The sequence below is a fragment of the Cupressus sempervirens genome, chromosome 4, assembly GCF_028749045.1.
Source record: "Cupressus sempervirens isolate cs-2001-9-10 chromosome 4, ASM2874904v1, whole genome shotgun sequence".
NCBI lineage: Eukaryota > Viridiplantae > Streptophyta > Pinopsida > Cupressales > Cupressaceae > Cupressus > Cupressus sempervirens.
In genome coordinates this window covers 417,986,314-418,058,402 of record NC_143121.1, presented here as the reverse complement: position 1 = coordinate 418,058,402, position 72,089 = coordinate 417,986,314, and the positions used below count along the sequence as shown (strand labels likewise).

The following is a 72,089-nucleotide window of genomic DNA, read 5'->3' as shown; positions in this document are numbered from 1 at the left end:
TTTTAGAATTGCATTGGTTTTGTATATGAAAACTTGCTCATTTAATTCTTCAGCCTACTTCTCTAAGTTGTATATGCAAGTTTTCAATTACTTGCATATGTAGTTAGGGCAAAATCTCATTCTAAGGAAAAGGCAAGCTCTCCATTTCCCCTCATGCTAATTTAAGTATGAACTCACTATCATGCACTTCATGAACCTCAATGTAGCTGCCCTATAGTTGAAAATACTTTCCACGTGTTTTTCATGAAAAAAAAAAGCCTCATTTCCATGTTCGCATGTGCTTCTTTCATATATTGCATATTGTTGTCATATTTTTCAAAAATCCATAATAGTTAATCATCTCATGCACATACACATTTTTTTTGTAACAAAAATACAAAGTCTCATCATAAAAAAAAAATATTTCCATTCATTTTCCATCCATTTCCCACACATAAAGCTTGTTGTTTGCACATGCTTTTGACCACTAAAAACCCAGCTTTGGGTTTTTCCACCATGTAAGCACATATTTTGAGTTTAAAATCATATATCCATTCATTGTTCCAAAATTTTCCAGGCATACTCAATAATGTCAAAATCCCCAAATCCATACTTGTACATAAAAAGCAAGCAATGGACCCATCTATGCTTGAAAAAACATACTATAACTTTTTCTGAAAATTCAAAAGCAACAATATGCATAACCCCAAACATGCAAAGAAGAAGGGAAGAGATGAAACAACCATGATCATATGATGGAGCCTACAAGGAGGTGAAAGAATGATTACAAACGTAGAGTACTTTCAATCTAAAAAAGGTCAATGAACACTCAATAGAACAATCGAGGATGCATATTCATATTCCACTATGAGATGCTTCCACCAAAACTGAGCAAAATAATTGTAAAACATTGGGTGTCTTGTAGCTGAATGAAGTGCAATGAAGCTTAGAATTTGTGTCTTACATAATGCGCATAGAATATTTTCATCGTCTACTTGTAATTTTTAATTGACATATTCCATGTGATGGAAAAACAAGAAGTAATTGCATGTGATAGTATCGCGTGTGATTTAGGGAGATGGAAAGCTTAAGTAGAGTTAGCTCAACTTAAGCCTACAAACATCCCTTGCTTGGAGTTACACACAGAAGCAACATACAAACCAATGTACATAAGACAATATTTTAGGATTCTACTCAAGTGTAATTAATAAGCAACACATTGAACATAAGGCTCGACAATTGGCCGCCACATTGTTGTAATTATTAAAAGAAATCAAACAACGTACCCAATTGTGAGGCCTTCTGAATTACGACCATATACAATGAAATTATGGAATAAGAATCCAAACTCGCATTCCTATCTTCTTCTTCAATATCCTTCTATTTCTTTTCTTACTACTGATGATGAACTACCTCCAACCAAGCTTCTTATATAGCTAGCTAAGCCACAAGTCAGCTAGTCAAGCATTTAATTATATTATATGTCCAACCTTGGAAGACTAAACCTTGAACAAAAGAAAATATAAACATTAAGTGACAAGCACTCGAAGGCGGTTCTACATGTATCCAAGGAGTCAGCTCCTAACTTTGCAACACACCAACATGAGTTAGAAAATCACATCAAAAGAAACAACATGCCTCGTAGAAAGATAAACACAGGAAACAAAGACCACAAAGAATGGAACTCAACTTGAGACATACAAACGATCAGGACTTGCACACTTAGGATGAAGATCCTAGATAGGTACTCAACAACATGTTAACTTCACAAAGAAGAAAATTGCAAGCAACAACGACTACTTTGCAAATAGAAGACTGGTACAGAAAAGAAGAAATTGTATTGGTTGATTCAAGATTGCTCCAAGACCCAAGATGCTTTTGCATCAACATGCAAAGGTGTAACATGTAATCAAGTTGCAATTGCATTAGGCATACAATTTTGAATATGTCAAACTAGTTAGTTAGAAGTTTGTTAGATAATAAGTCAAGGTGGTTGAAGATTTTCTCTTTACCCTCCACCTTTCTCTCTCTCCTATTATCCTAAATAAAGAAGAGAGCTCATTTTAAATGGTCATCTTTTTTTTATACAAGAAGGCTGGAGTAGTACTAGGATTGGTGACCTCCCGGGAAGTCCCAATGCTTCACCTCTATGAGCATCACCTAGATCCAATGAGTGATAAGTGTTCCATTTATTCTCATGAGAGATGGATTCATGTTGAATCACTACTCATGAATTATGGGTCAATGAGTTTGACTCAAAAACTACATAATTAAATCCTAATAGCAATATCACAATTCTAGTTAGGTTTCTATTGTAGGCACATACAGTAAGAAGGGAACCTCCCCTATTGCTGAGAGGGGAGATTTATCTTAATACACAACTACCTAAAGTTTCCATTTTGTAAGTTGAAGTTCTAGTGACTTAGAAAAAATTATCCAACATTTTTTGGCAACTTTACTAAGGACACGACGCACATTCAAAAGATTCATGCTTTTTTTTGGAGCACATCCATGTCCTTTTTCATTGAAACATTTATTATAATTTTATTTCTTATAGTTGTTTCAATCTTTTACAAAGGAGACGTAAATGGCTCAAGGTCCTTGAGGAAATGCTTTTGATCCATTAAATGTAGCTCTATGTCTACATGCTCTTCTTGATGGATCACGGAAGAGTTTTCCAAAGTTCTTCGATGATAGACAACAACATATTAACAAACATATTTATACTTTTTACATGTTATGTGGGGTTCATGATGTTGGATATGAGGATGTTTCTGAAAGGTATTTCATGGAATCTCTCCAAGGTGTGGTTGCTGATTGGTTTTACCATTTATTACCACGTGCGATCATAAGTTAGGCTACTCTCATAGCCAAGTTTGAAGAAAGATTAAAGCCTCTTGAAGATATGCATGCACTGTAGGCTCAACTCACTCAGCTAAAGAAAGAATCTCACATGCCTATGCATAAAGTTTTTGTTTATTTCAACAAATTAACATGAATAATTCTAGTTTTTGTTTAACGTACAGCTACAAATTTGAAGTGTTTCTTTGTCAATGCTCAAATTCCTGAAGTCAAATTTTTATCAAGAAGAGAATCCTCAGCTACTCTTGCATTTGCACAAACATTGGTGATTGAAATTGAAGATGATCTTATTCTTGTCGGAAAGATAAGCATTGAAGCAAGTGGATTTGAGGAAAGCTATCTTCATTCTAATTCATTTTATTACATCGCAAGGATAGATCATGCAGTGCAGAGGTTAGAAAATGAGTTATTTTCCCTCAAAAAGAAAATAGCTCAAGGCATGTTCTTTGTTCCTCACAAAGATGTAACAAGGACACCTCTTCCTAATGTTGTTCATAATATTGCTAGTGGGCATCAACAAAAGTTAGTTTCATCACTGAAAAAGCTTGCAATTGAGGCACCATTAATAAAGATAGCAACACAGCATCATGTATATGAAGCTAGTGATCTTGATATTCTCTTCCAAGAAAAGGAGCAAGATATATTTGGCAACTCTCATATCTAGTTCACACAGTCTCAAAAAGGTAGTGATAAAAAGATGAGGAAGGGCAAAAAATTCTTCCAATGTTCAAGATAATCATATTATAAAAGTGGACATGCAAGCAAGTATTTATCAAGCTGAAAATCATGTATTTGTGTCTCAAATTCATGAACTTGCATGTACTTTGCATGAATGATCTACCCTGCATCTTGTAAAGGAATTTCTCATACACAATAAAGACTTAATTCGCATGTCATAAATTTGTGAGAAACATGTCGAGATGTGCAGTGTAGTCAAGTCATTACCAGAAACACATGAGCATGGATTTCCTAATTAGCTTGAGGAACAAGTTATTGGTGAACCAGTCAAGCAAAATATAGTTGGCAAGAGGAGTCCAAAATTTGTTCAATCAAGGGGATGTTCAATCTGCAATCTAGCTTGGTTGGAAGCCAATGGAAAGTCGGACTTTCTACATGTACCTAGACATGAAGATACAATTGAAGAAGAAGTCAAAGAAGCATGTTTAGTTCAGCAATAGAACTTTGAATTCATAGGCCTATCTTGGAGCAGCATTACATATGATTATCTCAAAAAGGTGAATTTTTTCATCATCGAAAAGGTGAACTTTTGCATTAGTCATTTCATCATTTTCAAGTCTTTATTTTTAGCCACCTAACTCTATAGCCCAATGGAGTAGATGAAGGCACTTAGAGGTTTGGTTTATTTATTCTTCATTGTTTCTAAGAACAAACAATGTACATTCCCTAGTTAGAGCCAATTGTTGTCCTCAATTTTGGCTTCACAAAATGTGGGCACCCTATGTAATTTTCTCATGGAATCATAAGCACATCCTCTCCTTTTTAACGCATCAATAAGGTGTTATGAAGACAATTTTTTATCCCTAAATTGTACTTTGTGTAGCTCTATTTATGAATTCTTTTGAAGGTTTTCGTCAAGTTAAATCCCAAATTGTTTGCTAGTAAGAGTTTTTCTTCTCTGACTGCAAATGCTCGATTTTTGGAAAACTTTTGTATCTTTTCTTTATTTTGTGTGTGTTGTAAATAGGTTTTAGTCTTTTTTTTACCTTAGGTTAAAAGCCCTTGGATTTCCATTTGTTTCAAGCTAACTTGCATCTAAATTAGAGTTATCTAGCTCAAGTTATAAAGGAAAATGTGGGGTTTTTTAGGACAACTGCATATATTTATTTTAAAAAATCATAAAAGTGGACTTTTTATTAGCAATTGCATGATATAAAATTATAATTAATATTTAAAGTGAATTTTTACATCCATTTTTAAGTTTCAACTTATTCTGAGTTGATTAACATAATTTTATATTTTATAAAAAATTAGACTATTTCAAGTGTATTTTCATGTTACTTTACTGAAAAATATAGTTAAATGTTAAACTTAATTACATCAAGCACTTTAAATGCATTTAAGTGGGGTCTTTATTGTTCATTGCATATATCAACATGCAAATCACTATATGAAAACTCACTTCCAATTGTTAGAATCTGATAAGATTAATAACCCAGAAAACTAGTGCAAAGAGTAAATATCTAAACTATGAATGCAAATGATACAAAATCGAAATAGCATCATAGAGTTAGTCTCCAAGAGAGTAATGCAAATGCTGGAAGAAAAATAGCATTAAGAGGATGCAAAAAAAAGAGATCCAAATACAAGCCAGGTAGCATGCTTATATAGGCTAGGAAGAGGGAGGAGGTGGCAACACCAACCAATGAGGAGCAACCATCTATTGGACTAAAGATAGCAAAGTATCTTCTCAAGATAGCTAATGGATGCTCACATGTAGGAAGGTGACACCTCACAACCATTCACCTAATAAGACATGCTTTATTAACCTAAGCGAGATTATTAAAAGTGTAGGAAAAACTTAGCAAAATAGGAAAAATTAAAAACTACACTAACACCCCCCCATAAGCGAAGCTTAGGTGGATGTAGAAATGGGTCCCGGCAAGTCAAGCCTGATGAGGTACCCATGTACATAAAATTCCCCCAAAAGAGAGAGAAAAGAGACTCCCCAAAGAAAATTAGGACTCCAAGTGAGAGGAAGCAGCCCCCCCAAAAGATGAAGCATCCCATACCCCTAGCAAAGCTTGCAAATTTTGTCCGGTAGATCCACTTACATCGAACAATTTTTCTTCCCTTAGAAAAAGGGACAAGATCCCAAGTGTGGTTCCTCATCAAGGAACTATACTCTTCCTGCATAGTTGTATCCCACTCAGAAATGCCAGAAGCCTCATGAAAGGACTGTGGATTTGAGGCAGTAGCAATGAAGATATGTAGAGCATCTTGGAATTGTGAACGAGTCTGCTTGGTGTCTGATGGATCCCCAACCCAATCACCTGCAAATTGCAAGGTCTGTCTAGCCCAAAGTGGACTAGAAGATGGAGAATCTAGAGGAGAATCATCAACTTGTGAATGATGACTAGGAGAGGAAGGAGGTGAGTCCTCTGAATCACTCTCTGCATCAGAAGTGGAGGTAGAAAACTGCTCAAGTGAATCTGACCCATTAGAAGATCTATCATGTATTCCAAGTGACTCCAATGTCAAAGTAGAAGGCAACCCTGTGACCATGCTCTGCGTGTTAAGCTGATGCAAGTAGTGGAAGTTAAGATGGCCAAACCGCTCATGCCATAATCTGCTCACATCATTAGAGTGAGTGAGTGAAACAGTCAAAGGAGGATCAAGAACAAAGTGACAAAACATATAGAGTCATGAATGATGGTCTGCTCTCCCAACTGCAACTGTAGAATCATTGTGCAACTCACGTATCTCCAATGAATCAGGAGTGAACTCAACCCGCTTGCCTAAACCTGTGTGAGTGATCTGGTGTACCGATAGGAGATTAGTTGACAATGAGGGTACATAAGGAACATCATGGAATGTGCCATCCCCCACATCAACAGACTCTCTCCCACTCACCTCAACAAGAGTGTTATCACCCATCAAAATAGAAGGCATAGTACACGGCTCCAAGGATGCAAGTTCTTCCTTAGATGAAGCCATGTGGTGTGAAGCACCCAAATCAAGAAACCTCGTGGATGGTGAGGAAGCAACTGCAAAAAGGGCCTTGCCCTTTCCTTTCCCCTTGTTGTTTTCTTTTTCCTTGTTAGACCCTTCATTAGAACTTCGTTTGATAGACTCAGGAACACTGATATTATTCTTCTCAAGAATGTATGTCAAGTGATCAAGTTGTTTCTACAAACATTTATGTTCATCATGACCAGGTCTTTCACAATAGGCACATTTGACCTTTTCTTTCTTGGGCTTATCGCCCTTGGAAGATGGTGTATCAATAGTTGCTTTTGAAGAAATTGATATCTGATCCTTCTTCTCCTCGCTATTCTTTTGTTTCTTGTCCTTACTATTGTTGTTACTACTTTGTCCTTGTTGTTCTTTTGTGTCTTGGTTGGCAGCCAAGGCATGTGACTTAGAGGACTTAAGAGTGCCCATCTGGATTAGCTTGTCCTGTTCTTGAGTGAGATTGACAGCAAAATCATCTAAAGATGGCATGGTGAATTGAGTACCAAGTGCACCCTTAGTAGCATAGAAGGTAGAGACAAACACAGAATACTCTAAACTTAGCTTAGATAGAATACTAAGAATCAGTTGTTCATCTTTCTTTTCAATTCCACATTGTTTTAACTGCAGCCTTAGTGATTTCAATTTGGTGAAGAAATCTTGGATTGTGTTGAAATTGCCTGGACTCAAACTAATTAATTCATTTTCCAACATATGACCCCTCATTGAATCTTGTGTGCCAAATAGCGTTTCTAGCTTTGTCCATACTTCATTTGGTGTATCCAAAAACTCAATGTGAAATAGCAAGTCAATTGAAACAGACAAACACAATGTTCCATATGCCTCATCACATTTGTTAAACCACTTAGGCTTATCTTCATCTTTAGCAGGTTCAGTTTCAAGTCCCATAGTTATCCTATTTAATCCAACTTTCTTTAAGTGAATTGTCATGTGTGATTTCCACTTAAAGTAATTGTATGGAGTTAGGATGGGCATATTTGTTTGATCCATCATGAAGAAATGTAGAGAAGAAATGCTAAAAAGAAGAGAACCTAGCCACGACAATGCCTCCCCCCCTTTTTACTCAATCAAAGAACCCTCCCTCAAAGAAATATGATTTGGCACTTTATTTTAGTGTGTTTACAACTAGCACTAGAAATAAATACTTAGTGGTCTTGATTTCAATGCATTACAAACCCTCATGAAGAGCATATGCTAGAAGTGAAACTTGGGCACAATAATCAAGGAAACAAATAGCACCAATGCGATCTACTCAAAAAATATGCACTTTCAAAAAAAGAATCACCTCGATACGAGGTCGTATGAAAAAGTTATGATCCTCTGAAGTTTGCAAAACGAGAACTGTGCACAGTCACGGCTGAGAATCTGCAATTTTTGAAGAATTCATGCATTAAAATCAAAAAATAACTCCACTAGTGGATAGAGCACAAAAAAATAGCCAAATTCATAATAAGAATCATCAAAATCGGAGTTCGTATGAGCAAGAACGAGACATTTGAAAACTGCGTTCAAATCTGCGACTGCGAATGGAGAGGGGTATGGTTGTAGCTTTGCATGGTCAATTCTGCAAAATATACAAATTGCATGCAAAAACTAAAAGATACCCAGATGGTTTTTTGGGGCTGCGAACAAAATCTAGAAAACGTTTTTCTTGTTGATGTACAAAACATGCTACTGTAGTGTAAATTAAATGCCTTTAACAATTAAAAAACAGCTCCAAAAATTAAAAAATGACCCCAACAACCAAAATATGACATGCAAATGTTGGATCAGCTTCCTAAGTCCATTAATGGCATGCTGGAACCTACAATACTGATTGAAAACTCCAAATATGCAAGTTGGTTGTCAAATTTGAGATTGAAACTCCAGAGAAAAATCATTTTTGTCAAAACTTTTCTGATTCTCAGGATCATCCAAAGATGCAAGAGAAGAGCATACTTCATTTTTCAAAAAACTACAATAAAGTTTATTAGCCCCCCCCCGAATCTCTCAAATAAGGAAACTAAAATCTACTCTTGCACATAGAAAAGATCTGATACCATGTTAGAATCTGATAAGATTAATAACCTAGAAAACTAGTGCAAAGAGTAAATATCTAAACTATGAATGCAAATGATACAAAATCAAAATAGCATCATAGAGTTAGTCTCCAAGAGAGTAATGCAAATGCTAGAAGCAAAATAGCATTAAGAGGATGCAAAAACAAGAGATCCAAATACAAGTCAGGTAGCATGTTTATATAGGCTAGGAAGAGGGAGGAGGTGGCAACACCAACCAATGAGGAACAACCATCTATTGGACTAAAGATAGTAAAGTATCTTCTCAAGATAGCTAATGGATGCTCACATGTAGGAATGTGACACCTCACAACCATTCACCTAATAAGACATGCTTTATTAACCTAAGCGAGATTATTAAAAGTGTAGGAAAAACCTAGCAAAATAGGAAAAATAAAAAACTACACTAACACCAATAAAATATAAGTCCCAACATCATAAAAGTGGACTTTTTAAAAGCAATAACACACTTTCATGTGTATAGTGGGTTTTTAATATGCTTTTTCATATTTAAATCTTATTAAATTTGCTTAAGTGGAGCTTTTAAATCTATTTACACATGTTGTTGCACATATAAGTTTATTTTTATTGTTTAATGCATTTAAATGGAGTTTTTCAAATCTATTACATATGCATTTTTAAAATTTTCACTTCAGTGGACTTTTGAGATCAATTTACATTTTATTATAACATGTAAATACATGTTTTAAGTGAGTTTTCATTTAAGTAAACCAAAAATGATTTTTTTTTACCCTATTGCATATGTTTTTTATAAGTAAAAAACCATTTTTATAAGTCATAACTAGAAGTGGCAATTTTTATTTTTTAGGTAATGGGTTGAAGTCTAGATTATTTATTATTTATTATTTTAATTTTATTATTATTACTATAGAGATTAATTATTATTATGTGTAAGCTCGAGTAGACTTGAACCCAAGACCTCCCACATAAGAGGCTCACAATATACCGTTGTGTTGTAGGCTCTTGCCTTAGAAGTGGTGAATTTTGACCCCATTACATGTGCTTTTTAAAAAGCCAAATAGAACGTGTATATGCATGAGAAACCCCATTTTTCACTAAAAGGTCAATAGTGGCAATTTTTCATGGAATAATATTATGTGGTTCTAAAACATGTTTTTCACTTCTAAAAGTGAGTTTAAACAAAGTGGCAAATTTAGACCAATTTGCATATCATTTAAACATGCAAATGGCTTCTAAAAACATGTTCTATGACTTGCACTGCATTACAACTCAAAGTGACAATTTTTCCAACCATTGCATATGTTTTAAACATATAAATGCAACCAAAAAGTGTGTTTGTACTTCATAATATGAGGTTTTTTTTATCAAACACCTCAAAGTGGCAATTTTGATCCAAAAATTCATGTGTTTGGCTCTCAAAACTTCACTTTCTTGGGCATTTTTCATCAAAATTGGATTTTGCATCCTTCAAATGCTCATATCTTGAGCATTACTTGGTCAGTTTTATGATCTATAGGTTGTTTTTTCCTACAATCACCCAAAGAACACATTGGGCTACTCAAAAAGGGAGTTTGTTGAGTGGTTTCTCAATCCATCTATGGTTCATTTTTTTCTCAAAAATGCCCTAGTTTTGAGCAATTTGTACCATTAAAATAGTACATGTTTAGATCAAGGTAATGTTGAAAGCATTTCCTATCCTTCCTAGTTTGCATTCAAGTCTTTTAAATCACTTGATATGTTGTGGACACCATTTTCCAATTTTTTCGCATATGGCATTGATTTGGTCAAAGTTGTTGCATTTTTTGTGTATTTTATCTCTCTAACTATCTACACTTGTCCAAATTCAAACCTTGACCATTCGTGAGGATTGAATTTTGCAATCTATATAATTCTTGTTGTCTTTATCAAATTCTAAATCTAAAATCTCTTGGATTTGTTTTTCAGTTATTTCAAAGAGACTTATTCTATTGTTCTTGGTGAAGAGAGATAAGTTTTCCTTGGTTTTTTCTTACGGAAAAGTTGTATAGTTTTGATCTTGCTAAGTGTTTGTTGCAAATCTTTTCATTTCTATTTTTAGATTTGCATTAGTTTTTAGATGACAAGCTACTCCTTCTATTCTTCTATCTACTTCTCTAAGTTTCATATGCAAGATTTCATTTACTTGCATATACAGTCAAGGTAAAATCTCATTCTAAGGAGAAGGCAAGCACTTCATTTCCCCTCATGCTAATGCAAGTATAAATCTCACTAGCATGCACTTCATGAACCTCAATATGGTTGCCCTATGGTTGAAAATACTTCCCACATGCTTTGCTTGCAAAAAAAGTATCATTTCCATGCTCGCATATGCTTCATTCATATCTTGCATAACATTGTCATTTTCTTCAAAAACCCATAATGGTGAATCATTCCATGTGCATACACGTTTGTTTATGACAAAAATACAGCCTTATCATAAACAAACATATTTCCATGCATTTTCGACACATAAAGCTTGTTGTCTGCACATGCTTTTGACCACCAAAAACCTTTTTTGGTGTTTTTCCACCATATAAGCACATATTTTGAGTTTAAACACATGTATCCATTTGTTCCAAAATTTTCAAGCCATACTCCATATATCGAATTCCCCAAATCCATACTTGTACATCACAAGCAAGAAATAGAACCATCTATGCTTGAAAGGACATACTATGACTTTTTCTAGAATCTCAATAATGACGACATGCATATCTCCAGACATACAAAGAAGAAAGGACACAAACAACCATGATCACATGATGGAGCCTACAAGGAGGTGAAAGAATGGCTACAAGAATAGAGTGCTTTTAAGCTTTAAAAAGGTCAATGAACACTCTACAGAACAATTAAGGATGCATATTCATATTCCAGTTCAAGATACTTCCATCAAACCTGAGCACAATAATCATAAAACATCGAGCGTCTTGAAGCAGTATGAAGACCAATAAAGCTTGATGTATAGAATTTGTGTCTTGCATAATTCACTTAGAATATTTTCATCTTGTATTTTTAATTTGTAATTGACATATTACATGTGATGGAAAAACAAGATGTAATTGCATGTGATAGTATCACGTGCAAATTTGTAACATGTAATCAAGTTGCAATCGCAATAAGCATAATACTTTGAATAATCAAATTGGTTAGTTGGAATTTTTCTAGAGAATAAGTCAATCTGGTTGAAGATTTCCTATTTTCCTATATAAAAGAGAGAGCTTGTTGTGAATAATTATCTTTTTCTCTATACAAGAAGGTTAGGCTTGTAACTTGAAAACTTTGTGTTTCTTGATACAAATTTATGAATTGAACAAAGAATCAAGTTTTCCTAGACTTTGTGTTGTAAGGATTGGAATTGATCATTGTTTTCTTATGTTGCATTGATCAATTTATCTTTGTTATATTTTATAATCATTTTTGTGATGCATTTGAGCATTTGGTTTTGTTCTTGAAGACTTTGAGCTTTCGGAAACAATATTGCTACAATTTAGTAGTGGTTGCAACTACTAAGAGTTAAAGACTTTGTGTTTTAATTCATAGTATATCATTTCACATTGGATAGTTGATAAGAGACTTTGTGCCTTGTTAGCTATTCGCCTTTATTCAAAAAAGATTGATCATAAGAGATTGTGAGTTCTTATTATCAATCACAAAGTAAAGTTGTTCTTATGTCAACTTCTAACCCATCAATATTATAGTAGCAGTAGATGCATTTTTTTCATTTACAAATAGTAGTTGTTAGCACAAAATCATTCCTGAAAAAAAGAGGAATTGATTTAAATAACCGTTCATTTGTCAATTCCAATTAGGTTTCTGTTGTTGCCACCTACGATGAGAAGGGAACCTCCCCTATTGTTGAGAGGAGAGGTTTATCTCATTACATGGTTTCCTTAAGTTTCCATTTTGTAAGTTGTAGTTCTAGTGACTTTAAAAAAATTAGCCAAAAAATTGATATGTGAAACATGGGTAGGACATGAAAATTTTGAAGTTTGCACTTACAATGGTTGTACAATTTAATTGATGTAACATGGGAGTTCAAAGCAGTAGGTCACCCAATCTTACTAGTGTATGCTTAAGTTTATCTTGAGGAATATGGGATTTAGGAGGGATATTGACATCTTGAGGGTGAGTTATGTAACCAAGGCCGTGATAGTTAGGATTTGGTTTTATATAAAAGGATTCTAATATACCTTGTCCATTAAGGCCTAGCCTGTTTACTTCATAATACATGGTTTAACAAATATTTTTATCAATGGGATATTGACAAGATGTGAGTTCATTTTAACATGGATGGCTTTGAAAGTACTTATAATCTCATCAAGTTCACTGGATTGCATGAAAGTGGGTGATCCAATTTGATAAATAACATGTTCATGAATAAATTGAATAAGGTTTATGGGATGTTGAGATGGACATGGAGTACTGTGAAATAGAGATCTAGGGATGATGGGCTCTTGTGGTGGATATGGAGAACTATTACATGAGGATAAAGGGATACTTTGATATGATATGGGAGAGGATCATTGGATGGAACAAAAGGGTGAAATACTTTTGATTTTGAATGAGATCATTGGATGGGATGGAAGGGATATCAGGTTCTTACTTAAGAGGTGGATTATGAATAAAAGTTGGAAGGATGCTTTGTTCTTGAGAAGGAAGGGGATCATCATGGATAGAATGCAACAGGATGAGGGAATCATAATAAGATTCCAAGGAGATGGAATTTTGGTCAAAGATTGGATGGTATTAAAGGCTCTTGGAATCTTTATCATAATTTATTTTAGGACATGTTTCTTCATACTTTGGATTTTCCTCTTGGAAAGTATCCAATTCTAATGATAGAGAATGGGATTAGATATGTATGGAGGACTCATGCAAGGAATCAAAACTTTGGCATGATAGGAATGGACTTTGAATTGGACTTGGTAAACTAGGTTTGATTGGAATGGAGCATATAACAACAATGGATATAGGATTTTCAAATTTTATAAGGGATTTGATTGGCTTGAATTTGTGTTATGGCTAGCCCATGGGAGTACATGTGAAAGGTATCATCATTGGATGCATTGATTGATTGAGATCATGTGGATTTTTGTTGTAAAGCTTTAGGAGATAAATGAATGGTGGGAGATATGGAGGTTACTTGTGGACCATTGCTAGACATAAGTAGATGATTTTGATCATGTTTGGGAATAGTGTCTTCACATAATCCTAACTCCTATTTATGTGAACTAGTGGGATGTTTTTCAATAGTAATGTTGAAATTGTGTTGATTGGTGTTCTTCAATCTTATGCAGTTCAATGTTTTACTTTAGTTAATCCTATGGTAATCATAGGGGTCATTCCACCATGGTGGTTTGAAAGGTCCTAGTTCACAATGCATTACTCACGGAAGTGTGATAGCATTTGATTGCACAGTTTCTTTTAAAGTTGTTGCAATTGGTTCCCCTAAGGGGTTGTCTTGGCATTTTGGTGTCTAGACATTGTTTGGAAGAATGTAGGAGTCCATTTGTTTTCCACTTTATGATCGTGTAAATGTTATCTAAGGTTTCTAGCGATACGCTAATGGATGGAAACATGATATCTTTGCTATTTTGGGGGGATTTTTTATTTTTTGATGATAATGATCATGCGGCTAGGAAATGGTAATAAATCTTATGTTATTAAAAAAATTGACTTCTAACAATAATGATGAGACAACTAGGAAATGATTGTGGATCCTATAAAAAAAAAAATTGTGGGGGGTGGGGGGGGGGAATTGATAATAATGGTGATGCAATCAAGGAAATGTCCTATGTTCAGGGATTTTTTTTATGCTAATGATGATGAATCTCAAAAATAACAATGGATCCTATGTTTTTAGAAATTTATAATTTTTGGGAATGAGAATGACAATGTTGACAATGCAACTAAGGAAATGGCAATGAATGTTATGTTTTTGGGAAAAATAAAAAATAAAAATCAAGAATCAGAATTATGACAATGAATTGGAACTAGGAAATGACGATGAAACCTATGTATTTGGAGATTTTTTATTTTCAAGAATGGGAATGACAATAGTGACAACACAACTAGGAAATGGCAATGAGTCCTATGTTTTTGAGTGTTTTATAATTTTTGAAAAGATTGGAATGCAAAACTATGAGTGCTAGTCCAAGTGATTGAAAAGGGGGACCTTGATCTCAAAAATAAATGATAGTGGTGGAGATTGATAAAAGTCTTACCTTTCACTTGATCTACAACTTTGACTTCTTGGTGGAATTGATGGCAACGATGTTGATGAGGTCAATATAGCCTACCAATGACCAATGAAAGAGCCAATATTTGATTAACAAGTTTTTGTCTTAGAACTTATGTGCAAAAGTAATGGGTAGAAGATGCATACTAAAGATTGGAATGCAATGCTTGTGATGAAAGGACTAGGATGATGACTAAAATGCAAGTATTGATATTGAAAAGGAGAATATTATGACCTATGATATGGTTTAAGCTATGCAAGGTGAGTGAAACCTTGAATTATGGTTTGGGATAAAAAAGACAACCTAAATTGGAACCAATGAAAGAGCAAATATTTGATTGACAAGTTTTTGTCTTAGAACTTATGTGCAAAAGTAATGGGTACAAGATGCATACTAAAGATTGGAATGCAATGCTTGTGATGAAAGGACTAGGATGATGACTAAAATGCAAATATTGACATTGAAAAGGAGAATAGTATGACCTGTGTTATGGTTTAAGCTATGCAAGGTGAGTGAAACCTTGAATTTTGTTTGGGATAAATAAGACAACCTGAATTGGAACCTAATGAGCAATGTGGATTGAGAATAAAAATGGTGAATGCAATATAATCTAGATGCAATTTAGGAGGAATATCTTTATACTATGTTTAACCTAGAATACAAACCTAGATTTTGAATGCAAAGCTAAATATAAATGACAATTATTCTTAATCTTAAAATTTTGAACTTTGGCCTTGGTTAGTAATTTGTTTTCAATTTCAAAAACCCTATTTTTTCCAAGTGCGTGCATGATGAATTTGATAAATGCAATATAGATTTTGGCATTTGTGGTACCATGTCTAATAGATGTGACATTGATTTTGACAAATGCAATGTAGAATTCAGCAATTGTAGTAAATATTTAGTGCATATAGTGTTATGTTTAGTGATTGCAGATTTCTAAATTATCTTGGGCTTGTATCATTTTTTATCAAATTTTATTACCAAACACTCTAAAAATTGTGATACTATCAAAAACACTCTAAAAATTTTATTACCAAACACTAAAAATTGTCAAATGGTATGGTTGTGTTAACTCTACACAAATAAGGGTATGACATAGGCTCATCAAATCCCAAATTCCCATTGGGCTAGCTCAATTGAAGACACCTCAAGAACCCTTTACAACCTAAGGTTGTATCTTAAGTACAACAAAATTAGGCCCACACTTGCTATTTTTTTATTTAAATGTGTAGAACTCTAATGAGTTTTAAATTCTTCTATTTGCGAGAAAATGATGAGTAGGAGGCCCGGATAGAAGGCATAATCCAATCACCCTCTTTCTAAAAGCCAATATTGGCTTATAAAGCCCATAAATTTCTCTCTCAAATCAAAGAAATATAGGTGGTATTGTCATGGTGTAATGTGGCTCCCTTTCACTGAAATCAACACAACACTCAATCAAAAGTGTGGCCTACTAAAACAAGTTGTCTAGTTGCAATTGACACCTACATACACACATTCAAGAGTGACACACTTAAGCCTCTCGTAAACCACCTTGTGACCCATGTGTCCCATATTAATTGACACTCTTGGCACTTGTAACAAGTTAGAGCTTTGGTTTTCACTTTTTCTCTTTTTATATAGCAATCCAAAGGAGGTACTGCTTTAGGTTGTTCCCTTTAGAGTGATCACTTCTCCAAAGGTGTATTTAAAAAATGTGTATTTCTCTAACATCCAAGGTCGATGAAAGAAAGGGAACAAGATACTTTCACGACACGTTGGATTCGTACCATCGAGCACACAAGCTTAGAAATTATCATTTAGGTACTTCAAATTCCTTGTCATAACGTTGCAAGCAATAATTAGGGACATGAAATCCCTGTGCTAGGTATTAGGAAAGAAAAGAACAAAGTTGCAGAATGTTCAAATTTTGCTGTTCATTTTGTATCAAAAGAATGTGGTCCTTGATCTATATATGTGGTGAATATTAAACAAACACAACGAATAATTCATATAGGCTACAAACTTTGTAAACCTCAAGAAACTTGTCAAAGCATGTTTATGTTGGATTTGCCTAAGTGTATGAGGTTGGAAATGGAAAATAAAACATAGAATGTAAGAGTAACCACAATACACGAATTCCAAGCCTAACCTACTCAACCACTAGAGAAAGATAATGAGATCAATGCAAATCAATAAATCAAATGCAAAGCAAAGAAATTGAATTCATTCTATATGTGACATCCATTGTTCTCTTCTTTGTGATATAATATTATCTTTGAAAGTTGTAGCACTAATTCACTAAGAGATTCAAAAACTTGGCTTTCAAGATTCCAATCGTTGATTTAGATTAAGAGGTGGAGATAGAAGGTCAAATCTTGATATTTAATAAGGTGGCCTGATTTAGATAACTACAATGTGGAAGTTAGATTGATTAAAGAGATACCTGATTTGGTGAGAAGTGGAACTGAAAGTGTGTAGCAAATAGAAAAGTGGAACAAATGGCTCAATTAGCATAAAATTTTGTAATTGTGCACATGAGATTATTAAGTTGAACTTTTTTTAGAAAAATTGAAGAGGTTTTTTTAAGAAAATAATTAAATAAATTAAAGAATTTATTTAATTGTAAAAGACTTGGTTAAATAATTAAAATAAATAATTAACTATAAGAGACTCCAAGAATAGATTTAATCAAATCAGTAAAATTGCTTACTTGACGAGAAAAGAGAAAAAGGGCATAAACAACTGCAATTTGATATAATGATTGTAATGTATAATATGAAATAGCAGTTTGGATCGTTTGATGCAATAATATATTCACAAGAGAGGAATAACCCTCGCAGTTATTAGTCTGGGCAATACAAACAAAAGACAAAAGGGAAGAGTTAAGAGGAAAATGGCATAAACAACTGCAATTTGATATAATGATTGTAATTTATAATATGGAATAGCAATTTGGATCGTTTGATGCAATAATATATTCACATGAGAGAGGAATAACCCTCACAGTTATGTCTGGGCAATACAAACAAACGACAAAAGGGAAGAGGTGAAGAGAAAAGGAAGAAATGATGACATGGATGGCATGAGATTGATACATAAGTTAGATGCTTTCCCAATGCAGAAGCAAAACATTGCAAAGAGGCAAAACCACAAAACATATAGGCAAAATAATCTAGAAGAGATAATAGGTTTCATCCCATAGTGTGTTGGTTAAGTGGTGATGGTGATATTGTGACCACCAAGATTCAAATCCATGTTGAACCTTACATCTCAATTTATTTCTGCCTTTCTCCTCATGGACTGGTTATTATATCCTCTCCTATTTGTTCTAACACTATCATATTCATCGATTATAATCAAAATTGATTTCTAGTGTTATCAAGAAAATCTTAGTGCTTAATAGAGCTGATTTTCACTGTCTCAGGGTTAGAGGGTAAAGTTTGATTAAAAATTAACTGGCATGCTTTGCCACTAATCTGATTCTGTAATAGGCTCATTACTCATGTCTTGCAAGTTTAGTTTCTGCGTGCTTGAAAATCATGTCATCTCAACTGTCATGAGTGCAAAAAGAAAAAAAAATTGGATTGCATTTCACAAAAAAATATTATTATAGAAACAATGTTTCCAATTTTCTCAATGGATTATTCGTTCACTTGAAATGGAAATATGTTGGTAACGAAAGCATAATATACAAAAGACAAAATCTTCTCTCTTCGAAAGAGACTGCTCCGATAATATTTAGGACTTGCCTCAATGTGCATATTTTGGTTGATAAGCTCCCTTCTCTACTTCCTCCTCTCCTGCACCTGCCATTGGGCTCTGCAGCATCACCATTATCACCAATCTGCCTGTTTTGTGATAATTAAATAGAGTTTCTTGAAGCATCAGGAGCATCTGGAAGGCTTCCTTCCTTGGAGTCTAAGGGAGCAGGAGTTAAACCCTCCCTAAGTCTCTTTACTTCTGCTTGAAGATCTTCTACCAGCATTTCCGTGGTCCTTGCAGTGATACCTCTAACATACCATGAAATGGGAGGTGGGGGAAGTAGAGCAGGCTGAACCAGCTGCTCCAATTTGATCAAAGATGCTACTCTGCCTTTTCCATGTGAGCATGACTCATACTCTTCTAATGTACTTGGTTTGGAAGTGGTACAGATATCTTCATCCACATATACAGGTTCTAATGTCCATCTGCCTTCAAATTTCTTCATGAAACCTTCCTTTGCCAGGCGAAATCTTACCTGCAGAAAAGAAAAGTTACAATGTAAACAAATGTACTGAAGAAGTAAATCAGGACAAACTTATGGAAAATCTTTTCTTATACAAGTCCTACTCAACATCACCGATGGCCTGAAATCAGTCAAATATTTTTATGTTATATAAATAATAGATGTTCGCCAACATCACTACTGACAATAAGCCAATCGCTTTAGTAAATGTACATTATACATGTAGCTGTGTGAATGTACCTATTTACAAACCTAGAAAACAATTTTTTGGCTAAAAGATCCACAGATGCATGTAAAAGTAAAAATAACAGACTTTGATAAGTATTTCAGAAAAAGAAGAAAATATGCTTTGTAAAATTGGTTAATCAGTAGGTAATGCATTCAATTTCAGGCAACATAATTTTAAATTTCTAATAAATACTTAGAACGCATGAAAATATTTGAGCAATCAAGTTTATTGTTTGTTTTGTAATTTGACGGCCATGACAAAACACCAAGTTATTTCAGTTTTCAGTGACTCCCAAATGATGCTATAGCAAACACCAATAACCATTTATAAAAAAGAACAAGGGTGACAGTCTGTATGTCTGCTATTTAGGAAAATTCCATTTGAACAAAAAAAGGTAAAACAAAGAAATCAACAATAAAGAACCAAAAACAAATCTGACATCAGATTTATTTTCGAGTCACTCTCAAATTTTGGCAACATTAAAATTAGTCTTCAAGCTTCTACAATCCAATTTTATTTATTTACCAAGCTTGGGAAAGAAATTGCCAAAAAAAAATTATCATTAGTTCACACAAATCTTTAAGGCCTGTCATCAATACAGCTGATTAAGATTACTGGTGGGATAACTCCATTTACAAAAGGGGATAGGGATTCTTTATAAATTTATGTTTGAAAAAATTATATGCAACAGGATTGTCCGTAAAGGATTTTATTTTATACATTTTTCTCCCAGAGCTTGTTTTATAGACATTAGAATTCTGATAGATAACTTAGGCCTTCCGTACACCTCCACAAGTAATTGATGTTAATGTTTGTGGCCTTTACGGAAAAGATCAACAATAAATAATTAAATATGCAAATGTAAGCCAAGAGTGGCTATATATTTAATGGCAATATAATAATAATAATATGAAATATATTATTTTATTATATGATAATTCAATTAAGTGGGAAAGCTTAATTGGCCCCATTTGAAGTGTCATGTCTTTTGGAAGATACACCTCTTCATCTCATATATATATTATATGTGTTGGGTGGTGAATAATGAACACATCAAAACATAATGTGCAAGTAATTATTCACCATTCTCTGCCCTAAAATCTGAAAACTTAACATAGTATCAAAGACTAGTTCCTTTGTGGGAAGCTTAACCGCTTGAAGGTAGATCCATTCAGATTCATGGGCAGAAAGGAACAGCTTCCAATATTGCATTGACGTAATATTTCAAGCGAGTCCAGATCAATACCTTGGCGTATTTCTCTATAATTTGGCAATTTATTCAGAATGTATTGAAGGGGCTGATCCAGTCCACGGGCAGGATAAGTTATCCATTCCAGGCTATATATTTGGGGCATGAAAAGACGGAGAGAGATTTCAATCAAATAATTTTGAGTTAACTATATCGGTACTTTAATCAAATTATTTCATTGGCCTATGAGTTGAAATTATAATTCCACGGGTGTCGAGTTCATAGTTGGGATCCCAGATACAATGACTATTCTACAGAGCGCCCAATTGGCCTGAGAATATCGATTTCCTGTATAGTGGTATCACTCTGAAAGCAGACTTTGTTTATAGTGACATCTGATTGAGACAGGAGTTACATTTGTTGCTGGAGATTATGAAGCTGGGCAGAGTTTACTAGCTTACTGTGGAAATCTTGAAGTAAGGAGTCCCAGTGTGCCTATAACTGCTCGTAACTCTCATATCTCTTGGTAGTAATTTTTGGGTACCAAAAGTGAATTGTGTGACTTGGGACAGGTAGAATGACAACTGGCCAGAGCAGTTTAAATTATAGTCTGTACCGTATGAGACAACTCAGAGTTAGTAGCTTTTGAGGAGGTTCTATCAATGCTTGTCGCATGATTGGGAATATCGCGCTTGTCGGTGGGTTGTCTTCTATAAATAGCAAGGTCTTATAAACCCAGAAGCAGTTCAAACAACCACAGTAAGAAGATAAGAGAAAAGCATTCACATCAAGTGTCTGGCAAATTTGAGGGCCTGCGAAGTCTGACTATGGATGTCGTAGTAAATGAATGAGCTACCAAGGTGCTATGTGGGTTGTAGAGAATGAACTTGTTGCCTATATGAGATCGTGGGTTTGGGATGAAGGCGCCCAACTTTCAATTTCTCAGACTTAGAACTAAGGTTGAGGGGGTGTCGATTTGTCCAAACCCGAGGATGTCTTTATCACATGAGATTAGACTACATGATTTCTAGCAAAGGTGGGGGCTCTATGATTGCTTGTAGTCTTCCACCGTGAATGTAGCAGACCGAATGAGGCTGTGAAATCTGCTTTAAATTTTGTTAAATGGTAATGGTTGTGGAAATTTGATTTAGACTGCGTAAACAAGAAGATTGAAATATTTCTTGAGTTGTATTGGTTTCCTCTCGTTCGAGAAGGGGGCATGCTAATTGCTACATCGAAGCAAAGAAAATAGCTAGTTTTTGGGGAATGACTGCATTCTGGTTCATTGTTTTGTAAAAGTTGTAATGACAGGGTGAAAGGAAGTGTGATGTGGAACAGAGAATGCGGGGCACATCCATTGCAGATTCAACAATTATATAAATATTAACGAGCTTTGATTGGCTCTTTAGCTCTGCCCAAAATCTGAACAAAGTACGAATTACAGAACAAGGTATGAGATCCACAGAAAGACTTTTGCATAATTCTTTAACCTTGAGAGAAAATATTTGTGACCCCAAGGCAATTCACTGTATCAGAATTTTCAAACACAAATTTAATAGACAAATCAAAGAAGAAAGCTAGCATTGCACTGAACTGAGATATGAATCTGGACAATAATGCAATAAAGAAAGCTCATGATAGAATATGATCTTTCATTCATCTTTCTCAGCTTTGGATTATTGAGCTGTACCCCGTGCACATGTTTTGCAAACAGTTCCTATAGAAATTAACATGATATGTTGCAGTCATGATTGCAGAAATACTACAAAGATTAACATGATATGTTGCAGAGTCATGATTGCAGAAATAAGATTTAGAAGAAAACCTTGGACCCTCAAACCGAGTCCAGGTGCAAACTGGATCCAGGCTCACACGGGGATCCAGGCTGGATACGTGTAGGGTCTGTGCCCAGACCTGTGGGTCCACCCAGGTCCGCACACCCATGAGCCCTTTGGAACCTGCAGGTCCGAGCACACAAGACCTGTGGGTCCACCTGGGTCCGCACACCCATGAGCCGTTTGGAACCTACAGGTCCAAGCACATATCTTGTGCAGATCCAACCCAGACCCAGGAGGACCCCGCACAGATCTGCAGCAACCAAAAGCCTAGTGGGCCCAAAAAAAGAAAGGTTAAAAGAACACATTTTTTTCTTTGTAACCCTATAACGGGACAATATGAAGCCTCCAAACACATTTCATTTCACATTTTCTCTCTTCTCTCTCCATCTTGCCAGTTTGAACTGAGGTGATTCTAGTCAAAGGAGATCGACTCTGGAGTGCCAAATACCATCCACAAAGCAGATCAATTACTTTCTCCCAGTTAGGCCTCTTTTTTCTTCGATGATGAAGTTGGAAAGAAAGTAGTTAACGATCTCCCATCCTTAGTTCTAGCTATTGATGTAATATGTAGCTGGAGCAAACTGATTTCTACCACTCAGGCTGGCAGAATCAAGGCTCTGATACCACTGTAAGATCCCTTCTAAGTTCTGTCCTGATTTTTCAATTTTAGTGTATAGTACTATAGACATTTTGTCAAACACTCGACATGCTAGATCACTTTATACTAATCTCTGAGATAAATGTTTTGTTTTGATACTTCATTGGAGTGTTTTTTCACACATGCCAGCAGCTTTGCATCAAACTAGATTAACAACTACTCATTAATGTTGTCAAATAATTATAAAGTTCTGAAATGTTCACTCATCCTGCAATGGAAATATGGAAAACATTTTGCATACAATAACAGTCAATAATATTCAGAGATACCACATAGACATAATGTCAAACTATTGGTGCAAGGTCTGGTCTGAACTTTCTGAGTCCCTATTTTCTGATTGTAACTATGATTTGATACCTAACTCCATAGTAGTCTCACAACTTCTCAATGCACAAGTTAGCAAACACTTGTGTGAAATGAATATACAGTTATTGTCATTAGAAGTCATTATATTCTGAAGAAACACCCATACAGCAGTGGCATTTAATCAAACATATTACATTAAATCATAATAGCCAGCAATAGCTATTAGATCTTTACAAACATTACAGCAAATGAATGTCTTGCTTCCTCTAAACAGAAAAGTCCTCTCACTATTTATCTGAGATTTTATTTGAGAAATTTTGGTCATACAACAGGGACAATTTGCTAAGAAAATAAAGAAATGTATCACTGAATCATGCTTAGCACAGGAGTGAGAAAAAACAGAGATATGTAGGATGAATGCTTGCACCTGGAACTTATCTTCCTACACCAAACCATACAGCAGAATATTAGTCTCTTAAGCAGATGTGTTTCCAAATTTGTACAGCATTATACAACGAACTTTCAGATTGCCAAATCACTCTCAGAACTTACTTCAAACAGCTATATTGACAAACGGCTGTATTGAATAGATGAAGGCGTGGATGTTCCGGAAGCAAGCATATTAATGAAAAGCCAACCAAAGTTCCAATTTCTGCCCAGTAAATCACTTTACCAAATGCATACAGCTGTTTATTACCACTAAAGCAGCACTGTTCATGTTACCATTCAGACCATTCACATTACTGTTCAGGCATTATTCACGACACCTTCAATCTGCATCATAGCTTTTTATCTGAACCAAAACTTTCACCTTTAAGTCCAAATGTGAACCTTGTAGGAATCCACCAATCTTTGAAGGAGTGGGTTTTCGTCCAAAACCTTCTTGGTTCCAAGGGTTTCCGTCCTTAGAACAATCCAGTCGCTGTATCTCAGCAACAAGAGGAATAGCTTCCATGAAATAACCTCATAACATGCTCCAAAAATGAGAGTACACTCTGTTTATTAAGCCTTTATAGGCGGTCGAAACACATCCAAAAGCAATGTGGGATAAAATTTACTTTTATTTTATTTTCTCCCCCAAAGCAACTTTATATTATAATTAAGGTTTGACATTATGCTAAAGTTACTTTATTAATTTAAACTCCCTCGTTGCTCCAACAATGAGCGTTTCATTTAAATAATAATAATTTGACAATATAATACGCTCATGATTTAAAACTTCTAACCCAGTTCCAACAAACCATAACACTAAGGGTCTCATTGTATTTTATTTTCCCCCCAAAAGCAACTTTATGTTATAATATAAAATTGATATTATAATAAAGTTAATTAATTAAACTCCCCATTGCTCCAAAAATGATCTTTTCATTAAAAGAATGATAATTTGACACACAAGGTCCCTATATTTTATGTGCCTAAAATTTAAAACTTCTAACCCAATTCCAACAAGTTATAATACTACCCAACTTGTGAAAAGGACCAAGAAGCATCAGAATCGAAATCTGACCCCAAGTCCCCATGCAGCTGCTTAACTCTATTTTGTGCTTAAAAATAAGCATGAAAGTGTCCCCATGCACATTGTTAATTAGCAGAAAAGGATAATTTGGAATCTTCTCCTGTTTTCACAGAGCAACAGCTGCTTAACAATTACAAATTAAGCAGGAAAAATAAGCAGATTTAAAAACTCCATGGAGCCACCTGCTCATAAAAGGTTCCTTAAAATGTAGAGCAGCGACTGCTAGCCAAATTAAGCTTAGCAGCCGCATGGGGACCTCCTTTGATAGGACAAGAGTGATCCCAATGATGAAAGATGATAAACGAGATTGACTGAGTGACTTTGCAAAAATAGACACTCCCTCCAAGAATCATGGAGCCCAAATCAGAATCCAAAATTAACTTCTGAAAGCTTCATTTAACTGCTCTAAACAAATCAAGCTCATTGAAAAATACAAAACACCCCTAGAATCATGCTAACACAAACTTAGAAATGCCAACAACAATTGCACTGCTACAGAACTTTTGGCCTGCAATTCATGGGTTTTTTTTGTTTGCTTGCACAATTTTGAATACGAGTTTTTTTCCTATAGCCTGAATGAAGTCTGTTGCTTGTGTGAAATGTTTTTTGACCCAACGACTTGGTTTCTCTCTGGCTTGCGTCTCAATAGCTTTTTTGGCATTTTTTATTCTGCAAATCGTTGCATGTAGGATTCTGTCGCTCACAACAGGATTTCTCCTAATCTTTGGCTCTCACACAACCAGCTTTCCAGTCATTTTTCTTTTTGACAGCCGTTGGGATTCTTCTAGCTCAGATTTGAAGAATTTTGGGTTGTTTGTTTCCTTCTGTCTGCATAGCAAAGCATGAAATCTTGGATTTTAATTGGAGGCGCAAATCTGGGCTTTTGCAGATGTGTTATGGACACAATTTCACTCGGTATTTTTATCTGTTTTTTTTAAGTTTAGTGGTGCAGGAGCACCCACATTAAGTATTTAAGTCAAGTTTTATGCACGAGCCGACTCGAGAAATTTATTCCGATTTTGTCATTAGGATCTGGAATTTGTTCAGACCCTTGTGGGGTCATTCTTGACTATTCTATATTAATCTAGAATTTTCTATATTGTAATAATCTAGAATGTTCCATAGACTATCGTAGAAAGTATAAATAGAGTTTTTAGGTTTAGGTTTAGGTCAAGTTTTTGGAGAACAAAGGTTTTGGATACGAAGTTACAGGGAGAAGAAATCTGTAGGAGAGCAAATGTATTTACTATTCATTTGAAGAATTAATTAAGAAGAAATTTTAATATATATTTCTTGCTGGTGCTGGTTCCTTTTTGATATTGCTTCCGTCGAATTTATCTTTGCATCATTTTTGGTATCAGAGCTTGGGGAAAGCTCCTGAGGCAATTAGATTTTATGTCTGGATCAGAGTCAGAAGCTGAAACATCAAACATGGTCACCAATGCTGAACTAGCAAAGAAGATGCAAGAATAGGAGACAATCAATAAGTGGTTATTAGATGAATTTGAGAAGATGAAGGGCTGGATGGAAAAGAAAGCAAAGGTTTCCTCAGAGCAAGAGGAAGAAGGGGAAGAAGAGGATACCCCTGAGCAGGAGGTGGTTAACTTACTTACAGACCAAAGATACTTTATAGAAGCCCTTGAAAGAGTTGGTAAGAAGGATGCCAAAGGTGACCTACCCATCTTCTCAGGAAAGATGGATGTTGATGTTGTTGTGGATTGGATAGAAGCCTTGAACAACCATTTTGAATGTAAAAATATAGCAGATAAGGATAAGGTAAAAATTGCCAAGTCAAAGTTGAAGGGACCAGCCCTCACTTGGTGGAATTCCATTCAAGGAGAAAGGGTCAAAGAAGGTAAGAAAATGATAACTTCATGAGAAAGGATGTGTGCCAAGGTGAGAGAAACATACTTACTTGAGGATTATGAAATCCAAATTCATCGAAGGAGACAAAGTTTAAGACAAAAGGAGCTAGATGTCACTGCCTATACTGAAGAATTCCAAAAACTAAGCCTGACGGCAAAGCAGAGTGAATGTGAAAGTGTAAAAGTTGCTAGATATCTCAATGGATTGAGGTTGAACATTCAAGAAGAACTTAATTTATTATGTCCGGATACAGTACAAAAATGTTATCAACTAGCATTGAAGGTGGAAGCCAAATTGAAAAGAAGGCAAGAACAAAATAGCAGAGGAAGAGGAAGAAATCAAAGGGGAAGAGGAAATTTCCAAGGAAGACGACAAAACCAAGAAGATCATAAGGAGATAAAGCAAGAAACCAGTCAAAGCGAAGGAAATTTCAGAGGTAACTTCAGAGGTAGAAGAGGCAATTCAAGAGGTGGATTTGGTGGCAGAAGGGCGAGTCCAATTGTTTGTTTCAATTGCAATAAAGAGGGAAATTATGCATCTAGTTGTCCAAATAGAGCTAGTTCAAGTTCACAAGGTGAAAGAAGAACACATTTGGTACAAAATGATGAACACCAAGAGAAGGAGATGGCTGACTCAGACAGTGTACCTGAAAGAGGAGAAAGTTTAATGATGAGAAGAACACTTTTGAAAGTGCCTTCTACCATGGAACCACCACAAAGGAAAACTATCTTTAGGACTGCTTGCAAATCTGGAGGTAAGGTAATGTAAAGTCATTATTGATTCAGGATTTACTGAGAATTTAGTTTCTCTTGAGATGGTTGAGAAGTTAAAACTTAGGAGAATACCTCATCCTTTTCCTTATAAGGTTTCATGGCTAACAAAGGGTCAACAAACTCTCATAAATGAGCAAGCATGGGTTGATTTTCATATTGGAAAGTATAAGGACAGAATTTTGTGTGATATAGTTGACATGGATGCATGCCACCTATTATTTGGTAAGCCTTGGCAGTATGATTTTCAGGCACAACATGATGGAAAACTCAATATATACACCATCAAGAAGGATGGAAAGGTGATTAGATTGATTCCATTTGCTGATCATGAGAAAGTGGAAGAAAATAAAGAGAGGGAAGCCAAAATTATGATGGTTGATAAAAAGGAATTCTTACGGGACATGAAGGAGGAACCCAAGCCTTGTTTTCTTTTGACGCCTAACCCACAACTACAAGAACCTATTGGAAATGACAGAAAGGAGGCTGAAACAAAGAAGGCAATTCTTAATGAAGTGAAAGAACTTTTGGATAAATATGAAGGTTTGATTTTGGAAGGTATGCCAAAGTCTTTACCACCTATACGAGACATTAGTCATTGTATTGATTTCATTCCTGGAGCTACTTTACCCAATAAGGCTGCATACAAGATGACACCACAACAAAATGAAGAGATTGCTAGACAAGTAAAGGAGTTACTCGATTCTGGCTTGATTACGAAAAGCTTAAGCCCATGTGCTGTACCTGTTATTTTGGCACCCAAGAAGGAAGGAACCTGGAGGTTGTGCATTGATTCTAGAACCATTAATAAGATTACAATCAGTTATAGGTTTCCAATGCGAAGAATTGAAGATTTGTTTGATTGTTTGGGAGGTGCAAAGTGTTTCTCCAAGATTGACTTAAAAAGTGGGTACCATCAAACAAGGATAAAAGCTAGAGATGAGTGGAAGACAGCATTCAAAACCAATGATGGATTATATGAATGGAAGGTAATGCCATTTGGACTCTCTAATGCTCCTAGTACCTTCATGAGACTTATGAATGAAATACTCAAAGACTTCAATGGCAAGTTCGTCATAGTATATTTAGATGACATATTAATTTTTAGCAAGACAAAGGAAGAACACCTAGAGCACATTGACATGGTTTTGAGAAGACTTCATGAGGAGAAATTAGTAATAAATTTGGAAAAGTGTTTGTTTATGCAAGAGGAGCTGACATATCTAGGTTTTGTGATCTCCCAAGGTAGCTTGAAGATGGATAAAGAAAAGGTAAGTGCTATACTATCCTGGCCACCTCCAAGAACAGTTGGAGATATTAGACGCTTTCATGGTCTTGCTACATTTTATAGGAAATTCATAAGAAATTTCAGTCATATATGTGCTCCTATGTAAGAAACTATTAAAGGACAAAGGAAGTGTAAGTTTGCATGGAGTCAATCAGCAAATGAAGCTTTTGAATTGCTTAAGAAAAAGGTTATTGAGCAGCCAATTCTTTCTTTACCTGATTTTAACAAAGTTTTCCAAGTAGAATGTGATGCTAGCAAGGTTGCTATAGGAGCAGTTCTTAGTCAAGAAGGAAAACCAGTGGCTTTCTCAAGTGAAAAACTCCATGAAGCCAAGCAAAAATACTCTTCATATGACCTAGAAATGTATGCATTGGTTCAAGCTCTCAAAAGGTAGAGACACTACTTGTTGCCAAAGGAGTTTGTTGTGTATACTGATAACCAAGCACTTAGTTTTCTGAATAGCCAAGACAAATTAAGTCATAGGCACATGAAATGGATGGAGTATTTACAAGCATATACCTTCACCATCAAGCATAAGAAGGGCATATCAAACAAGGTTGTTGATGCTCTTAGTAGACGGAATCTAACTGTCTCCTAGATATAGCTAGAAAGTGTGGGAATTGAAGCACTCAAGGACATGTATATAGCAGATCCAGATTTTGGAGACATCTACAAGGTATGTATGGAGTTTGGTGAAAAATACCATGCCGATTTTCCTGATTTTTTGATACAAGAGAGGCTTCTTTTCAAAGGAGGACAACCATGTGTACCCAAGTGCTCTATGAGAACAAACATTATCAAAGAAAAGCATAGTGGAACAATGGGTGGACATTTTGGTTAGGATAAAACCTTAGAATTGGTTAGAAGGTACTACTATTGGCCTAAACTTCAGACTGATGTTAGAGACTTTGTGGAAACATGTATGATTTGTCAAAGGGCCAAAGGAAGGACTACAAATGCAAGGCTTTATCAACCTTTGCCAATACCATCTAGACCCTGGGAAAACATAACGATGGATTTTGTAATGGGGCTGCCACAAACACAAAAGGGGCATGATAGTGTATTTGTTGTAGTAGATAGGTTCAGCAAAATGGCTCACTTCTTACCATGTAAGTCGACCAATGATGCTTCTCATATAGCAGATCTCTTTTTCAAGGAAGTCATAAGGATTCACAAGCTACCTCTCAACATAGTTTCAAACAGGGATGTGAAGTTTTTAGGACACTTTTGGAGAACTTTATGGAGAAAACTTCGAACCAATTTATCATTCTCATCAGCCTACCACCCTCAAATTGATGGCCAAATGGAGGTAGTTAATAGAACATTGGGCAATTTGTTAAGAGCACTCACAAGACAACATGCAACAAAATGGGATGTAATCCTACCCCAAGTTGAATTTGCATATAATGACTCCATCAATAGAAGTACAGGAAAGTCACCATTTCAAGTGGTATATGGAATTCATCCTAGAGGGATTTTTGAGTTAAGAGATATGAGTTCACAGCAACAAGTTAGTGCCCAAGGAGAAGAATTTGCTACTGCCATAAAAGAAATCCATGATGAAGTCAAAGCACAACTCCAACAAACCTCTGACAAGTATAAGAAGCATGCAGATCAAAAACGGAGACACTTAGAATTTGAAGTGGGAGATTTAGTATGGGCAAATCTCAAGAAGGAGAGGCTACCAAAAGGTAAATCTACCAAACTTATGTTGAGAAAACTAGGTCCTTGTCAAATATTAAAGAAGTTTGGACCAAATGCTTATGAGATTCAACTGCCACCTAAGATTGGCATTTCTCCCATCTTCAACATAACAGACCTCGCACCATTCAAAGCACCCACTGAAGAAATTGATACAGGATAGATTGCTGATTCAAAAGACATTCAACGTCTACCATTTAAGCAGACACCACAACTAGAAAGGATACTTGACACCAAAGTCATAAAACAGAGAAGAGGAAAGGAGTCCAAGCAGTATTTGGTAAAACTCAAAGGTTATTCGGATGTAGATGTTGTGTGGATGACCGAACAAGATATCAAAAAGCAGGGTACCACTCTACAAGAGCTCATCTCAAGTGGGCTTGAGATAAAATTTCCTAGGGAGTATGGTGCAGGAGCACCCACATAAAGTATTTAGGTCAAATTTTATGCACGAGCCGACTCGAGAAATTTATTCCGATTTTGTCATTAGGATAAGATCTTTTCTTGGAATTTGTTCAAACCCTTGTGGGGTCATTCTTGCCTATTCTATATTAATCTAGAATTTTCTGTATTGTAATAATCTAGAATGTTCCATAGACTATCGTAGAAAGTATAAATAGAGTTTTTAGGTTTAGGTTTAGGTCAAGTTTTTGGAGAACAAAGTTTTTGTATACGAAGTTACAAGGAGAAGAAATCTGTAGGAGAGCAAATGTATTTACTGTTCATTTGAAAAATTAATTAAGAAGAAATTTTAATATATATTTCTTGTTGGTGCTGGTTCCTTTTTGATATTGCTTCCGTTGAATTTATCTCTGCATCATTTAGCGTGGCCCAGTCTTCCACAAAGGGTTTTTCTTGATACTTGTGACTGGTGATAGAGTTTTTTCTGTCTCCAGATCATGCATGCTGTACACAGTTGTGGCTATGATTTCTTCTATACCTGTCTCAGCCTGAGCTTTTATAAATTGCTTCTGCACAAAAGCGGGAAGGATCTCTCCAGCACATAAATTGTCGGAAATTCACATTGACAGCCGATGGGATTCTTTTAGCTCAGATTTGAAGATTTTTGGGTTGTTTGTTTCCTTCTGTCTGCGCAGCAAAGCACGAAATCTCGGATTTTGATTGGAGCCGCAAATCTAGGCTTTTGCAGATGTGTTTTGGACACAATTTCACTCGGTATTTTTACCTTCTTTTTAAGTTTAGAGTCGGCCCACTCTTCCATGAAAAGGGTTTTCCTTGATACTTGTGACTGGTGATAGAGTTTTTTCTGTCTACAGATCATGCACACTGGACACAGTTGTGGCTACAATTTCTTATATACCTGTCTCAGCCTGATCTTTTATAAATTGCTTCTGCACAAAAGCGGGAAGGATCTCTCCAGCACATAAATGGTTGGACAGTTGGCTACAGGGACCTACCCAATAAAACTTAGGAAAAAATATAACAGATCCATTCAAACACATATCACTTGATTATCTTTAACTATAACCACAAGTATTATCCATAGCTTTAAAGTTCGAAGTATCAAACCACAAGCGTAAAGCAGTATAAAAGTTTATACAGAAGTTTGTTTTAAAAAAAAGTCTTTAGGGAGTGGCAACAGAAATTTTTAAACTAACATAAAACCAAGGAACATATGAGCCATCAATTGGACTCATCAATTCGTACTAGTTTCATCTCTCAGTCTAAGTATGCTAGAAGTTTTCTTGACAAGTTAAGGATGCAGGACCACAAACTTACCTCCAAACCTATGAAGAAGGGGTTAAAATTGTCAGCCAAATCTGACTTAACTGCAATGAATGAAAAAAAAAATTCAAGCAACTAGTGAGCAGCCTCATTTATCTCACTGCACTAGACTTGAACTCAGTTTTGTCATGGGCTATATTTCTCTTATGACAACCCCAAAGCTGATCATTGGGTTGCAACAAAGCAAGTTTTGGGGACAAGAGAGCTAAGACTAACTTGGTTATGATCAAAATATTAAATCATCCTAGAATTTCTTCAATCACAAGCTCGGGTATTCTGAAAACTGTTGCCAGACTTTCAGTCCCCCCTCCCTTTTTTTAAAGCCTCTAGCTTGGAGTTAAGTCAAGTGCAATGGTATCTAAGTGTCCGAATCTAGGTTGATATAGGTGGCTTTTCTTCTCATCATTTGTCCTTAACCTTGCCTAGGCGGGATTTCAGGATGTCCCTGCTTCGCATTCTCCCCCAAGCTTTATTTATGGGAATCATGCAAAATCAGTTGATACTGGTCTTAGGTGACTAGAACGGATGGGATTGTTGTTGAGCGTTATCCCTTGATGAGAAGAAGGCCAGGAAGTTGTTGGATCAGCACAAGATTGCCCAAGTATGCCACCTTTGTGATTTCACCTATTTGCCTACTCCACTAAAAAAGAAGCTCACTCAATGAGTTTCCAACATGCAAAGGTAGGCAGCTTCCAAATGCATAGTATTGAAGGAATACAATATGAAGATGCTCAGAGCAATGTACATAAGCTAATGAGCCCCTAAATTGCCACAGAAAAGATGAAATCTCTCAATTTTATATGGCGCCGGAGTTCCACTACTTCAGCTAATCCTTCGGAAGTGCACTCCGAAAAGCATTTTCCCGAATGTGCAAGATAGCTCATTCCTAGAACCCTGTGTATAGAGCTATATATTCTAAGGATATTTGGAGGTATTCTAAATGAGGAAGAGCAATTCTTGCAGTGCCTTGATGACAGGAAGAGTCAAAATGGAGAATGACCATTTGCAGTGCATCGAGGTAGCTACTATTCCAATTTTCCGAGGAAATTGACTGGAGCATGAACATTAGGGATGAACACCAAGAATGCATTCTCAGGAGATAATTAGATGATTGTAAAGTCAAATATGCATTCAGATCAATGGGTTTCAAGTAATCTCTTGATGTGTCAGAGTTCCACTAGTTCAATTGCTCCTCCACTAGGGGAGCACTTCAAAAGGCACTTCTCCAAAATAGTAAAGTTGAAATTTAAAAACGACTTGTTCAATGGAATTTTCGTCTGGAGATTCTTAGGAGATACTATTCCAAAGTGAAACAAGTTCAAGTATAAAGGAGTTACGGGAAATTGAGGAATCTACTTCTCCACTTGGGGAAAAGCACCCCGAAGGTCACTTCTTCAAAGGGGCATTTTAAAAGATACTTCTAAGAAATCCCTAGGTATAAAGTAGAATATTTGGGTGGAGGTGCTCTTGACATACTTCCTAAAGGTGCTAAAGGTAAAGTAGAGGCCTGAATATTAGGGTTGCGGAAAAGTGAAGTATTAGCTTCTCCACTTGCGGAAGCGCACTCAAACAAGTGCAATCCCAACAAAGAGCAAATAAACTAATTTTATGCTTTTTGGAAAAGCAATGAAAGGCCTACTCTTCTGAAAGAACTAAAAGAGAGCTTTGCGAAAAGAAGAGGGAAAGGCTTCCCCCCCCCCCTCCCCCGATTCAGTTAAGTAAAGGGCATTTCTCTTCAAGGCGATTCTCACCTCCTCAACCACTTCTCCAAAGCCATTGCAAAGGGAGAATCGGAAAATCCAATTTCCATTATGCGAAAGCTTAAAGATTAAAACCTACTATACAACTTCCTGTTAATCATGGGTTTGATATGAAATGGAGCCATTAAACAATGGAATTAAATGCAAATTTGATTGTTGCACCATTAAAGGAGAAATCTGAGTTAAGGAGTATTTATTCACTCGTGTGATGCGAGAAATTCAATGCCCAACGTTCAAATTTGAATTCAATAAGATCGAATTGTTAGTTCACTTTTGTATATTGTAACAAACAAATTTCATGATTAGCGCAAGTTTTCTTGCTCTGTGTGATGATATATAGCGAATGGCCAGAAGGATTGGTGGAACTGATCACTTGCCTGGATTAGTGAGTGAGCTTAAGAACTTCAGAGACACATCTTTCAAATTTTACTTGTATAGAAGACTCAACAATCAGCCCATTCATCCTATCACTCTAAAGCTCAAAGAGAGTGGGCTAGTAGAGGCTGTTGGTTTTCCAATGGCCGTCCAAGCACCTTAGCTCGTCAAAGAATGCATAGCTTGATACGATGCGAGCAGTAAGCAACTCAAGATGTCAGACGACTCTATTCTTCTTACATTTAACAAAGGCCTTATGTATAGTACTTTTGGGATTCCAAAAAGAGCTGAATACTGTGACATTGACTTTGGCTCGTCAGCATCGATGTTTAACGAGAAAAAGACTTTGAGGTGAGGAGACGTCTTGACGACTTGGTTCCAACCACCAAAGAGTAAAAAGAGTAAACTCCCAAAGAAATAATTCAGAATCAATCTAAAGCAGGAAATTGTGGATATCCTGGCTCTAATTCTGAGGTTAAAAGGATATGAAGAGGTCCTAAATTTCATAGAACACCACTTCTTTCTGGTGCAGGTCGTGTACGGTGATGGACATCATATTGATTGGGCCCAAATTATGTGTGACGAGCTTACAAGTTGGATGAACCAAGCCAAGGCATTCAAGCAATTTTATATGTCTTCTTACCTTATATATGTGTTGGCAACACATCATCTATGGCCCGGCTTGCCATGTACCGAAGATTTTGATGAAACTACAAAGGTGTGTGACTTCTACCCCTATTTACAGTTAGAGAAGAGTTATGAGGAATATTCAAAGGTGAATGATGCCTTCACTATGAGGCTATGTAGAGAGCTACAAGGGTGACCTGAAAGAAGGTTTTCACCAGAGGCAATTTTAGTTGTAAGCCAATTTGGATGTTGCCTTGAATTGGTGCATTTGATGGTTTTCCAAAGAGGTTGCCCAAGTATCCTGAGGACAAGGTGGTACTAATTGAATTGTGTAGGCAAGTTTTAGAAGTGAATACCTTGTGCTCTATGGTCAGATGCAAAGAACTTAATCAAGGCCTTGAAGGCAAGATCAAATTGTTAGACTACGAAGTCATCAGGCCATAGTATGATCCAATGGATTATGTAAAGAATCATCTACAACTCGGCTCCAACTACAAGCACGTGGAGGACTACTGGGCTGATTGCTATACTGAAATTCAGACCAAGGAGAAATTTTGGTCTAGGCTCACTGTAAGAGAAGTTAAATTACATAAAGTGAATGTCAATGTAGATGATATAGAGGACGATGGTTCACATTTGCTGTCCTCTAATTGTGAAAGGAAGATCGAGGACAAACCTTATCTTGTGGATGGAATCATAAAGAGAACAAATAACTGGGTAGAGTGGACAAGAGCCAGAAGGAAGAGGATGAGTGGTACATGCTCATCTGTAGGCGTGTTCGATGGAGCTCAAACAACATCAACAGCCACTTCTACTGCAGCAGCCACTACTTCAACTTCTATGGGTCCATCACAATCTGTTGGTGGACGAGGAGATGAGCCTCCAAAAAAGAACGTTCAAGTCCCTCCTACTTGTGCAGAAGGTTATGTGCCTAATACTAGCAAAGTTGGAGATACAGAGGCTGAGAAAGATAAGGAAAAGGTTTAGGAGAAAGATCAATCAGTTGGAAAAGACTCCTCGACCATCCCGATAATCAATCTAGATGAAGATAAAAATCAACTAGGTGGCAGAGATGGTGGAGATGGACAAGGGTAGGAGACTCCTCAACAACAACAACAACAGGAAGGAGCTACTGACCAAGGTAATCCACCCACATTTTCTGTAACTAAAACTGTAACTTTTCCTTTCTCTAGCAGGAAAAAGGAAACACCATTGGTTGCAAGGAAGTTGTTTGATCCTTCAGCACTCCAGTCCACATTAAATGTCCTCACAACAAAGTCATGGTTGGAGGAAACTATCAATTGAAAGAAGAGGAGGATAGAAGATAGTGCTCCACCAAAGGACCTAATTGCACAAGCCATGCAACAGCCTACTCCATGACCTAAATTGAAGAAGCAAAAGACACTTGCGGCCTTAGGTACTGATGCAAATTCCAGACATATGGTTGTGGAGATTTTTGAGCCATAGGAGGGAAAGGTTCAAGAATTAACTCCAGGTGATTTCCAGATGAAGACAATTGACATAGGGCAACCTATGCATGATTCTATGGTTAATTTATGGAAATCAACAAACGAGAAAATTGAAGACAAATTAGAAGAATTGAAGTTAGCAAAAGCAACATTGAAGGCTGCCAACAAGGAATTAATTGGGTATATCAGAACAGCACTTGGGCCACTTTCAGTTGTGCTGGGGGATAGTGCTACTATGAGTACCTTTGATCCCGAAGCAGAGGAGAATAAGAATTTGCTAGTGAAGCTATAGTCAGAGAAGCACTTTGGACAGATTGGTTGTGCCTGGATTGAAGATTTGAAGACCTGACGTCCTCCCCTAATTGAGAACCTTGGAAATTTGGTACTAGGTGCAGATAAGTTGAGAAGCTGAGAATTTAACACAGGAGTTGTCCCTATTACAAGAGGTGCTCGATATGAAAACTGATGTTACCATCAATCTTCGCATCCTAAGGTCAGGAAAAGAGCCATTGCACCACTGGAAACAATCAGTGGAATTCAAGAAAGAAAGCTTAGAAAAATCAGAGCATGAACTAAACACTGTACACAGATCAGTGACAAGGGTGATTGAAAAAGTATACATGTACCTGAAAGATTTACACATTGAATCCCAGGTGGCTCCAAATAAGCAGCTTGTGGATATTGGGCGGATGACGTCAAAATTCCTTGAATTTGTTGAGGAAACCATTAGTCCTGCCAGCTTCCAAGATTTGAAGATTCAAGAGCTCACCGTAATTGACAGTACTCTGAGAACAGCATCAGATAAGCTCCAATCTAAGATCACCATGGTGGAGGAATTGACAGGTGATCATGACTATTGGGTGGTCAAAACTGATAACATCTTCATTCTAGGTGCCAAGGAGCTAAAGACACTTGTTGATGCCATGAAAGCACATAAGGCCAAGTTCATAACACCCGAGAAGAAGAACTGACATGAACATAAGTTTTACATTCTTCTAATGATTCTTCTTCAATATGAATTTTGACATCTCTCTCTCTCTCTCTCTCTCTCTCTCTCTCTCTCTGTTTATTGTAGCCATGCATGGCAATTCTTCTCTAATGTATAAGTGTTGGTAACGGATGGCTATCTGTCAATCCTATTTTGGGCTATCCCATTCGAACTAGATCTGAATTGTAATGATGAAATATAACTGGCCCGATCTCTACGAGGGGCCTATAAATGTAACCTTTAAAGATGAATACAAGATTGGCAAACTTTTGGTGTGAATTGGCTTAGTAGCTTTGTCTACCTAATTTACTGTGAATGTTTGTCATTCATTTCATGTTAAATTAGTTTTCCTTCAAATCGAAAGACAATTGTATGTGATGTTTTTAATTTCTTGCTGATCTGAGTGTTAGTATAGTATTAACAATATTAGCAGACTTGGTATTGCTCTTCATGTGCAATTATGTTTCTTTCCTTGGGCTGCATTGCATTGCATAGTAGTTGCATATTTGTTCCAGTGGCTGGGATTGGGTTTATTTAATGAGGATCTCTCCAAGTTGGGGCAAACTTTAAGTTGTTGTAACTTGATAGGGTGGGCTTTGTATCACTGCCTTGTTGAGTCTCTCTCCTCCTTGTTGCTGTTGCATTTTGATAGTGTGGTCATGCATGGTGTATCGTAAGACTAGAGTTGAAGTGAGCTGGGAAATTGTTGTTGGGCAACTTTGTCTGATCAGAGCGCCACTACGGGCTACAAATGCTCTATTTTCGTTGTGCAGTCCTTGCATCTAGTAGCAGTAGGAGTAGAGGTAGAGTAGAAGTTAGAAGTAGTATAGACAACCTGAAAGATAGCTCATATCAACCACATCTGTGGGTGTTGTAGGCTGTCCAAATCTTGCTATTCACCTAGGTTGCTTGTGTCTACAAGCAATATGGTTATTGCCTCTAATGCTCTCTGGTTAAGAGCATACCCCCAAACCCCTTGATCTACTAAAGACAGAACCTATTACAAATCTTTGCACTCAAGGGAGCTGTACCTTTCAATTCAAAAAGCAGTGATATAACATATACATTGACTCAATCTGTTGATTTCAGCTTGTTCTTCCCCACATTGGGCACATAAAAGACTCAAGGTATAAACCAAACCTAGGAAGACAAACTGTTAACCAACACTGGAAACCAGGCTTTGTGAGCAAACAACCTAATCAACAACACTGCCCCATCATAGGTTTAGCATATGAAATTCCCAAAGCTCTTCCAATTGCTCACAACATCACAAATAACTAGACAAAAAATGCCACGAGAAGCAACTCCTCGCAAAAATGGTCGATATTCCCTCTATCCCTCAAACGTCTTGGCCACCACTAATTTTCCTCTTCTGTGAGCCAAAGGGGATTGATATCCTCCTTGTTGCACAAACTACTACCCTCGCATTTGAAGCTTGGCCACTGCTGATTTTCCTCTTCTGTGAGCCAAGGGGAATTGATATCCTCCTTGTTCCACAAACTACTGCCCTCGCATTTGAGGTCACCCACTAGAAGAACTTCATCCTACTGTGAGAAAGATGAAATATCTTTTCTTAGAGCTGCATAGATGTCCTTACTATCTAGACCATGTTTTGTGGATTTTTGGCCCTTGTGGGGGAAAAATCATGCTACAATTATAATTAGCTAATTATTCTCAGAGATTTTAAATCGCAAGTATTGCCTATGTAGGTTTTATTACAATAATAGATAAGACGTCTATTATTAGTTAATGGTTATCTTGTAAATATCTTTAGCTTTAGTTTGCTTTCGTTTTTTGCTTTCTCTGGAATAGAATGTTTCTATTCTTTACGATCGTTTCCTAAGGAAACATCGTCTCATTCTTTTGTATAAATTGACCTTTCGGTCTCTGTTATTAACAAGCAAGTATTTACCAATTACCTCGTAATATGGTATCAGAGCATCTTTCTTAATTTTTTCGGAAATTATAATTTCTTTTCTGAAATTATTAGAGCCAATTTTCGAAATTATTATGTGAACCTTGCTTCCTAATCTAAAAACCCTGAGATTTTCATAATAGTTTTTTGTCTGAGATTTTTGAAACTCGCAGATTTTTTTTGGCAGACCTGCGGATATTTTTCTGGGCGTTTTTTTTGAAATCGCGGATTTCTTTTCCTGGTGTTTTTTTTTGAGATTTGCAGCCTGTAAGCATCCTTCCTCCATTGGCGACCTTGTCTCCTCATGCAATCGCGTCACATGGTAGTGCAAATCTGAACAAATGTATGCAGAAAACGACGCGATTTTTTGGACCCACAAAACGTCTGCAGAAAACGACTATTTCGAACGCCGAAGATCACCGCTGAAGCATTCACGAACCTCTTTGCCAACATATCTTCCTTTTTCGGGTGTTCATTTATCCAAATCTGCCATTATTTCCTGCAAATCCGACCTTCAAATCCACCGACTAGGGTTTTGCTCGAAACCCTAATTTTTGGAGTCGAAAAAATATTTTGTTTATAGATTCTTGGTGGGTTTTTCGAGAGCTCAACTGGGTTGTCCATTTTTTTGGATGCCTCGATTTTTGTGCCTCAATTTTCGAGCCAAAGGATTCAGAAAACGACAGCAGATTCCTTCTAGGTTTTTCAAGCTCTCTTTTGGGTCATTCTCTAATTCTTCTGGGTCTTCCGTATTTTTGCCTCGAAGAACGTGCCTTCACAGATTTTCACAATTTTTCATTGAAAAATGTGCCATGGCATCTCTGACAAATATTCTGCTCGAGCATAATTCCAAATTCAATGGTCGCAATTATGGAACCTAGAAGCAGCGCATCATCGCAATCTTCGAATATCGAAACACCGATCAACTTGTTCTGGGTGTTAAGCAGCATCCAACTTCTCCAGGTCCTGATCAAGATACATGGGATTTGAACAATCGAGAGGCAGTAATGCTTCTCAAACTATCCGTAGCTGATGACCAAGTTTCTCAGATTCCATCCGGCAAGACAGCGGCCGAAATCTGGACACATCTCAAAGGTCTTCATGAGACTTCCAACAAGAGCAGAGCCTTCTTTCTGAAAAACACTCTGTTTTCTATTGTCATGGATGAGCGCACCTTGCTTCAGGCACACCTGAATCAGATTCAGGATATCCGTGATCAGTTACTTGCCATCGGTCGCAAGATGGAGGAAGAGGATATTGTGGTAATCACTCTTCGGAGTTTACCAAATTCCTATGAACATTTTATCGAGACTCTCAACATCACATCTACTGGTGTTGATCTAAAGTTCACTCATCTCTGCACCCTGCTACTTCAGCAAGATCGGTGTAAACAACAGTTCGGTAGCAGCTCCAGTTCCACCTCCACTGAGCAAGCCTTTGCTGCGAAATCCTTTCAGAAGGATAAGGGCAAGTTTTAGCAACCATCTCAGCAGAAGTCTTCTGCTCCAGCATCCGATGGTACCAAAAAGAAGAACATTCAATGCAACTATTGCCACAAGTATGGTCACATGAAGGTTGCATGTCGGAAACACTTAGCTGCCCAGTCTAAGCAATCAGGTTCGCAACCCAAAGCGAACAGTGCAGAGCACACTGAGCAGGCGGAATCTGCCTTTTACGCCTTCATGGCTAAAAGACCCGCAAATCATGTGCAGTCATCTGCCTGGTACATTGATTCAGGTGCCTCTCGACATTTCACTCACTGCAGAGACTGGTTTACTGACTACCAGCCTTATTCAGATTCTGTTATCTTTGGTGGTGGAGAAGAGTACACGGTTGTTGGTAAAGGCAACATTCAAATTCAGTCTATTGGGAGGAAGCTCATATTCCTTGATGTGTACTACGTTCCAGGGATGGAACTAAATCTACTCTCGGTCGGTCAGTTGCTGCGACATTCTCCACACTTGGCAGTCACCTTCAGTTCACATCAGTGCACCATCACTAATCGGGCGACTAAGTCTACTGTTGCAATTGGTCTTGAGGATCATGGTCTTTTCAGACTTACTGATTCTGGTGATTCTCAGGACTTAGCTATGGCTGCTCGGCGATCTTCCATCAGCACACTTTGGCATCAGCGATATGGGCACTTAAATGTGCATTATCTCTCACAACTTGCTCGGGATGAGCTTGTTCTTGGTTTGCCAGAGATTCAAACCCAACACCTTGGAGTTTGTGATGCATGTTAGGTTGGGAAGCAACATCGCACACCTTTCCCCAGTGGCGATTCTTGGCGAGCTTCTCAAGTACTTCAGCTTGTTCATGCTGATATCTGCGGCCTTATGACCACTCCTTCCGTTCTTGGGTACAGGTATTTTTTGTTGTTTGTAGATGATTTCAGTAGAAAAATGTGGGTGTATTTCCTTAAAAAGAAATCCGATGCATTTACTGTATTTCAGAAGTTTAAACCCTTAGTTGAAAAAGAGTCTGGGAAATCTATTATTACTCTTAGATCAGACAATGGGGGGAATTTTGTTTTAATGTTTTCTCCAACTTCTTGGATACACATGGCATCCAACGCCAGTTCACCACACCCCACACGCCACAACAGAACAGTGTAGTTGAATGTCGGAACAGGACAATCACCGAGATGGCTCGTTCCATGCTCGAACACAGACATGTTCTGAAGCGTTTTTGGGCAGAAGCAGTTAACGCTGCAGTTTATCTGTTGAACCAGTCACCCACAGTGGCGGTCAAAGGTAAAACTCCGGAAGAGGCCTGGTCAGGTCGCAAGCCCAGAATCAGTCACCTGAAGGTTTTTGGCTCTCTTGCTTTTGTTTGGATCCCTGATGCTTCACGCACCAAGTTGGATGCCAAAAGTCAGAAACTGATGCTTGCTGGATATAGCAGTCTTCACAAAGCCTACCGCCTTATTGATGTTGAGACATCTCGTCTCATATACAGCCGCGATGTAGTCTTTGATGAGCAGCGAGGACCATTCATGCTTGTTTCTCCTGTTCCTGATCCAGCAGACCAGCCTATGCAGGTTCATGATTTGGGAGTTCGGCTTCCATTAGGTCCACCTGATGGGAGGGCTCCAGTAGCTCCTCCAGCTCCAGTCCTGCCAGTGATACCTGTACAGACACCTCCGGCTTCTCCTGCAGGATCACCTCGTTTTGAAGATGCTTCACCTGAGTTTGATCCAGATTCTTCTGATCAGGATCCTGCTGATCAAGCATCTCCTAGTACTATTTTTGGTCATTCTCCTCTCCGACCTAAGTCGTGGGCTAAGACACTTGTTGATCTTCATGATGATGAGCTCATTGATGGGAGAACTGCTCGAAAAAAGAGCAAAACTACAGATTCTGTTAACTTTGCTCTTATGGCCAACATTCACAGTGTTTTTGAACCTCAAACATATTCCGAGGCTAAAGGAATTCCAAAGTGGGAACAGGCCATGCAATCTGAACACCAGAGCCTGCTGAAGAACAACACTTGGGTCCTTTCTGATCTTCCCCCAAGGAAGAAATCCATTAGCTGCAAATGGGTCTACAAAATCAAATACAAATCAGATGGTACTTTGGATAAGTACAAAGCTCATTTAGTGGCAAAGGGCTTTTCTCAGCGTCAGGGCATTGATTATGAGGAGACCTTTGCTCCTACTGCAAAGATGAGCACCATCGGATTAGTCCTAGCCATGGCAGCACAGTTTGGCTGGAAGGTCCATCAGATGGACGTAAAGAGTGCTTTCCTGAATGGTGATCTCCATGAAGAGGTCTACATGACGCAGCCTCCTGGTTTCAAGGTTGCTGGTAAAGACCATCAGGTTCTCAGATTGGTAAAAGCTCTCTATGGTTTGAAGCAGGCCCCTCGGGCATGGTACATCAAGATTGATACGTACCTCAGTGATCAAGGCTTCAAGAGGAGTTCTTCAGACTCAAATCTGTACATCAAGACTACTGATAGTGACATCATCCTTCTGGTTATCTATGTGGATGATCTGATCATCACTGGCAGTTCGGCATCTTTGATTCAAGGAATCAAACAACACTTATGCCATTCCTTTGATATGACTGACCTTGGGCTCATGCATTATTGCTTAGGTGTTGAAGTTTGGCAACAGTCTTCTGGTATATTCATCTCTCAGTCCAAATATGCCAGGGCCTTGTTAGACAAATTCCGAATGCAGGATTGCAAACCTGCATCTACACCTATGGAGAAAGGTCTCAAGTTATCAGCCAAGTCTGATTCTCCTTCCGTTGATGATACTACGTATAGGCAGCCTCATCTACCTATCTGCTACTAGGCCTGATATCAACTTCGCAGTCAGCTATATTTCACGCTTTATGACAGCTCCTAAGGCTGATCATTGGATGGTAGCAAAGCGTGTGCTTCATTATGTGAAGGGCACTTCTGATTATGGACTTCTGTATTCTAGGAGTTCTAATCCTAAACTCAGTGGGTTCACGATTCAGATTGGGCAGGCTCTGTTGATGATAAAAAGTCAACATCTGGATATGTGTTCAGTTTGGGATCCGGTGCAGTCACATGGACCAGCAAGAAGCAGCAGGCAGTTTCTCTCTCTTCTATAGAGGCTGAATACAGAGGGACTGTTATGGCAGGATATGAAGCTGTCTGGCTTCGTCGGATGCTTGGGGATATGCAGATGTCACCAGTAGGACCAACTACTCTGTTTGTTGATAACGAAGGCGTTATCAAGTTAGCACGAAATTCAGTCTTCCATGAACGAACCAAGCATGTGGATGTTCATTGTCATTACATACGACAGCTAGTTGAAGACGGGACTATAGATCTGCAGTATGTTCCTACCACAGATCAGACTGCAGACATTCTCACCAAGCCTCTTGGTCCTGATAAGTTTGTCAAATTCAGAGGATAGCTTGGTGTGTTAGATAGATTAACCATTAAGGGAGGGTATTACAATAATAGATAAGACGTCTATTATTAGTTAATGGTTATCTTGTAAATATCTTTAGCTTTAGTTTGCTTTCGTTTTTTGCTTTCTCTGGAATAGAATGTTTCTATTCTTTACGATCGTTTCCTAAGGAAACATCGTCTCATTCTTTTGTATAAATTGACCTTTCGGTCTCTGTTATTAACAAGCAAGTATTTACCAATTACCTCGTAATAGGTCTAACAACTTCCACCTAAATGGTTGAAGCTTGGCCACTGCTGATTTTCCTCTTCTGTGAGCCAAAGGGAATTGATATCCTCCTTGTTGCACAAACTACTGCCCTCGCATTTGAAGACACCCACTAGAAGAACTTCATCCTACTGTGAGAAAGATGAAATATCTTTTCTTAGAGCTGCATAGATGTCCTTACTATCTAGACCATGTTTTGTGGATTTTTGGACCTTGTGGGGGAAAAATCATGCTACAATTATAATTAGCTAATTATTCTCAGAGATTTTAAATCACAAGTATTGCCTATGTAGGTCTAACAACTTCCAACTGAATGGTTGTTCCAAATGCTTCCTTTATTACAACAAGTATGTCACTGTACCACTTTCCATTTCCAGCTGCCTTGTTCCAAATTGCAATTTTGTATAACCTTCAAAATAAGGTGTCTTGCAGCTATCATACATCATGTTCCTACAAGACATATTATGCCTCTCTCACCAGCAATAGGTCCTAACCCGTCATCTTCTCCATATATAACCTCTGGTCCTCTACAGTTCCAACAAACTGACTTTAATTGTTCTAGGGAGGGGAGGAAGGGGGAGCTTACTTCATATTTGCCTTGGGAACAAAGGCTCAAATCAGAATTTTGAGCTTGTTTTCGACCATTCCCGTTGAGCCCCATCTGTTGTTGCCATTGTTATCCTTGCTTTCTCTTTGTTGTTCTCCCACTGTGTTGTTTTGTGACAGAATGTTGGTATTAATGCTTTTCCATTTCACAGCCACACCCTTTTGCCTTCACCTCTGCTTCTTATTTTGGCCAATTTCTCTCTTCTTGCTCCTCCTGCAAAGAGAAATAGGATCCCTTCAAAAGGTTTTTTTCTGCTTAGCAACTGTTATTTGTCTTCTAAACTCCTCAAAGTAACTTCAATAAGCCTGAAACTCTTCTCTTGATTTTCCAACCCTCTTGCTTGATAAATTTGACCCCTCCACAACAGCTTGTCCCTTTAAAATGTAAGACTGTATGTACTCTCATTCATGCCATAGTCTCCTATCCCACTAATCATTATCTTCTAGTTTTCCTTCTCTTGCTTTTTTATGTTATCTCTTGCACTTTTCTATCTTTAGCCATTGCCCTTGCTACACCCACCCGGTTGGGCTTTTAACTACTTGAATCCATTAATTGGAGCCTTTTGATTTGTTTTCCATTTCACTTGCTTTATTCTTAATAATTTGAGCACTTGTATTATTGCTATCAGGATTTAACCGTGTAGTTTTTGAGTCAAACTCATCGACTCATATTTCATGAGTAGTGATTCAATATGAATCCATCTCTCAAAAGAATAAATGGAACACTTAGCACTCATTGGATCTAGGTGATGCTCACAAAGGTGAAGCATTGGGACTTCCTGGGAGGTCACCCATCCCAGTACTACTCCAGCTTGAGTGCGCTTAACTACGAAGTTTCCTCCATGGTTAAACCCACTTTGCTTGCAACTAAGGGGCTTTCTAATGAAAGGTTCATAAGGCATAACACTTGGTGAAGGTTTTGCAAATGGGGTTGCATGCAGAGTGGGTTTAACCATGGAGGAAACTCCGTAGTTAAGCGCGTTCAAGCTGGAGTAGTACTGGGATGGGTGACCTCCTGGGAAGTGTCAGTGCCTCACCTCTATGAGCATCACCTCGATCCAATGAGTGCTGAGTGTTCCATTTATTCTTCTGAGAGATGGATTCATATTGAATCACTACTCATGAAGTATGAGTCAATGAGTTTGACTCAATAACTACACAATTAAATCCTAATAGCAATATCACAATTTGACTTGTTGTGGAAATTATCTCCTACTTATCAATTTGAGCACTTGCGAAGACGGCTGTGTAAAATTATTGACCATTTTTGAGTCTACCACATTCAAGTTTTGATTTGATTGTTTACTGTAAGGATTTCCATGCTTGCTTTATGACCTGCTGTTCAAACCACCCTCTTTTTATAACCTTCTATAATGCCGCCACCTTATCACCCTATTTTCATGCACTAAAGCTTTGTTAGATGCCATGTTCCCATTCTTCTTACATTCTGTTTCTTGATTCTGTATTTCCAAATATCCTAACCTGCTTTTAACATTTAGCAGTTCTCTCACATATAAATATTCTATAAGGAATGTGCACCATTATTTTCCATTTTTGAGCCTACCACCTTTGAGTTTGCTTTTATTGTTTGCTGCAAGGATTTCCAATTTTCCACGCTTGCTTCATGGCCTGCCATTCAAGCTGCCTTCTTTTTATAACCTTCTATAATGCTGCCACCTGTTCTCTTAGCACCCTATTTTCATACACTAAAGCTTGGCTAGATGCCACGTTCCTATTGATCTTACATTCTGTTTCTTGATTCTGTATTTCCACAAATATTCTAAACTGCTTTTAATATTTAACAGTTCTCTCACATACAAATGTGGCCAACAAGTAAGAGGAGCTGAGATGGGGTTATCGATGCCACCTTCTTCTCAGGGGTCTTTAACATCTTGCCCATTTATATATTGATGCCATATTCTTGATTTTCTGAGTTTTTGCACACTGTGTGTTAGCTTAGCGTTCTCATTTTATCTGTTTTCCTTTTTAATGCTTCAGCTTCAACTGAGATATTCTACACTTTAGAATACCCATATACTGTATTGCATTTATCCACACCCGTTTTCTAGTCTTGTCTGAAATAGCAAGTTTCATTTGTTTTAAATAAAATGTTTCCACGATTCAAACTATTTCATTTTCAGTCTTCGAACATGGTTGTTGCATGCTATCATTGAAGGGGTCAAAGAAAGGATGTGCAGACTGCAGTGGTTTTGCAGCACAAATGGAGAAAACCCCAATTTTAAATAAGACAAAAAAATCTTCTCTCTGAAAAGTGACCCACTGAGCTTCTGCTACTGCAGTCAGACCCAATTGCCTGCATAAAAGGAGCTTCACCTTCATTTATACCCACAAAATGTAGGGTTAGTGAGAATATAAAATCCTATAACACATTATTGAAGATCGTGGTATTTTAACATTTAATATCATACTTTAGTTTCGGACCCCATCATACGGGCAGTGAAACATAAAGCACTATTAAAAACATAAAATGTTAGATTAACCCTCCAATATCCAAAAGGTGCAAAATGGCACTCCTTAAATCAAAGTATTTTACAGTGCTCTTTGCTTGTTTTGATGTCCTCGTATTTCTATATCCATTTCCTTATGCTCAAAGGTGTAGATCACAACTGGAACATTAACTGAATAAAACTATCTCATTTAACAATTTGCACCTTCAAATTTTCCCGACATTGTCTGCATGTCTCCCACAGCCTATAAGATTTTTGATTCAACGTCAAGACAGCATTATGAAGAAACTTTACCCAAAACAGATGTGGGCATCTTATCAACTATAACGTGCCTTAATTACTTACCAAATGATTGCGCCTGTCCTGATCAACATAAACTCTGACAGCTATTGTTCCAGACCACCAAAGAAACCTCCACATTGCAGCTTGCTCAACCTCAACCAATTGGCGATATCCATCATCTTCCAAAACCTTTCTATACGTTACTTCCTGAGAACAAATCCCAGCATTTAACAATCAGGATAACCGATTTATACCAAAAAAAACTACTTTCTATATACGGATCTTACAGAAACATATAGCAGAGTGGCCATCCAGATAAAAGGGTAACTGTATACCTTGATATTTTTGAATACCCTCTTGTTTTCTGGATCAATAACAATGTCGAACACTGCATCTGGTGGCAATCCAACTTGAACAATGGCCTTCAGATTGCAGAGAGTGCCTTTAGGGACCGTAACCTGTTAAACCCGCCTCAAAATTACAACTTTAAGAGCATTCCATCTTTACATTACCAAAATCATGTGAGAAAAGGCACGGAATACCTCTATTTTCGGAGCTGCGTCAACCCATTCCCTGTTTTCTCTCCAGACTTGTAATTGTTTTGCCAACTTGGCCCTGAAATCTAGAACGTTTGACTCGCTTCCCTTTATGGCTTGTACATTTTCTCCATCCTTCCTTGGAGGGCATCCTATCTTATGCAATTGGCTTGACATGGACTTCACACATGCCTGTCCATCCTGATCAAAGAAGACAAGAAGATCAATAAACTAATCGTGCATTAAATAACTTGTCTAAGATTGGAAATTCATGTTAGTATTCACCTGCATCACTCTGTGAAAGGTACTGTTCATCCATGGAGGCAATGATATTCTTGCAAAGGGAGGAGAAGTTGCGCTCTGCTTATCCATTTCAAAGACCTTTCTTTGAATTCTCTAGATCATTCATAGATCTTGATTCACCATTCTCTGTTTTTTCTATACGTAACCTCTTTCCTGTCTGCACGTGTTTATGAAGTGTTCTACTTTATTTAAAGGGTCCTGTTTTCCACTTGCAAGCTATTCTTACCGTTGAATCTCCATTTTCGCACAGGGGTCGGCTCTTTCCTCTTTACATGGTCAAGTTAGGGAGGAATATGCCTTTGGCTGGGATTTTTAATCTCTCTTTCTATTTTTATTTTGCTTTGAAACCTATATATTGTAGTTTAAAGTTGATAACGATATGATAGTAATAATAAAATAATAATAATAATAATTAAAAGTAAGATTTATACTATTGTACCATCAAGTTTAAAACTAATCACTTATAAGGGTACTAATCAATCATAATAGTATTGTAATAATAAAATAATAATAATAATAATTAAAAGTAAGATTTATCCTATTGTACCATCAAGTTTAAAACTAATCACTTATAAGGGTACTAATCAATCATAATAGTATTGTAGATCAATTATAATAGTTTTTTATTATTATTTTTATTTTATTAATACTGTAATTTATATTGATGATTTATTATATAATTTATATTGATGATTTATTATAGATTCACTTTTGAATGTGAAAAAGTATTTGTTACATTTAGATTAACATATTGCCATATTTTATATATATAGCTAACTTGTATTTCTATATTATTATAATTATATCATTATATAATAAATAGTAATATTATATTATTTGTAAGATGTGATTGTATTATAATGTTTTAATATATTCTTATTATCATTATGTACAATTGTTTAGTCAAAGTTATTTAATAATATTCAATTATTAGTAAGATATGATTGCATTACGGTCCATTTATGGGTTTGTTAGCACTAATCTAATTGTTAAAAGGGCAACGGTGTTTTGGACACCTCTAAAGGATGGATGGGTCGACATTAACTTTGATGGGGTGGCTAGGGGAAACTTGAGTGTATCAGGGTGCAGTTGTGTAGCAAGAGACCATAAGAGCAATATTCTCACTTTTGCGGCCAAACACTTGCAGGACAATACAAACAACATTGCAAAATGTTATGCAGTCAGAGAGACTCTAGTCTTAGGAGCAAAATTAGGCCTTAAAAGAGTCCATTTACAAGGAGATTTAAAGATCATCATAAATGGCATAAAGAGAGGGAAGATGGAGGCATGGCACCTTGATAAATATATCTAATAGATCAAAGACTTGCTTCTGCAATTTGATGATTTTAAAGTTTCTCGTTCATTCCGAGAAGCAAACAAGGTGGTGGACATGCTAGCCAACATTGGTGCTAATGCAATAATGGGTTCCCAAAATGAAATCTTTGAGGACTTGCGACAACATGTCTTAGATTAAAGAGAGTATTATTGTTTGGCCATTAGACACATTAAATCACAATTGAAACTTTTCATCCTGAGCGATTTTTAGGGGAAGGCATCATGATTCCTACTTCCAACAACATTAAATCATATCACAGATGCAAAGATACCCAATCCTCTACGCGTGCCAGCTTGAGTATCTTCTTTCCTTGGTACTTTGGTTCCAAAGAGTTCCAAGGAAGTTAAATTTACACAACAGGAAGGCCATACTCATTTTTTCCTATTGTGATAGATACGGAGGCAAATTTCACTCTGGGCTCTAATTCTCATATGTAGACTTACAAAGGCTAGATTACCACGTGGCATCTCAAACACATATTTGTTTTTGATGACCCAACTTTCCTAGAGGGAGTGCAATTGATGCTTGGGCCAAAACACCTAAACACATTCTGGAAGAGGAGATCAAGCATGGATGTGGCGTCTATGTTTGTTGCGCTTGCGTTGATGGTGGGGGAATCAAAGGAGGAGGTCTATCATGTTGTTGCAGCATTTGTGAATAGGTAGTGGCTCTTGCCCCTAGAAGACATAATCGAGAGAGTTATCCTAGGTGTAAGTATTGAGATGGGTCTAGAGCCTTGGAGGCTAATTGGCAGAGGGGATTCTTTGGTTTAGCCACTAATTGTGTGGCCCTCCTTAAATCCACAAGGTGTCCATATCCCCAAAGCAAAGCAAGGATGGAAAAAGGTAGTGGAGTTCTTTACTGAGCAAATCTAGGCGTCGGTGGAGAACAAACAAGGCTTCATGAAGGCCATGCCTAGGAAGAGCACGCTCGCTCTAGGGCAACAATTATGCCACCAAATAGTGAAGAAGAACCAACTAGAGGGGGGTGCATCCACATCAAAGGGAGTCTAGGTGGATGCCTCGTTACTCGAAGAAGAAGGGGAGGGAAGTGGTAAGCATCGTCAAGGGAGTTAGGGGTTCTCGGTAATGGAAGATCGATCAATACCAACCTTTACTCGTGAGGAAGCAGTGTGTTGGTTCAAGGAGTAACAATACCAAATGGTGATGACTTCGATGAATGCAAGCGAATTCCCCATTTTGTTTTGTTTTTCTTGTTTGTATATGGGATGGGTGGTCTAGTCTTTTATAGAGTGTTCATACTCTGAAATTTTGTGTAATGGCATAGGTATGGCTGGGAAATGGGTAGTTATGGCAGTAAGGTATTTGATCATACCACTTATAATGTAACTCTCTTTAGTTATCAATACAATACCAATAATGTTACCAATAAAAAAAAGATATGATTGCATTTTTTTTTTATAGGTAACATTTTTTATTTTCATTAAGAATAAAAAGAGGAATTACATCATATTGCCAAATGCAAAAGTTGGCCAAAAGCATTACAAACATATTCCATCCCTACCCCATAGACATATGTAGATGTTAGACGTTAAAAAGGGCATTAACACCCTACCAAAATACCATAGTATCCCAACCCTCAAAAGATTACAAAAAAGAATGTTTAACCGCCCAAGGCAATGTCACCATCCACCACTGCCAACCACCTGTGCTTAGTCCTTAAACCACTATGTTGCCTCCTCCCTCGTGAAGTTGGGAATGGTCTTGTCATCCTGAATAGACCTTGGTGTGTTGAGAGGATGGATACCCATATCACTTGTGCTCACTTCTTCAGCTAAGGAGATGTCGAGCCACATTCCTTCCACTATGGAATTGCTAGCATTCTTCTGAGCTTTCCTCTCAATATGGTGCCGCAATGGCTGTCCTGGTGCTATCACACTCTTGTGTGGCATTGCCTTTATAAATCCCTATCTCTCCTCACTCAACACCCACATCTTCTCTAGCAAGACATCCATAACCTTCTTGTAACGTCCACCTTTTCCAGGTCTTAACTAACAACTAACATATCAAAGAAATACGGTTATTGCTTCATATTCATAGGAAGATAGTTAGACAGTTATGTTCATGTGAATGAGATTAATGCTTACATTTAGTTTAACAAAAAAATTCATAATGATCAATTGAAGACACCATCAATGAATTTAACAGGGAATTTAAAATCTACATACCGTAGAATTCAAAATAGAAAATCCATTTAGGGATGCTTCTACAAAACCCAGGTTAGTCCATAAATATCGCTTAAGGAACAAATAGCTAGACCACTTTATCATAATGACAAATACCACTATATCATCTAGGGAATCAATACCATTGTATCATTTAGGGCATCAAATACCACGGTATCATTCCATTTTCTTTATATTGCTAACTATGGCAATGACATACAGTTAGAAGGTACACTCATATCCATTATTCAATAAATGAAAGATAGAAATAACAATTCCATCAGATAAACCTAACTCTTGCATATAGTTATATTTCATGTTCAGTTGAAAGATCAATCGATCTAATCGATTACCAAGTACATCGATGAAAAGTTGCTTTCATTAAAGGAATAATTGAAACAATGATATAAATCAATCCATCATATCTTCTACTCGTATAAACATCATAAAGGTAAAACACATGTTTTTGGCAAATGTTTGATTTCATAACTTTTTTTTTTTTATGCACATCCTATCAACTTGTGGAGAGGGGAAACATTGTGAGAAGCTTAATCTCCCAACCACTGACCTTAAACATATCCCCACACTTTCTTTAACTAGGAAGGCCTTCACTACCCAAAATAGACATGGGACACCTTGTCTAGCCATTGAGCATCCTGATACTTAATTCCACCACTCGACTTGACAACAAAATATATGAATTGGACAACATGAGCTATTAAATGGTTCTTTAGAAGTAATACAATTATTCTATCAAATCTGATTCTGGTTTCTTGTTCTTGCAGAACTTTCTTCCACCTCTTCACCCTCTTTCTTGGCCATCCAGCCAAGTGAATCCTAGGTGTCAAATCTCAAAGTAATTCAACTCTTTTGCTGAAAATCGGCTAGTGGAAAGAATAATATAAATTCAGTACTATCATAATACAATTTTTAAGACCTGAGAACTTCTCTTTAAGGACTTACAAAGAAATAGCTCGAATCTAGAATCCAACTAAAATAAAAGACATCTTAGCATAACATATACAATTGATTCGGACTTAATATGGAGAGTTGGACTCATCGAATGTACTATTCGATATCACAGTTAAACAATGATACATAGAATTCATTGACATGATTCTTGCTTCTGTATTTTTGAATGCATACATATAACAAATATGATTTGAGAAAGTTGACCACATAACTTGATCAAGAAAGATGTGGAGCTTGGGCTTGACTCTATATAGTCGACTCTTTGAAGTGTGTATTCAAAATGCAAAGCTCAAATCAGATAAAACAATGACTCTAATTTGTTCTCAATCAATTGCAGCAATAATGATGAGAGAAAATAAGGGAGCAAAGATATAAGTGCAGAACTCAGGTTTTTGGTTCTCCTGACTTGTATCCAAAAGAAGACATTCAAAGAAAATACAAAGGCTTTGAAGAAGTCATGGCTCTTGGAGTAGTTATAAAAAGAAGTAAGCTGACTTCTTGAATCACCGATAAATAAAATATGCCAAGTGTACATTATCATCTCTTATAAAGACAAATGAATATGAGGAAGAACTCGAAGGTTATTAAATCAAAAAGGATAATTTATTAAATTATACACACACACACACACACACACACACACACATATAATTTCGAATGGTGACATTATATTATTATTATTTTATCCAAGGTTATACCTACTAAGATATGCACATCTAAATATGTGTATTACTTGGAAGATTATTTTATCTTCATATTCTCAAGGTATATGCATATTTAGGTATATGTGTTTTAATATATATGAGCTTATATAAATTAATACTACTGTGGCACCATACTTTTATACCTATGTGCACATACATATATATGTATTAATTGAAGTGATAATAATGTGAATATAAATCATTAAAGGTATGTACTTTGATTAAGTTAAAATGTTTAATGTTTTAATGATTGTCCAATAGCTCATGCATGTCCAATGTGTGTATCCTGTTATGCAATCACTAGGTCCTCAACCATGGTGATTCAAGATTCATATCCATTTGCCTAGTGATGGTGATGCCCCTGTACCCAACTCTTTTCTGACAATGCTTCCACCCCTTTGGCGTGCTCCCTACAAGGAAATTCTCCATAGTTAAATTACATTAACATAACAAATTATTAATCATAAATGATCATAATGATTAATTGCCTTTTCAATTCCCATGCATTCATGATAAATAACAAACAATTCAAAACAACTTTAAAATATCATCATAATAGTTAACTAGCATGTCATCTTCATGTGGAATTATAATGATTAACCATCTTACTATTTCACACAATTATAACCCTTTTTAACTATTAACTGACTTCATGTGAAACCTCAACAACTATATGAACATTTTTAATTGGGTCAAAAATTGGGATGTAACACTTCTTCCACCCTTTCTCTGCCTGTGGAATACGCACACCTTATGGATTCACTGATGACCAAATGACCAGGGGTTGAACCGAAGTATATCCTCTCCCGATTAGTCCCCATGGCTCTTGGCCCATCTCCAACCTTACACTCGGAATGACTCTGTCCACAATTTCATCCAGCCCCTACAGCCATTATTGATCAACACATGTTGCCACGACCCTTTGAACTTCCTCCTTGGTCTCACCCTAGACATTCAGCTCCAGTGCCACAAAGAGAAAAACCACATCCAAGTTGGAGTGTCTCCTCTGGTAGGAGGTTATATACTCCATTCCAAACATTTGTTGGATGCCTTCCAAGAACTCTAGCTCATCAAACATGAAAATGTTCTTTAGATGCCTAACTATGATCTTTCCTTCATATGATTGCGTCCGATTATCTGACTCAAGTGCAAATTTGGCCTCCATTTCCTCCTCTTAGCTGAAAACCTTGTGAAGTGCCATGCATTTCCTCCTTGAAACACACACACTTCGAATAATATGGAAGCCTTTGCTATGTGAGGTGTCAATAAATAATTGCATATTCTATCACGCACAAGGGTTTGATATTCCTTGAGTGTCGTCAGGAGTATTGATTCATAATTGTGTTGTACTCCCTTCATTAATGAACAAAATTTTTTATGGCCTCTTCATTATGTTTTCCAATCTTTATTCTAGGTCAAGAAGTCTAAGGTCTTCAAAGATTTTATTTTGAATTCCCAAAGCTGCATCTACACCCATATTGGCCAACTTGTCTGCCACCTTATTAGCTTCTTTGTAGACATGGGTAACCTTAAAATCCTCAAACTCCATTAATAGGCATATAATCTTCTTTATGTATTTGTCAAGATGTCATGCTTCTAGCTTCCCTTTCTTGATTCCATTAGTGATTATCTCTAAGTCACCTTCTAGGTGCACTCTATGGATACCCAATTTAGCCCCTAAGACTAAAGCCTCTTTAGCCGCTACACATTGTGTATCATTATTCTTTCCATCCTTTAGTCATTTGGCCACAAAAGAAAGAGTGTTGCCCTAATGATCTCTTGCTATACAACCATAGCCAAAGACCCCTGGATTCCCCCAAGCAACCCCATCAAAGTTAATTTTTACCCATCCTTCCTCTAGTGACAACCAAAACACCTCGTCCCTTTTCTATCTAGGATTAACCCTTAAAATCCCATTAACAGGCCAAGACATATATGATTGCATTTTATGTTTTAATATATTCTTATTATTGTTATTGTTGTAATATTGTTATTAAACTTAATATGTGTGCTTTAGTCAAACTTACATTTGGGGAGTCATTTATTGTAGTACTAGTCCAATTCAAATGCACTTCACCACAAAGTTTCCTCTATTTAAACTCACTTTGCAATCCTATGAACAAAACTTTTAACAAGTATTTATATTTTATCGTATTATCTTATCTTTATATTTTATTTTATTATAACATCATATCACTATATCTTTCTTTTTTATTTGATTATTAGAAAAAAAGCAAATTTTATATAGGATATTTCCAATCTCTCATTAGTCGAGAGGCTCTTTCATCACACAAAGACCCCAAAATCTGTAAAGGACTAGAAAATTATGAAGGAACAAAAAATCATGAAACTTTTAATGGCATATGGAAAAAACTAGTTGTGATGAAAATATAATGAGATCACTCTAGCTTTCTTGATAAGAAGAATTTAAAGAAAAGACAACAATCTAAAAAGGACCAATTGTAACTATCCAAGGCTGAATGTTGACAGGAATGGGGTTGAATAGCAGATTATTAGCTCTCCCTGTAGGGAACAATAGTAAGAAATTTCATATGGTGTAGGATTGGAAGTTTTGGAATATCAAATTAAGGCTCTGGACCTTTTCTTTTCATATAAGTAACGTGTAATGCCCCGCCAAGAGATCCAAAAGAATTAACCTAAAGTTTTACTAATTTTGCTAAACATTATTTTATTTTTTTTAAAAGTGAGAATGTATTACATACACATCAAACACATAGTAGCGAAAGCAATAACATGTAATCATCAACAATCATACATAATAGGTTACATTCCTTAAGGATCCCAAGACGTTGAGTCACTTTTAAATTTAATTAATTCTAAGTCTAACAACTACCACATACATATGAAAGAATAATCAGAAAGTCCAATGTCCATAATATACATTTGTTCCGAATGCCTCTTGGCAAATTAATTTGGAATGCTCAATCATCCACTGTACATGTCACAGGGTATGAAAGTCTTAAAAGAATATTCATATGTAAAGATAAAGTTACATCATCCTCAAATCCATGATACAAAGTACAGTAAAATAAATGAAACCATTCATCATACATGATACATCCATACATCCATAATGATAAAACATCTATCATAAAATCTAACCATCCATCATAATAATCCAAGAACATAGTGAAGGTAAATGCCAACCAAGAAAGCTCTAGCCACGGCGACTACGAACAAATCTCAATGGTAAGAGTAAAAAGAACTACCACTCGACCGCATGGAACCTAAATGGTCCACTCCCACCACGCTGAGGAGATAGTCTCAAGTCCCAAACAAGGTATCAAAACACAAAACACAAGTACTCTCCAAGTCTGGGAAATCCTAAAAGTACAATAACTCAAAGGTTCCAACATAGATAGACATCTAGACCTAGAGGCACCACAAAGACACGTAGGAAACCTACTATGCAAGCGAGAAAGTGTCATCGCAAAAGTCACGTTGGAAGTTACTCGAGCAATCCTTTAGGAATCCCGGGTCCCTTGTGATCCTGCGGCCACTAATATCCTCTCGTACTGACGAGGCATACTACGGAATGCAAGGTCGTAACCAAGCGTTCTCTCTACCCCATCCTAGCCTGTACTAGCACTCAAGGCATGGGAGAGAACATATTGTTATCTTATTAGGTTCATTTAAGTCAGTATTTAGGTGAGATGTTTTCACTTATTAAAACAAACAACTTACAATGAGTCATGCCCAGAGCCACTTTGGGTCTCCCGTCCCTCATTGCAAGCCACTTCCCGACACTACACATGATAACCTACCCTAGGCTCATGAAAACACAAAACACAAAATCACCTCAGTCCTATACAAGCGACTGGAAAGCATCAAAAGATAAACCACAATAGTCACAACAATTCTCCACAAGAAACTGGAAAGCATCAAATAATAATCATAATGATCACAACAGTTCTCTATCACCAACTGAAGGCATCAATGACAAGTCACAAGATCCATCGGTTCTTAGCAAGCAACTAGAAAGACTATCCCAAAATAAAACACAATACTGATTGAAGACCCCAAAATGGTCAAGTCAAAACATGTCACAACATGACATCATCAAAACAATCACTTAAAACACTTCAACTTCACACAAAGAAACCGGAAGACAATAATAAACAGTAAAAACATCCATCATAGAACACATCAATGCATCACCAAGGTTGGGTTTATAAGATCGAGATCAAAACATCTTATCACCAAAATCACATAACCCCCAAGCCTCTGGTAAACGTCCTAAACTGGTCAGCACTAGGACAAACCCCAAAACCCCAAAACACAGATAGCATAAACAAAACAGTGCAGTTCATAGTTTGGGTTTGATTTCAAAACATGTAGTCTTAGTTTGCAGAAAAGTTTAAATTCCAGTTTCATAAATGTTCAAGTGTATAAGATTCTTCGAAGTCAACCCATTTATTAACTTGAACCGAAAATAGTACTTCCCCCCCTTGTTATACATTAGATCAATTTATTTATTTATTTATTATTATTATTTTTTAAATAGTTCAAAAATAATCCTTTATTAAAAATCAATATAACTCAAATTTAAACACACTCCCTTTATTAATTAATCTTAATTAATTAATATATAAATTTGCCGATCATTTTAATAACATAATTAAAACTTAATTAGATATTATTAAAATTTGAATCCCTTAATTAAATTATTAAAAAAAACTATTTTCGAATTAATTAATAATAATAATTATAACATTTATTAATTTATAAAATTATATTTTAAAATTATCAATAAATAAATTTAATTTAATTTAGAATGTCATAAATTACCAAATTTAAACAATAATAAATTTTCTCTTTTTATTTTTTTATTTTTAAAACAATTTAAAAAAATGCATAATTTGAAAAAGCGTTTTTAAAGGCCCGCCAGCCTGCGCAACTCTGCGGCCGCAAGTGTTACTGCTGCCGCAGACAGCAGTACCACCTGCCGTGGCAGTGTGGTGGTGGGGCGTGGGAAGTGGTGGCCCCGCCCCACTTCATACTATATGTTATTAATAATTTTTTTAAAATTTTATATATATATATATATATATATATATATATATATATATATATATATATATATATATATTAAATTTCTTTTTAATAACTTTAAAAAAAAAAAAATCGATCCCACCCCTCAAATTATAATATAAAATTATTTTCAAGAGTTTAAATTAATAACAATTCAACTCACACACACACACACACACACACACACACACACATATTTATAATTTTTATCTGATAGGAGGAAATCAATTGAATTTCTAATTTCTCATTGAATTTTCTTTAATCTCAAACTCTTTTCCTTGGATTAATTTGATAAATCTACAGAACGAGGTTTCCATAACTATACTTTGAATCTCCACGAACACACAGGGATATTAACATATCTACATTATTAAGATATTTAAGTATTCATTACTAAGAAATTTGAATTCTCATTCCATAGGCACGAAGAAGACAGGGAAGGAAAATTTGTGTAATAATTAGTGATCAAAACACAAGACCCTACCTGATCCTGATGCTAATATGCAAACCTCGAGAATTCGCTCCTTTGAAAAAAAAACTTTCCTAGAATTCTTTTTCTGAAAATTCGCTGCCAAAAGATGTCTCCACAAAATTTCTGTCTTCCCCAAATTCTCCGTCCAAATTCGTGTCCCTCAAAAATGAACCCCCAAAGTTGTGATAAGGAGTTTTCTCCTCAAATCGGGGAACTAATTGAGCATTCACCCAAGAGGACTCTTTGCTCAACTGAGTTAACTCCAAATTAACTTTTATTAAATTCTTTGCTTTATCTTTTAATGCACCTTAAATGACTTTATTTAATATTCCACTTGACTTCTATTTTTAATCTTTATTACTTTTAATCCCATGCGCACTTTATGAAATTAACATTACATTATTATTTCCACTTATTTTATCTTTTAATTTATTTCTTTTATTTTCAACTCAAGCTCACATCATGCGATCTAGAAACTTTAATAATTTAATATCTTTCAACTTTTAATTTATTTTAGAAACTTAATTGATAAAATATTTAATTAATTTAAATAACAATAATATTTAGCATTTATTTAAAAATGAACTCTAAATATATTATTATTAAATTAAATAAATATTATCATGTCCTAAATTATCCTTAAACTTTTATCTCCAAATTTTAGTTATTTAATTTAATTAATTTCTTAATTAATTAAATATTTAAAGATATCATATTAATTATCTATTAAATTAAATAATTAATTAATCTTTTTAATTAGACTTAATTAATAGAAAAATACATCAAGGACTCATAAAGCAACATACGAAAACCCATCGTAGAAAAACACATACTAAATCAAACAAAAGGGTTATAATCACGAAATAACATCATTTGATGCATTCGAAGGGTACTTAACTCAGATACTTGTCCTAATTATCAATTAGGACAATTGGCTAAAGGGTTTAGGATTTGGACTTAAGAGTTTATCTCCCCTCTCTTACCATTGAGATAATGCGATAGGGTACGCTCATCCTGGCAATTCAGGGAAGTTGATACCCTGTACCTGCAACCTGCATAAAATCCACGCATGTACAAACATAATATTCTAAGCTAAACAGACAATGGTAGGAAGTGGTGCATCGTGTAGATCTCGACTAGCAGGTGACTACGACTCCCTTCCTTAACCACATCAGAAACACCATTCATAAAGAAAACAAACACGCGCACCATACACATGTAGTATGGGGTAAGTATCCATAAGAAAGCACATGTGATAATAAACCATCTAAATAATCATTATCGATAACTGAAAACATTGAATAATCATCATACATGCATGAAATATAGAGTACCAAGTAATCTTATCATATAATAAACTGAGTGTAAAATCAGAGAAGGTGTTCAAGACTTCCAACATAGAAAAGGGCATTGAAGATGTCCTTAATAGGTAACAATAAAGGAAATTAGTTCACTTGATTTTTTCCTTAAAATTACTCTCTACTTTTGTAAATATTACTTTTTTCAATGGCCAGTTTGAATTCTAGAGAATCTCGTTAGTTCATAAGATTCAAAGATTTGCCAACGATATGATTGAACAAGAATGTTTTCAGGAAAAATATCAAGAATCAATAAAGTACGAGAATGAATGTGATCGACAATAGGTGACTTGACATTGGTATAGAAGTATTCTGTAGTGAAGTATTTTGTATTGTTCTAGGATGCTCTATAGACTCAATCTTCTAAAATTCCTTTCCTTTCATTTTCCCAATGCATTGTAAATTTTGCATCTTTATTCAGTATTATCCAATGTGTCGTATGTAAAAAACTTGCTTAAAAATCCTAAAAGATTTATATTTGTAAAATTAGCCCCATAGTTCTACTTTGTAATGGAAACTGTTATAAGTGAAATCTTTTGAAAATTAAAGATTAATTATTTTTACATAAGAAATCAAATGATTTTAATATACAATTAATTGATTAAAATAATTCAAAGCTCACTACTTCTTCCTTTTATGTTAAATTATATGTAATTTATTTCATTAAAAAAAAATGATTAAATTTATATGTATTCTTATTTTTTTCATTGCTTTATGTGTATACATATTAATACTAGATTATATTTGAGTAATATATTATAATGCATTGTCCTAAAATTTTGTTTGACTAATATATTTTATATAGAAAATTAGTACATTTTATAGGAAAAATAATATATTTAAGAAATTAGCCACGTAATATATTTGACCTACAACAAATGTTGTTATCTAGATATTGACAATTGAAAACCTAGAATTGTATATACCTTTACTACTTCAATGCTCACTTCATCAACATTGTATCTTACTACAAATTTCCCATAACATAACAAGACCTCTAAGATTGCTCATCTCAATTTATATACATATCCACCATTACAAATTATTTTGAAATATTTTTTTAACTCTTCAATGTTAAAGCTTTTAATTTTTCTATTTAAAAAATCCAAAAAAAATCCAATTCTAGTATTACTCCTTTTAAAACATATATTCAAGAATAAATATTACAACTAAAACATGTCAAATTAACAAATAAATATCTCCTTGTTTCTAGAAATAGGTATCCTTGTGTTCTCTATAGATACAAGTCATCATAAGGAGGGGGCATATGTATTCCCTTCTTGTACTATAGTTTACTTCTAATACACTTTTACTTTTACATTACAATATGCCAATTTGTAACATGTATATGAGACCCTTGTTTATCCTAGTGAAACACATTCACACACACACACACACACACACACACACACACACACACACACACACACACACACACACACACACACACACACACACACACACACACACACACACACACACACACACACACACACACACACACACACACACACACACACACACACACACACACACACACCTCTATGGGCAATGGACCCTTATCCATGCACAAAGAGCACAAACATATTTGCACTCTGTAATGATAATAAGGAATTCATCAATGGGTGTATAAAAACACATACATACAAAAGTTGTCAGTAGGTGTAAAGGAATGAATATTAGGCACACAATTGATCTTTCTTTTTTTGTTTCATGATTCACAGTAAGACATAAACCTTTTTGGGTAAGATAATCTCTCTCTCTCTCTCTCTCTCTCTCTCTCTCTCTCTCTCTCTCTCTCCATAGATAGAATCGTGAAGGATATCATCATTTGCAATACCTTTGTCTTTCCTATGTGGTTTTATTTACTTTTGTAATAGCCTTCCAAATGATATTGGTGCATGAGACATTTCCTTATCCAAGGTATCTTTCACTAGCCAATTTGGGTTTTAGTACTAATCCCTTTTGTGTCTTTTGAGTTTTTTATTTTTATTTTTTCTTTGTTTCTTTTTCTTTATTTTTCATTCTCTTGTACATTGGAATGGAATTATGATTATGTGCTTAGGCGCTTATGTCCTTGAGCTTGTTGATGTTTTACCTCATTGTGACTTATCACTAGTCTCTTCATCTCTCTTCTTCTTCCTTTATCAAGGGTATGACTTGCCTCATACTCCTGCTAAAGTGGGGATTAAATGTACCCTCTTAAAATGGAAGTACTTTATTCTATACCTTTTAGCCCTACTTAATGTGGCATCTCTCTCTCTCTCTCTCTCTCTCTCTCTCTCTCTCTCTCTCTCTCTCTCTCTCTCTCTCTCTCTCTCTCTCTCTATGCATGACCCTTTAGGTATCATTTTATCACCTTTTTTGTTATGTCTTTTGATGCTTTCAATATTTTTTGAATCTTTCTACACTTTCCCCAAGAACTTAGGGTCCCCTTTCCATAGGAAACCCTTAGGTATATGTTGACCCAGTCAACCTATGCCTAGAGGGATTTAGGTCAAGGGGCCCAAAGTACCTTAGGTGTTTAAATTGTTTTATTTTGTCCCTCATATGACCTACTTTATTTTTAATCTTGAAAAAATGATATATAAGAATGCTCGGGAATTTAAATTTCATTCATCATATCCACACAAGAAATTAAACGGAAGCTACAAATTTATGCAAGACATCAAGAAATAATTCTTCAAGCATTCATTCAAGATCAATAATTTCCTCCTTAAATCAAGCTTCTTCCTTCAAGGTGGTAGTGGAGTTTGTCTTTGAAGAAGGAGATCTTTTATGAAATTCATCCAAGTTCTTGAGATTTTCATCAAGATAAGCCACAAATATTTCCATTTATGAGGTTTTGACTCTCATAGTTTCTTTTACTTTTGTGTTGAGTCAAGGCTATTATATTATCATTCTTGATCACATATTAATTTTAATTGCATCTATAAATGTAATCATATTCCTCATTTTTTAGATTTAGTTTTACTACATGATATTATCTCCTTTATCAGTATTATCATTTCCATTTCAATGTTGATTCCTCAATATAAGGATTAGCCAAGGAAATACCTTCCCCAATAATAAAAAAGGCAACTTGTGTGCAACAATAAATTATCAAAATTGTGAATTTGGATCCAGAAATTGAAAATTTCAAGAAAATTTGGGTTGGCTTTATTTCTATGTTCTAGGAACATGTTTTTCATCCTGTAAATGTACTAGTGTATGTCACCCAAATTGACTTGTACCTAAAGATCTGAGTTTTTAGGATTTTCTATTATGATTATAGATCCATGGTTAGATTATGTAGTAGTTGTAGATCTGCAATGTTTGAAGAATGAAGATACTTTTACTTGCACATTTGAGGCTAGTTTTCTCTCTTCTTTTCACCACATACCCTAGACCTAATATTCTTCTTTGATTGGGCTAATTACATGTATATTACTTCTTGATCTAGTTCATATTTGTCATTTAATCAATTGGTTCAATTTACATTCACACTACACATTTAAAGTTAATTATCATTACATGAAAGAAGAATGACTTACATACTTCTTAATATAATTTAGGTTTAGTATTGGCAACCCTTCATCCTATTTTTTTTTGCTAATATAACTTAAGTTACATTTAGAGTTATGTTTGGAAGCCCCTCTTTCTCTTATATTCAATGTCTTAGAGTGAAACTGTTTAAATAATGAACTCATCTCATCTAGTTTACATTTTTGAACTCATTTCTTCCATTTCCCCCCTAAACAACAAAAAGAATTGCAAATTCTAACTAGTCTAAAAAATTGCAAGGAATCAATACCTGGCCTCTTAGGAAGTAAAACCATAAAGTGGCATCGACATCCTTGAAAAGATTTTTAGACCCAAAAAGCTATTTAACTACATTAGAGACATCTTTCTCCAAGATTATCCAAAAACTATTGAAGTAAAAGATATGGAAGTCATATGATCTAGGAGCCTTATCCCCTTCAAAGGTGAAAATAACCTCTTTAATTTCATTGGAAGAGGGAATGAAACACAACAATTTATTAAGATTATCTTTCAGAATAAAGGGGATCACATTAAGAAGGAAATTTTGATCATCAAGATTTAGATCCCACTCTAAAGAAAATAGGCCTAATAAGAACCTAACCATCTCACTTTGAATTTGTACTTCATTATTGATAGTTCCCTCTTAGTAGTTAAGTAAGAATTTTTTTTGGAAACTTTGTGCTTGAGAGATATCAAATGAAATAATATGGAATTGTTGTCCCCTTCTTGCAACCAAAGTGTCTAGTATCTTTGCTTCCACAATGTCTCCTTGTTGAAAATTATGTCATGGTATTTAACAAGAATATCATTCTCCCAGTCCATTAGATTTGAAGAGTACCCTTAAGTATGGATAATTTATTGCATACCATTGAGTTAAATCTAGATGTTATTCTTTGAAACAAACATGTCTCCAAATGTCACCTTTTTCTATTTTTTAACATTCTCCTTAACATTTTTGAGCTTCTTAGCTACCCTAAACATAGAAGTACCATTAAATTTGACATTCCACCACTCTTTTATTTTTTCTTCAAAACTAGGATGAGATAGCCACATTTTCTCTTAATAGACACTAGATTGATCGCAAAGGATATAGGAAAATGACCTAATCTAATTCTAAAAATAGAAGTAAGGGAAAATATATATCTAACCAGTCATTAGAAATGAGATCTTTGTCTAATTTTACTAGAATGAGGTTAGTGGCCAACCTTCTATTGGACCAAGTGTAATTATTCCCCTGGAGATCAATGCCCATAATAGCATGGTTGTTGATGAATTCCATGAGATCTAGTCTACCATCCATTTGTGACACAATCCCTCCATAATTTTCACCTTCCCAAAAAAGAGTAATAAAGTCCCCTAGGATTATCCAAATAGTATCCAAGATTATTTTTTTGGTATCATAGAAACATTGGATTTTTTCTACACATTTTCTTCCCTTTTTCCCCCAACTTTTATCTATAGTTCTACATTATCTCCTTCCTTCTTTGAATTATTCTTATCATAGTTGTATAATCGCGAGGGACTTAATTCTACTATAACTAGTGTTGGGCATGTATATATTAGAGGTACCCCATGTGAAACAATTTATAATATGATGGAATTTAACTGACATCAAATTATCATTAAAGAATAACAGTTTCCCATGACAACATTATGGTTCCAAAAGATAGTCATTCCACTAGAGGCCCCATAGGAACTATAGCCGACAACTCCACAATTTTTAAAGACCTTAATTTTCTCAACTTTCTCCTTAGAAATTTTTGTTTCTTGAATAAGAATAATATCTAGCTTATGATCTTTGATTATGTGTCTAAGGTCATTTTCTTGAGGATACCATTTAGGAAAATAATATTCCATGAGAAAATCTTCATTTATTACCTAGTGAATAAGCCTCTTGGATGGATCTTTATCTCCCATATGCAATATTATGATTTCTTTCTTTTGTGTTTACATATTTGTTAGAGTTCCTTCCAAAAGTTTTCTTTGGAGTTCTCATATCAACTGTCATTCTTCTAGTTACAACTCCACTTAGTCGGGAAGAAATATTGGATTGGTAATCTTACTCTTTCGATCTCCTTCTTTGTTTGACTTGTTATGATCCTTTCAATAAAGACATATCCCCAATAGGGAGTCATCAACATGAAAATTAAGGGGCATCAATTGAACACAATAACAAGCTCTTAGGTTAAAGGAGAAAAAAGTGTAGCCCCCTTCCAAAATGTTGCAATGTTGTACATCCTCATTTGGCTTTAAAATCTAGGTATCCCTCTCACACAATGTTAATTCTTCAACCTTTGATGGAATATCCTCCATTTTACTTTGTCATCCCACACTTTCGTTTATCTTTTTCTCTTCTAATGGAATATGTTGGTCTCAATCAAAGAAAACCTTCTCACATTCATGATTGATCAAATGAGGATGGGGAAATTATTGGTTGTCACTATCTTAAATAGTCACTAAAGGATTGTTATTATCTTTGGAATCATTTTGATCAATATTGTCTCCTTTGGTGGCTAGCTTTGAGGGATAGAGGATAGTGTTGGTCCCCTTGACTTTTTCCTTTAATTTGTTATCATCAGTTTTCTTTTCTTTCCAAAAAATTTCTTTCTTTATCTTATCATTTGATTTCTGCTTTTTGTTGAGGCATTGCTTATCCCATTGCCCAAATGTTTTACACATATAGAAATTAAATGGCAAGGATAAAAAATTGATAGATTGAGGTCACTTTCCAATATTATAAACAATATCACTAGAAAGTGGTAGATCAATACACTGGAGGATATTTGCATTGATCTTAGCATAAACCCTTCTAGACATTGAAGAAGTCATAGGATCAATAAAAAGAAGAACAGTGGAGGCACTAGCTAGAACCTTACAACAATCCTCATTCCAATATTCCTACAAACCAAGAAGCCTAATATATACATGAGAAAAGTCAAAGATGAATAATTAAAATCAAGATTTGGCAACTATTTCTCGAAGGTGAGAGCATGTTTTCCAACCATCTAGGGTCCTCCACAAAGAATATGTAACACATCTTTCAAATTAAACAAATCAAAGGATAGCAAGCCTTTGGGCATGACCATGATATCTATCTACCCATTTAAAAAAAAAAAAATTAGCTATGCCCAAACAACACCTATGTTTAGCCTTGGACCCATGAACTTTCCTACTAGTGTGATAGCCATAGAAGAAATAGAATGGTTAATGATATGGTTAGGAATCACAATGGAAAACTTACTTGTAGACAGATCTGAAAAATGTTGTTCACTTCAAGGAATATCAACTTACTATTCAATTTTACCCTAAACTAAGAGGACCATTTGTGATTTTCCAAAACATCCTTTGGAAAAACTACTTAGTCTTTCTAGGAAGTTGGATCACATGAGAACCTCCCTTCCACCTAGTTCAATGAGAAAAATACCACCCCATCGGACTCCATGAGATAAAATGTTACCTCCATTGATTTCCTCAATTGGATTCACCTCTTCATGTCCTTTATGATGAGGTGAACTCTTCCCACTGTGGTCAACACAACCCATAGAACGCATGGGAATCTCGTGATTTTGTATTTTCCTACTTTTAGTCCCCATTCAAAAATACTATTCATCCAAAGTGGTTGCAAGAGACCTTATGAGTTCCTATTAACTCACTTTGATAGTTCATGCAATGGTACAAAGGTTGCAAATTGTCTTTTAGATCATGGGTATTGCTTTATTATGCAAACTTATGAGAGAAACACTTGATATTTGTGTCTAATTAGGTATATTAGAAAAATTTCATCCATGGTGGTGCATAGAGCATTAAAATCTCTAATTGGATATCATGATTATTTTATGGGATATATTTGAGAATTTTTTATGTGAGTGTTTCCTTTTTGACTGTTGTCATCAAATACGTGCTAATGAGTTTCACCATCCTTGATAAGGGAGTATGATATTGGGTCAATATAAGAATATGTTATTTGAGCTTGTAATAAGTTTATTAAAGAAATAAATGTAATTCCAAGATTTCAAAGCTCAAAAGATAGCACTAACAAGAGAGATAATGATGATCAAATGAGAATCTCAATAATGGTAAAATGCTAATAGATGAATACACCATAGATGTGCATCAATATATAAAAGTGATGCAAGTGATAAGCTAACTAGACAACATGTTATCACATATCCACCAAAGGTGGATCATTCTCCATCATGCAAAAAAGTATGTCCAATAATGACATGATGATAATGTGATAAGACAATAAAAGTGTATCTCACACACAATGAGATGTGAGATAACAACTAAGTGTAAGTGCTTTTCTCATATGCCATGTCCTAAAATAAAGTACAAACTCATATATATCTCAATGAAAACTAACATGCTAATGCATTATCTTGAGTAAACTTAAGTAAAGTGTAATTAGTAAATTAAATTACACCAAAACCCACCTTAAGTGCAACTTAGGGGAATGCACTTAAGTTTGAGAAATATAGTTGAAAATGCATGATGGATCCTGACTACTAGGCCATGTTAAGTACGAGTGTATAAATTGCAAGTGAAAAATATATGCAACACAATCTCTAATAAAGTGGAGAAAGAGGTAAAACCACATGGGAAACTCCCCCCTCCAAAAAATAGAGATAAGTACAATAATAGAAAATTATAGAGTAGAAGACCTCATGCAAGGAAAAGATCCCCCTCCCCATAAGAGATAATACAAAAGTCAAGTGATACCCCCCTATTGAAAAATCCCACACCCCCAAGAGAGCTTGAAAATGAATATACTTTCTCTTAGTGAAGGGTTTGGTAAAGATGTATGCAATTAGCTTTACATGTAGGATAATACTACAACTCAATGACCTACTCATGTATCAACTCTTTGATGAAGTGAATATGAACCTCAATATATTTTGTCTGATGCTATTGGATTAGATGTTTGTATATCTCTATAGTACTATAATTATCACAATGGATGATTTTAGGGTATGGGATGCTAAAACCAAAATCCTTCAAGATATGTTGTAGCCAAATAGCCTCTATAGCTATGTTAACAACCCCTCAATACTCAATCTCACATAAAGAAAGAGCACTAGCATTCTACTTTTTACTTTGTCAAAAAATGAGGCTAGAACCAAGATGGAACATGTAACTTGAAGTAAACTTACAAACATCAAGATCACCTGCATAATCTAAGTATGTGTATATAACTAACTCAAGTCTAGTACCTACTACATAGTGAATCCCATGTATATGAGTACCCTATATGTAGTACAATATGTAATATGTATTTGGCTTGTTTCTAATGAAGCTCATGTGGCTCTTGCATGAAGTGTGAAACCATGCAAACTAAAAAGGCTATATCAAGAAGTTTATGTGTCAAGTAGATGAGACTTCCAACAAGTTGTTTATAAAAGGTAACAACAACAAAAAGTGGTGTGGATCATTATTTGTTCCATCAGGTAAATTGTCTCACCTAAATGACCCCTTACTATGCATCCAACTCCTCATTTCCCTGGATTGCACCTTGCCACCCCATCAAAATTAACTTTAATGCAACCTTCTCCCGAAGCTTCCCACCTTGCATTTTCCATCTAATTCACCTTTGAAAAACTCTTCCCCTTTGCTCCAGCCTATCCAATTTTGATCCTAGGCCATTCTTTCTAAATAGCTCCATCACCACTCATGAACACACTTTTTAATAGTTTTTTCTTAAACATTGCAGCACTAACAACTTCTTTTACCAAATGATCAATCCTTTGCAAGAGTTATTCCATTGTTTTTGTCACGTCTTGGAATATTCTTCTATTTCTTTCCTTCCACACCTCCCAAATAAAAATTGAAGGGCTTACCCTCCACACACATACTAACATATTTCTCCTACTCATCCTTGGCCATGAAATAAAGAAATCCATAAGAGAGGGGCACCATGGTCCAAACCAACCCAATTTTCCTTGAATATAACTCCAACATCTAGTTGCAACTTCACAATTTAGCAATAAATGATCAACACTCTCTTCCTCTCTACCACACATAACATATTTTGTTGGTCCTTGAAAACCTAATTTCCTCCTTCTTTCCCCTATCAAGATTCTTCCTTGAATAGCTAACCATGAGAAAGTTCCAACCTTTGGTAAATTTCTTTATTCCAACATAAGTCCCCAGCTTCAAAACTAACCTCTTCTCTATTTTCTATTAAATCATAACCAATTTTTACTAAGAAGTTACCTGAGGCTATCACACACCAACTTATTGTATCCCTTCTATCAATAATACATACTTTCCTTTGGGTGAAAATCTCCTTTAGAGATTGTTGATGCCTCTATGAAAAACCTTCTACCCTCCAATCCTTCCATTCCCACACTTTACCTAGGATTCCATCCTTTTTTATGACATAATCCCTTACATTCCTTCCCCATAAATCACATAATTTTGATTTCAACTCCCTATCCTGACATTCTTCATCTAAGGTTTTATAACCATTCCAGGAATCCTTCCAAAACTTTACTTGATTTCCATCTCCAATAACCCACTAAATATGGTTTGTTTTAGATTACGGTAAAAACAAGTTTTGAAGGGATCTCAAAACCCTTACACATCCTCAAAAAAGGAAAAAACAAGCCATCCAATAGGAAAGAGCCCATAAACCTACTGAAAAGTAGCATCAAAATAAGGTTTTACAGGGACCTGAAACCACGAATAAAGTCCAGATAAAATACCCAGGTTTTACAAGGACCTGGAACCTACTCTACAAGTTAAAAACTAAAATCCAAAAAAAAGGACCAAACAAAGGAACCAGAAAAACTAGCTAGTCGACATGACCTGCACAAGAACCTGACCAGAAAAGAAGACAACTAAATATGGTTTGTTATGACATGTCTACAAGATAAAATAAAGTTCCAAATTGCTGACCCCTCCATCGGGTTTTGGATTCTTAAAATCCTTATTTCTTCATTTGAATCCAATTATTTTGCTCTTAGAATTTTTGTCCAAATCTTATCAGCATCAGTTACCATCTACCATACTAATTTTGCTCCTAGGGCAATACTCATATTATTCCAATCTCTAATTCTAGCTCCCCCATATTTTTTTGGTCTGCAATTTTTTTCCCATTTTAATAAAGGTCATTTCTTACAGTCCCCTGCTCCACTCCAGAGGAACTCTACATCTATTTTTCCACAATATTTTTTACCTTTTTGGAATTTTTAAGCACATCATTGAAAAAATTGGAACTGCAAAGACTACTAATTTTAACATCTAGATTCTCCTTGTTGAAGACAACCACATACCCTTCTAGCCTTCCATTTTAAAAAAATACTTTTTAGCTAGACCCTTCCACACATCACTTTTGTTTCTTCCCTAAAATAAAGGGATCCCCAAATACTTACTTGGTAGTAAACCTTGCTTAATATTCAAAATTCTACATATTACCATTATTTTACTAACAACGGTGTTGAAGAAATTTTTTTCTGATTTTACCCAATTGATATTTTGTCCTAAGACTTTTCGATAAATTTCTAAAGTCTTTTTCATCAATCTGGCTTCCTACTCTAAGGCTTCCCCTGTTAGAAAGTTTTCATCCACAAACTTGAAGATGAGAAATAGGGTCCACTCCTCTTGCCACTTTAACACCTTTCCACATACCTCTAATTCTTTTTTCTCGGATCAATCTCCCCAGAACTTTTGCTAGAATAATAAAAAGAAAAAGGGATAATGGATCCCCTCTTCTCATTAAAACCAATTTTTTTCAAAACTTTGAACAAAACCCCCTATTTACCTCATCATGGTATCTCCTTATATCTAGTTTCACCATCATTTAGTTGAGTTTCTTAACTCTTATGGAGTGAATCATTT

At 35.9% G+C, this 72,089-nt stretch overlaps 1 protein-coding gene across 1 annotated transcript; it reads right to left on the bottom strand.

The window, feature by feature from the left end:
- Window positions 1–18,402: 18,402 nt before the first annotated feature.
- Window positions 18,403–48,979, bottom strand: LOC149561823 (uncharacterized). Its single transcript, XM_089825364.1, has 5 exons — window positions 48,635–48,979; window positions 48,356–48,550; window positions 48,149–48,271; window positions 47,877–48,020; window positions 18,403–19,070 (listed from the first exon to the last, which is right to left on the bottom strand). The coding sequence occupies exons 1-5, from the start codon at window positions 48,719–48,721 to the stop codon at window positions 18,696–18,698; spliced, it is 924 nt and encodes a 307-aa protein (XP_089681490.1). The 5' UTR covers window positions 48,722–48,979; the 3' UTR covers window positions 18,403–18,695.
- Between the last annotated feature and the right edge of the window lie 23,110 nt (window positions 48,980–72,089).

Bases quoted from the DNA above. Each gene is read 5' to 3' on its own strand.
- LOC149561823 (XM_089825364.1), bottom strand. From the start codon at position 48,721: ATGGATAAGCAGAGCGCAACTTCTCCTCCCTTTGCAAGAATATCATTG. The intron at 48,272-48,355 runs GTATTCCGTGCC...CGGGTTTAACAG, and splicing joins ACGCAGCTCCGAAAATAGAG to GTTACGGTCCCTAAAGGCAC. The intron at 19,071-47,876 runs GTAAGTAATTAA...TCTTTTCTGCAG, and splicing joins AGGACAGGCGCAATCATTTG to GTAAGATTTCGCCTGGCAAA.